The sequence below is a fragment of the Cnephaeus nilssonii genome, assembly GCF_951640355.1.
Source record: "Cnephaeus nilssonii genome assembly, chromosome: 5".
In the NCBI taxonomy this organism is placed as follows: Eukaryota; Metazoa; Chordata; class Mammalia; order Chiroptera; family Vespertilionidae; genus Cnephaeus; species Cnephaeus nilssonii.
The window spans coordinates 75,617,047-75,687,808 of NC_137076.1; the positions used below are offsets into that span (position 1 = coordinate 75,617,047).

Consider the following 70,762-nt stretch of genomic DNA (forward strand, 5'->3'; position numbering starts at 1 on the left):
CCCTCGCAAATGTGACGTATGAGCCCCACATGTAACAGGCACTCAATAAATGTGTGAAGGGTACAGGCTTGTGTTCGCGCGGTGAGGGGACGACCTCATTGGCTTAGGTTTGGGAAATGGGCTTTGAGGAGGCCAATTCCTGCCGGTGCGGGGTTGGAGCACAGCCTCCGAGCAGCCCCAAGCTCTAGGAAGTGCCCAAATCCAAGCCCAGGACGCCCTAGGCTCCGGACACAGACGCAGTTCACACTTTGGCTCCTGCTTTTAAATCCCCGCCGTTTTTCAGGGTGTCCGACGCCTCGCTCGGGTTACCCCGGGAGAGCGAGCCCTTTAAGAATATACCCCTGGGCGCGTCCCGGCCTCTCCCGGGAGAGGAGGGGCGGAGCCGGGCGACTTGGCTCCACCCACCTCCCGGCCCGCCCCCGGCGCCCCGCCCCGCCCCCCGCACTCCGCCGGCGGCGCCTTTGATGTTCCGACCCGCCAGCTCCCGAAGCGGCTGAGCCGGGCGCCCGCGCCCAGTGCCCAGCGCCCAGCGCCCCCAGCCCGCCCAGGCGGAGTCCGCCCGCGCTCCTCCCGCCGCGCTCCGGGCTCGTAGGTCCGGACTTCGGGTTCGCCGCTCCCGGGCCGGCTTCGCGCCCCGCACCTCGGCGCCGCACGCCCCCGCGGGCGGAGCGCACCATGCCGCAGCTGGACTCTGGCGGGGGCGGCGCGGGCGGCGGCGACGACCTCGGCGCGCCCGACGAGCTGCTGGCCTTCCAAGACGAAGGCGAGGAGCAGGACAAGAGCCGCGACAGCGCCGCGGGCCCCGAGCGCGACCTGGCCGAGCTCAAGTCGTCGCTGGTCAATGAGTCCGAGGGCGCGGCGGGCGGCGCGGGGGTCCCGGGGGCCGGCGCCGGGGCCCGCGGCGAGGCCGAGGTCGGGCCCGAGGTGAGCGCCGGCCCCCGCCCCGCTCCTCCTCGCGCGGCCGCGGCCCGACTTCGGCTCTAGCGGACCCGCCCCTCCCTTCCGCGGCCCAGGGGGTCCCCATCCCTCAGAGCCCCTGTAGCCCCTGGCCCGGAGTCCCCAGCTTTTCCCGCGCCCCTCACGGCCCCTCTGGATTTCCCCGCAGGCTCTCGGGCGGGAACACACTTCGCAGAGACTTTTCCCCGACAAACTTCCAGAATCTCTGGAGGACGGTGAGTTTCTGCACGGCCCGGCTGCCCTCCACCCGCTAAGGCCAGGCCTCCGTGGGAGGGAGGGAGCGAACCGAGGGGGCGCCTCCCCCCCTCCCCCCCAACTGCAGCTCCCGGAGGCGGTAAAACCGAGGGGGTGGGGAGACTGGGGGGCGGGTTTCCCGGGCGCCTCCGGGCTCGAGTCACTTCCGGTGCCCTGACCTTTATATGAGTAAACAGACCCCCTTCATCTCCGCCTCCCCTGCTGCCCAGGTGACTGCCTAATCCCCTGTCTTGAGGAGAAAGCGTTGGCCAAGGTTCCTTGGCCGGCTGGGAGGGTGGGGGTCAAGTGGGGGCCGCCTAGGGAAGGCCTGGACCTCGGGATCTTCGTCAAAACTTGGCACTGGGCACCTCCATCCCGTTTCTTCTCACGAACTTGAAAGGGACCCCTTGGCAATTCTTATTTTTCTCTCGAGAGCAGACAGCCTTCAGCCCTAGCTGCCCGGGCTGGCGTGTCTGACCCAGCTGTGGTTTTTCCAGGCCTGAAGGCCCCGGAGTGCGCCAGCAGCATGTACAAAGACACCGTCTACTCCGCCTTCAATCTGCTCATGCACTACCCGCCCCCCTCGGGAGCAGGGCAGCACCCCCAGCCGCAGCCCCCACTGGTAAGTGGCCCTAGCCCAGCCGGGTGCCTGCGACCTCCTTGACCAGGTATGTGAGGCACGGGCAAGAAGTGACTTTCACTTACAACAAAATAGGTACAGGAGAATTCTGCTCTGGTCTCTCTTCCCATTCGTGCCCAGTAGGATGTGAACCAGAGGAGAACTTTGCTGAAGGAGGGAGGGATGGCCCTGGGGACGCCACTTCCCGCTGGCTGTTGACTTTTGTCTTTCCAGCTTGCTCACAAGCAGGTGTAGGCCTTATCCTGGTGCTTGGTGATGCTGGGGTGTAATCTTCTCATAGTAAATTTGAGCCGAGACCCATCCCCCTGACTCCTGAGGGTGGTGTGCATAGTGTGGTCTGAGCTGTGAGCTTTGTAGTTAGTCTCCCCCCTAAAGCCCGAAGCCCCAAGCCTTGGTGCTGGGAGGAACCGGCAGACAAGCTGGTGGGCTTCCGATTTCCTGGTTGTGGATCGAGACTTGCTCTGTCCTTATTGGCATGAGTGCACCATGCAACAGAACGAGCCTAAACACCATGTGTGGAAAGTGAAGCTGGCTTGGTCTCAAATGCACCACGAAAGGTTTGTTGAGGTGTTTCAAATCAGTAATGTTGGTAAAGGGTCTGTTTGATGAATTTGTAAATTAAGTATGTTTACATACCCAGTGGTTTGAAAAGATTTCATGATCATTACAAACCATGCTTTTCTGACCATTGGAGCAGATGATCTCAAGTGTGAAGGGCCTGTTCGGAGTGCTTTGGAGCAGTTAAGCTGCACTTAGAAAAAAAAATCAGATTAGTGTTTCAGATTGTCCTCAGGTAGCCCAATTTGAGGTGAGGTTAGAGCTCCTAGAGTACATGAAAGGTTTGGGGGACTCTCTTTGGCGGATGTTGGGTGCAAATGCGGGCACAGTGTAGGTGGGTCCCGCAGGTGCAGGCCCTATCCCGGCTCACATGGCTCATGGTGGGGGTCACCCAGAGGGAGGAGGGTGACAGCCTGGCTTGCTGACCCGGAGATGAGGGTTTCATGCTGAAGGCAGTGGGAGGTGAGATGACAGATTGAGGCTTCCCTCCAGAAACCCAGGATGGAAAACCTTGTAGACAGCTGACTCAGGAAGTGAGCTCCTTGCACTTTGAACCCCTATTTTCTCATCTATGGAAGGAACATATTGGATGAGTGTTCTCTTTCTGCTCGGGGGTGGCTCTATCTAGATGTTTGCTTCCTTTCAAGTCTAGCGGGGAGGGGACTGACCACTGGCCTTGCCACCTAATGCAGCAGCTCTCCTGAGAGACCTCTACCCCACAGGAGCAGATGCTTAACAAAGATGCTTTTGGGGTCCCTTAGAAGGAGCAGCCCTTCGATTTGGGGCCAAGTTGACATAACCCACCGCTGCCAAACCCCTGGCAGGTGAGTTGCTTGCTTGTATGGTCAGGGGGCTGGAGTCACTGTGATAACCATGACTAGACAAAAAGCCTAGGCCTGAGAACAAGCCTAGCAGGGCAGGCTCCCCTCCTGCTTCTTGTGATTCCACAGTGGTGCAAGGAAAAGCAGGGTTTCTGAGTTCCTTTCATGGCATGGGCAAGTGGCGGGAGGGTGCCCAGAGAGGGAGGGCCTCGTTCTCTGTAGGGGTGTGATGTTGAGACCATTTGGTGTCCTTTAGTTCACATTGGTCAAAGAGTAGGTGGACCCACAACCAACTCCAGCCTAAGGATGGGGGCGGGGTATACCACCACTCTCCTGGTCTGGATTTTTTTTTAAACTCAGGATCCTTCTCAAGATACAGCAGATGTATTTGTATGTGTCATACCCTCTCCTATAAGGGCAGACCCCCTGGTTCTCCTCCCCACTCAGCTGCTGCCTCCCCGCTGCCTAGTTTCTGGGAACACAGGAGGAGGACAGGCTCTGGCACTGACTCTCAGTTCCCTGGTGCCAGCTGCTTCAGGGGGTGTGGGCAAGGACAGAGGCAAGGGCCTAAGTAGGGGTGGCACTGTGTGAGGAAGATGTATGTGAATGTAGTGGAACCTCTTTTAAGAAAACTTGATAGCCCTAGTCGGTTTGGCCCAGAGGATAGAGTGTCAGCCCACAGACTGAAGGGTCCTGGGTTCGATTCCAGTCAAGAGCACGGACCTCCCTTGAAGGGCACATGCGGGAGGCAACCGATCGTTGTGTCTTTCTCACATCGATGTTTCTGTCTCTCTCACTCCCTTCCACTCTCTGAAAAACTTGATAGTTACAAGCAAATAGCAAATAAGAGTAGTTGTTTGCATTGCTCGGAAGAGTTGTACGGACATTTAAAATATGGTTTATTTTAAAAAGCAAAATTAATTGACCCTGTTTTGCGAGCATATTTATCATGTGACTCAAGGTTCATGTCTAGAATCAGAAAATATTCTCTTAAAGTGGGTCAGGAGCCCCTTGCAGGGGCCCTGAGGAAAAACTACCTTTGGAGGTTTTCTTCAAAGCGGTGCTTTCCTGAGCCCATCTTCATGGCGCAAATGACAGGCTGCCCAGCCCCTGCCCTTCAAGGGCTTTAGAACTAGGCTCCCCGGCCCTTTGCCCAGCCCTCTCTGAGAGAATGCAAGTGGTCAGCCGTTGTGCTGAGGAGCTCAAGACCAATCCCTTGACTTCCTAGACAGTGGGGAAAACCCATGCCAGGGACCTTCTCTGCCCATGTGTAGATGGAATGTCCATGTGGCTACCACATTGGGTACCTCAAAACAGGCAGACCTGAGCCTAGCCTGGAGTAATGGGCCAAGTAACCACCTCAAGCTCAATTGCCACAGGGCAGAGGGAGATTTTTCCCCCCCAAAAAGTTACTTTCTCTTGGGTACGTGGTGTCTTGTAGACTCTGTTTGGGTAAGGGGAATTAGGTCAGAGTTTATTTCAGGGCTGATGTTTGTCAGGCATCTAATGCGGGTTTGCACAGTTACTGGCCTAGAGCAGTCGCCACTCCTTATTTTGGTTTTATTTCCTCTGCTCTGAGACCTGGGGATGGGGGTGGAGGGCAGGGAGTGGGCCCTGGGCCAGAGTTTGAGGGGCTTCTGGGATGAGTAAGGCATCATTCCTTAGGGAAACGCAGGCTTTTGAATGTGCAGGAGTGATGGTCTGATAGAAATCCTCATCTCAAAAGGAATACGAGGCCACATTGCTCTTGTGACCCCTTCCATGGGCTCCACTGAGAACCTGTGGCCTGGAAGGCTGATGAGCCTTTTGCTATTTAGATGAAGTGTCCAGAATGGGCAAATCCATAGGGACAGACAGTATATTAGTAGTTGTCAGGGCCTTGGGAGAAGAGGGTTGAGGATGGACTCTAATGGGGTTTCTTTTTGGGGTGATGAATATGTTCTGGAATTAGATAGTGGACACGGTTGTACTACCATATGAATATACTAAAAGCCACTGAATTGTATACTTTTTAATGGTGAATGTTATGGTATATGAATTACATCTCAGTACAGGGGAAAAAAACACACATCTGAGGCTCTTGGCTCTTATAGGGACTCGGGACTATTTCCCTCTGTCTGAGCACTATAGCCTTCCTGGTACCTGGGTGTGCCTCAAGCCAGGGAGTCAGGCATCAGCTCCTGGGTGGAGGAGCCCAGCTAGGCAGTGGACTCATGCTGGGGCTCCTGGCCATTTGGCTCACATTCCCTGACTCCAAGGTCTGAGGTCCAGGTAAGGGCTGTGCAGACAAGTCCCCGGGGAGCAGGAGGTGAGGGTGTGAGCAAGATGAGCGTAGGAAGGAAGTGCTGCTGACACATGGCCAGCCTATCCAGGGGAGCTCTGCAGAGATGCACTCACTCAGACCTCCACACCCCGCAGAGAGAGCAGCAGGGCCTTGTTAGGGAGGGTTACTGATGGTCGATCACCAGCTCTGGTTGGAGTGAAGCCTGTTGGAAGGGAGGCTGGCACTAGGCGGGGCACCTAGATGGACCAGAACCAGCCTTCGCCTCTGGGAGTGCCTGGCCGAGTGGAGAAGACTCCCTCCTGGCTGGACAGTGCTGTCACAAAAGACCCAGCTGGGAGTATCCTGGGCAGAGCTGGCGCAGGAGGAGGGTCTGCTAAGCAAATTCCTAAGGCATAGTTGTCTGACAGGTGAAGACAGAGGGACTGGCAGGCACCTGGGCTCCCCTCCAGATATCCCTGATTTCTCACTTTTCCACTTCAGTCACCACCCCCCAAGCCCAAGCATCTCCATCCCTCACCCAGATGGCAGTAGCAGCCCCCTCCAGGGTCCCTCTGCACCTGCCCCCACCCTAACCCCTACCCTAACCGCCACTCCAGGCTCCACATAGCAGCCGAAGGAGTCCTTTAAAAACATAAATCAGCCCTAGCCGGTTTGGCTCAGTGGATAGAGTGTCTTCGGCCTGCGGATCAAAGGGTCTGGGTTCGATCCAGTCAAGGGCACATGCCCGGGTTGCAGGCTTGATGCAGGAGGCAGCCAATTAATGATTCTCATCATTGATGTTTCTCTCTCTCTCTCCCTCTCTGAAATCAATAAAAATCTATTTTAAAACCAACAACATAAATCAGATCCCATCTCCCACCTGATTAAACCCTGCAGTGGCTTCCCATTGCTCATGGAATAAAGTCCAAACCACTCACCACAGCCTGAGTGCCTGGGTGGCCAGCACCTGACCACCCCCCTCATCAGCACCATACTCTTCTCTCCCTAAATAGCAGCCACTTCATTGTCATGATAAGTTTTACAACCAATGAGAATCTTTTCTACCTCAGGACCTTTGCACTTGTCCCCTCAGCTTGGAATTCTTTTGCAGCTCTTAACATAGCTACAACCTTTTCATCCCTCATTCATGGCTTAATTCAAAGGTCACCTCCTCAGAGAGACCTCCTTTGGTACCCTCTGTCATGGCTGCCTACCCTCACAGCCTCTCTGGCCAAAGTTGGCCCTGCTTTATGATGTACTTGCCATGCTCAGACCAAAGATAGCTCATCCATCAAAAGTATCTCAGCCTGCTCTGGCCAGGTGGCTAAGTTGGTTGGAGCATCATCCCATACACCAAAAGGCTGGGTGTTCTATTCCCAATTAGGGCACATACCTGGGTTGCAGGTTCGATCCCCTGTTGGAGCGCATATAATCGATGTTTCAATCTTTTTCTCTCACATTCATGTTTCTACACCCCACCCCCCCTTCTCTCTCTCTCTCTCTCTCTCTCTCTCTCTCTCTCTCTCTCTCTCTCAAATCAATAAACATGTCCTCAGGTGAGGATAAAAGGGCAGGAAAAGTATCTCAGCCTTAGTGTCCTCATTTGCACAATGGGAGTGGTAAGCCCTCCTCCCAACATTGGAGTGAGGTCAGGAGGCAGAAGTGCCAGGGAGGTGCCCAGGAAAGTGCTGGTGTGGCCTGGGCTTGCGACGGTGGGGGCTGGGCCATGAATGATGCTTTCTCCCTTGTTGTCCTGGCTCCTCTGGGGCTGTTGTGGCTCAGTGGTAGCCCCACGTGCACTACCATATAGAGGGCTGTATCTCCACTTTGGGCCACAGAGGCCTGGGGATCTGAACTCTGGGGCCAGTCCTAGGGTGGGGACTCGGGTGCACAGGACCCTCTACCTCACCCAGGGGTTCTTGGAAGGGGAAGTGCTATTCCTGGGCCAGAACAGGAGCTATGGCCACTCAGCTTATCCTGAGAATCCTCTCCCACCACCCCAAATATGTCCCCTTTCCTCAACCATATAGAACCCCTTTACACAGTATGATAGGGGCTTAAGCTATTTTGTAAGAAAAAAAGGGAAGAGACCCACGTGGTCATTAGCTTCTGAACCATCCTGAGACCTTTTCTCACAGTCACCCCTGCATGCAGCCCTTGTGTCTTGCCACGATGCTTCCCTTGGTGTGGGGGTGCATATGTGCAGGCCCCCTGACAGTGCCATGTACAGCATCTTCACTTGTTTATCTCGCATTTTGACTGTCTCCCTCATGTGGCCTCCAGTTTGCTCACAGGTTGGGAAATGTTGCTTTGTAGAAATCACTCCTTAGTGGCTATTTTGTTTATTTTCCTGGAGCACAGTATCCAAGGAGAATTATGGGACCAAGAGGGAGGAAGAATCTGGCATTTGCTTCCCTGTAGCCCCAGTTCACTTTGGGGTCCTTGCAGGGCCTGAGTGTACATGGCTAACGTGGACTTTTCTCTTTCATCGTTCATTTAATAGATGTGTCGTGTGCATTGGGACTTAGAAGTTATTTTGACTTGCATTCTTTCCTGACTTGGAAGGCCATGTGGTGTTGGCTGTGGTATTTGGGAAATCTGCAGCACCCCCTCAGCTGCTCCCAAAATCGGACTTTGCTTTCAAGCGTTCTCCCTTGATGCCTTTCAGGACCAGGAAGGTCCATCCTGCAGACCCCTGCCCCACCCTGTTCCCAGGGACAGCAGTTTTAGGGCTGCCCTCTAGCTCAGTGAGGTGGAAAGGCTAACAGAGCCCTGGGTTGGTTGCCAGGACCCAGGTATTCTTCCTGCATCCTTACCACAGTTTCACCAAGTCAATTTCCACAGCCAGCAAATAGGGACATTCATACCAGCTCTGTCCACCTCCCCAGGTGCCCAGAGGCTCAGGTGTGAGGGGGTTTGAAGGGAGGTCTTGGTGATCCCCTCCCAGAGGCTGCCAGCAGAACATGCCTCCTGGACCTCCTGAGACTCCCATGCTCTGTCCCTGCGGGAAAGGAGGTTTAGTTGAGCTATAAGAATGGGCTCCAGGGGCAGTGGCTTCAAGTCATTTAACTGCTGACGTCTGGCTGGATCAGGATGGACATAGAGCCACATGGTGAGGATAGGGGGCCCTTCTTAGGCAGCTGCGGTCCTGAAGACTTACAGTCACACTCCCTCATACCTTGTGACTGGCTGCTTCCTGCCACTGTGTACAAACAAGACTCTGTTGGAGGAAACAGGTGTTTTATCAGGTCACAGGGCCTCCCTCCCCCAACGGTAAAGTGCCCAGATCCTTGGGTAACAACCCTTCTTCTGCAGGTGGGAACAGTAAGACTAGGTCAGGGAAGGGACTTGTCCAAGGCCCCTTAGGAGAGTGGAAGGGGAAGGCATTGAGTCTGGAAGACCCACCCTCAAATATATCTGCCACTTCTTGGCTGAGTGGCCTTGGGTAAGTTACTTAACCCCCCTCTGGATCTTAGGTTCCTCATCTAAAATTGAGGATAATGTGAGTTCCTACCTCCATGGGTTTCTGTGGAATGGACTGCGATAGTGTATGTTAGATCCCTAGCACGTAGTAGATGCTTCATGAGTGGAAGCCACTGTGGGAGGGATTGTTAACACTGTGATAATGACCCTTGTGAAGGACGCTGAGCACTCCTGAAGCTGAGACTGGGCTGGAGCCGTGATGCTCTCCCTCAGCTCAGCAGCCAGCTCGCCTGGGGCAGTGCAAAGAGGACAGCTGTTCTGGCCCTCGGGCCCTCAGCTGGATCTAGAATCCTGGGCCGAGACCCCTACTGGCAGTTACTGAGTCACCTGCTCCTACCCCACCCCCACCCCTGCTTGTATACTTGGCCTTGTCTCAGCACTGAGAGGACAGCTGCCTCTGCCCTCCCAGAGCTCAGTCCTGGCAAGGCCAAGAGACTCTCCTGTGGGCTCACAGTCAGCTTTGAGGTTCTGCCTGAGTTGGTAAAGGGCACCGAGGAGGGAGAGAGGCCAGTGGGGGCAGCTTGGGAGGGTTCCAGCTGGCCAGGAACCTGCACAGTTGAGAGTGAGAACACTCAAGGTGTGGGGACACAGCTTGTGCATAGGGTGTGACACAGAAATTTGTATTTTCTTGACCATTGGGAGGGTGGACCAAAGCCCAGGTCTGTGGGGGCCATGAGATGAGGCTAGAGAAACAGGGCTGATACTGATGGCCCAGCATGTGACCTTGATGCCCAGGCAATGCTGGTTCCAGAGCCTGGGAGTGCCTGGTGGGCATATGTGGTGTGTTGGCAGCACGAAGGTCAGGGTAGTCCCCACCAGGGCGAGGCAGGCAGAGCCTGCAGCTGGCACAGGATGGATGTTGGTAGGTGCAGGGTAATTGAGGTGCGAGCAGGGCCTGGGGAGGGGTGGGCTTTGGGGAGGCCCAAGAGTGCTGGCACGTGCAAGGCAAGAGTACCTCAGAAGTGGAAGTTTCCACTTTAGTGTTATTGTATTTGACTCTCAGTCTCTCCAGGGTCATGAGTTGAGGGTTTTGGCCCCCTGTTTACTAAGGGGAACTGAACCTCAGAGGTCAGGTCCCACCCATCAGTGATTCAGCCAGGGTGTGGAGAGCACCTCTCTCATCAGCATTGTCTCTAGCAGGACTCTGATGTTCCAGGAGTCTGAGAAGGGGATTCTCTGAGAACCAGGACATTGTTAGCTTCTTCTTTCAGGCAGTTTGCAGGCTCAGCTCATAGACCTATGATGCTTGGGGTTTGGACATGGGTGCCACCTCCCTCCCTAAAAGGTGTAGTCCATATCATCCTTCGCATGCATGAAGTCTCTGAGCTGCAGCGGGGTGGGTTTGTCCTGGTCAGAGGATTTGGCCCCTTCTTGGCTTAGTCCCCTGATGGGTGAAGAGACTGTCCCTTACTGGGTAGGGACCCTGGCCTGGGGTGGAGCTGAGATGCACGTGAGTCTGGTCCTCTGGGGAGGCTGCCTGTGTAGCCTGTCCCACCCATTGAGACTGCCTGCCTGGGCTGTGTCAATAGACAAGGCCTTAATGCCCAGAGGGAGACTGGTGATACAGAGCCTTCACACTGTGGCGGACTTCTACAGCCATAGCTCCCCAGAGGTCAGAGGAAGTGGATGTTCTGCCAAATAAGTTTCCCCCTGTCCCCTTACCCCTCCCATTAAAACAACCAACTCTTTCTCCCTCCAAGGACAGGAGAGCTGTCTGGGCCCCACTATCTGCTTCCAAATGATGCGTATATAGCTGTGGCTGTAGGCATGGGTGGGCAGGCTGTGGCCCCAGGGAACAGTGGGCTGGCTCCCTCCTAGAAAGCCCCATTTACCCATGAGGCCAGGGGGCTGTGATGAGTAAGGAAGCCAAGGGACCAGGGCATCTCCTCTCATGGCTATATGAGCTCAGGCAAATCTGTTAACCTCTCTAGGACTCAGTTTCTTCCTCTAAAATGGGGGCAGGGGATCCCTGGCCCTGGCTGATTTCTGAGCTTCAGATAAGTATTGGCTGGAGAGGCCTGCTATATGAGTGGGCTATTATAAGGATTGATCCAGGGCCAGCCTCCCCATCAGGCAAGAAGGGATTGTGGGGAGGGAGGTACAGGTGACGAGTCCAGGCTTAGGGTATTCTGACTAACTCTGACCTGGCTCTGGTGGCAGCAGGCCCAGCCTCCCAGTCTGCTGGGCCGCCATCTGAAACGCATTACCGATGCTTTGTAAACTCTACATCATTCGGCCACATGAAAGCCTGGAATCTAAAAATAGGCACTCCCAGAAGACGCCCCGCATTGGTGAGGCTCAGCTGACCTCTGCACGAACACCCACCACTAGGCCACCTCCCTTGCCAGGGAGCCCCAACTGACAGGACCACACCCACCCATCCTCCCAGCGTGGGCAGCCACTGCCTGGGGCCACTTTATCTGGGCGCAGATCTCATCCAGCTGGTCAAAGCTTCAAGCCCCAAGGCCTCACCCAGGGCAGAATGTCTGAAAGAGCCAGGAGGAAGCAGTTGAGTGTGTTGGTGGCCCTAAGACCCCTTCCTCAGTGCCGTACATGCCTGGAATGTCCATGGGAAAGTTAATGGTGAAGCCATTGGAACCATCTTACAGATGAGGACACAGGGTCCTGTGGAGGGAGACACAGAAAGGGGGCCTTGGCCACTGTCAGATCGGTGGACAGGAGGGCCACTGGCTGATGTGCTGGTGTGAGAAGGGCAGGAGCCTGCCCCGGATTCTGTGGTGGCGGTGGAGAGCCTGCTGCAGCAGGAACGGAGAGCGGCTGTGGTTCTCCAGGCTGCTAGGCTTGACTCTTTGCCCTGCTTTCTGTGGGTTCCCTTTCCCTATAGTCTCCATGACCAACTGCAAACCACTCTTTTCCCTAAAAATAAACATGCTTATGGGATTGGGGGAAGCTTTGTAACTATCAAAGGAAATAATAGGGTGTTTAAGAAAATTACATTGCGTTTTAAATAACCAGCATGAAAGTCATTAAGTTTGAAGTTTCATTCAAATCATATGGCTCTGTGGCTGGCCCGGTGGCCAGGCAGGCAGAGGGTGGGTAGGCAGGCAGAGGGTGGGTGAGGCAGGCAGAGGGTGGGTGGGCCCGGGCCCTCCGAGATGCTGAGAGGCAGCCTGTGGAGAGTTTTGCAGCAGCAGCAGCAGTGAGGTCTCCGGTGGGATAAGCTAGCCGAGGGTCCAGGCGGCGTGGCCACTGCTTGTGTGCCAGGCTGTGGCCACCACCCTAGAGCTTGCTGGCTGGCTTTGAATCAGGATGCAGCCCGGGAGCCACCCAGCTGTGGTGGGCAACCCCATGGGTGGGGCTGGGGGGTGACCGCAGTCCACAGGGTGTGGGAACAGATGAAGCTGGGATTGCTTAGGCTACAGGGATTGATGGCCATGACGAGTTGGGGGTTTCAGGGAAGATGGTTTGAATTAGCCTTTGAAAAAGGCTAGAGGAGATCTACAGGGCCTGGGCCACATCTGTCCTCTTCACTGATGGAATTTCAGTGCCTTGCATAGTAGGTGTTTAGCAAACAGTTGTTGAAAGAATAATAATAACAATAATGCCAGGTCTGTACCAGGGGTTTTAATCCCAATATCAAGATCCTTGCAAGAAGCCAAGAAAGTAGATACGATTATTGCTCTCATTTTGCAGATGGGGAAACTGAGCTCAGAGTGGTTAAGATCGTGCTAGTACCTGGCAGATCAGGACTTGGACTCAGGTCTGTTTTATCTCAAAGCCCATGCTCCTCGCTGTCCTTTCCCTTTGCTGTTGAATGTGTGGAGATGGGGGCATTGCAGGTCAAGAAGCTGAATGTATTCCCTACTCTTTTGGGTTCATGTGTTGGATCCAGCTAGATTCCTCTGGCTCCAAGGAAAGATTTGGTCTTCATTGCCCCGCTGCATGTGACCTCACAGCTCTGGGCTTGGGTCAGGGCTGGACCCTTTCCTCCTTGGATGCCTGGCAAGGTCAGGGCTCCCAGGGCCAAAGAGGTTGTATTTCTTGGTTAGAGGCAGGAGCACCGGGCTTCCAAAATAAATGCTACCTGGAAAAGTGTTTATAAATGACATTTAAAATTGAATCAGGTTTGGTGCATGACATAGGACAGGTCCTGGTCCTAGCTTAGCTCGGAGCTCATGGTTGGGCTTCTCTGGGCCCAGGCGCCCTCCTCTGTGTGGTCTGGAGTTAGGCTGGAGGGTTTCCTAGACCCTGAGTCACTGAGAATGGCTGGACTAAGGAAGTTGAGGGCATCCTTGAATGTGCCCCTCACCGTCAGTGGGAAAGCTTTTGTGAACCAGAGCCAACTGCCAGCCCTGCAGAGGCATTTTGAGAGCAGTTTTTTCTATTGCTACCATCCTCTGCTTCCCGCCCCCGACTTTAGTCACTGAAAGCCAGTCAGGAGCTGCGCAGTCTGAGCCGATAGCAATCAGGCAATAGTCCAAAGGAAATAGAGGGACAGCAGCCACAGCCTGGCACAAAGGCTGGCTTTCCTGAAAAGCCTTGGTCCAGGGACGCGCTTGAGTTTGTCATTATTAACTCCCTTAATCCTGACATCAATCCAGTGAGGTATAGCGATGGTACAGTTGGGGAACCTGAGGCATGGAGAGACTTGCACCTTGTAAATGCTGGAAGAGGGATTTAAACCCAGGCATCTACTTGTTTTTACTGCCCTTAACTGCCATGCTTCCTTGCCTCTTAAGACAATTTATCTCTCCACTCAGTTTTTTAAAAATGAGTTTATAGTTACAGCTGGGTCTCCTTGGCACCCCTGTTCCATCCCTCCCCACACCTCACCCCCAGCAATTTGGCATTTCACCCTCTCCCCTGTATTTTTATACTGTTACACTCAGGTGTGTATCTGTAAGAGCTGCTTGGTGTGGTTTGGGAACCCCTAACTCAACCTCATTAGGGAGCTCCACCACAGAGGGGCCCTGTGGCAGTTGGCAGCCCTGCCCTCCTCCCCCACTCACACTGGGCAGGAGGGGCGTGGGTGGAAGCACTGGGGCCTGAAACCTCCAGCAGCTCCTTTCCCTTCCTTGCTTGCATTCCCTTCCTGAGTCCAGGCAGAGCCCCAAGGTCCTTAACTGGCAATAGTTAGACTTGAGTGAGTTTCCTGCCTGTGGCCCAAGGCAGAACTGTCCTGGGACTAGTACAGGCCAGGCAACTCAGACACCCTTGATCCTCAGAAGCTGGCTGGAATGAATCTGGCTAGGGATACAGTGCCAAGGCTGGAGATGAGATCTCCAAGTCTGTCCCTTCCACTCTCGAGCCATTGCTGACCATCAGCCTCCGAGTTTCTGGGCCTGGCCAAGGCTCTCCTGGCTCTCACTCCTAGGCAGCACACTTACCCTTCTAGATAAGCCCTATGGAGAGACACCCCAGTGGCTATCCAACCCCTCCTGGCATGTGGAGGGGGAGAGCACAGCCAGACCCTGAGGGAGGATAACCTCTCGTTTTTCCTTTAGTCCTTTATGTTAGAACCAAAATCATTCAAGGACAGGGTCATGGCACCCTTCACATAAGGCTAAGTGGAGGTCAGAGCCAAGCTGCCAGTTAGTTTGTTCCAAGAAAGGTTCTTGGCAAGGAGTTGCTGGCAGAATTGGTGGTCCCGGTTCCCCAGTGGGCTAGAGACCCAGTGTGGGGGAGAGAGGAATTTGGGAACCACTGGCTCCTTGGTCTCCATGCTGGCACACTACCAGCTAATCTGTGAGGTCTTTTGCCGGGTGGTAAAGATCTTTGGCCAGGAACCGCAAAGGGCTGGATTCAAATCCAGATCTGTCACTACTTGCTGAGAGAGCTCGGCAAGTCGTCGAACCTCTCTGGGTTTCCCTTTCCCCACCTGCAAAATCTGCACAGTCACAGAGTGGCTGGGAAGACTGGTGGGACTCTGGTGGGGCTGGTGGGGAACAGAACTCTGCAAGGTGCTAGGCACACAGTCAGCTTTTAGTAGTGGGGGCTGCCGTCTCTAAACCTGTACCTCTGCTGGTTTCTTCCTGCCTTTGCTACAAAGTCTTATGGTTTTGCTCCCAGGGGACCAAAATCTCTGAGCTCCTCAAATGCCTCCTTCCCCAGAGCCTTGATGTCCCTACTGCCAAAGACAGGCTGAGCTCTTAGGTTGTGTCCTAGCCTGCCTCAGCACACAGTGGGCTCTTGGATGACTGGGCAACTACCCAGTGAGCGACTACCTGGGGGTGGGAGGTGCCCAGCCTCGGGGCTGCTGCAGAGTCCCCAGACAGTATGTCGGTAGCATCAGCTAGCAGCTCGGCTGCAGCAGCTCCCGGAAGCTTGTATTTTCCTCTAAAAACATCCTGTCCTGAGGGGCGTTCACCTCAACGAGGAGGAAGGAAAACACAAACGAATGCATAGAAACCGCTGGAGGCTGTGGGCCAGGCCACTCAGCTCACGAGGCTCAGCTAGCTCTGAGGGTGCCTCGGCTGGGCTGGGTCTAGAGCAGGCCTGTGGTTTGCCAAAGCTGCATGCAGGGACCCAGTCCTCACCTCTGCTGTGGCAGGGCCCCGTTATCTGATGTCGAGGCCAGGCAGCTGGTGGACTGGTCACACGCACCTGGCAGGGCTCTGTGCAACCATGGCAACAGTCCTGTGCTGGCAGGCAGGACCAAAGCCTCCTGGTCCACGAGGGTGTGGCCCAGCCAACCTCCAGCCCTGTAGCTCCACAGACGATTCGGCCACGGCTCCATGGTCTGGGGTGGGCGTCTGGCACAAGACATCCAGTATGCTGTGGGTGGGGAGCTTTCGGGCTGTCCTCTGGAGAGCACCATGTCCTGGGCAGCAGGGCTCAGAGCGGGGGCTGAGGATAAAAGGGCATGAGCCCAGCTGGGGGTATATCTGCAGAGGTGGGGTCTGGAGGAGTCCACAAATTGAGGCCCACTTGATATGCAGGGGAGTCCCCTTTGGAAGATTTTGGGGTACCTGCCTCCCTCTGGAAAGTTCATTCTCTTGGTCCCAGGACTTGGGGGAGCTTCCCACTCAGCAACCGGCCAAAATCCTTAGCACTTAATTTAGGCACCAGTGGCACTGGACAGTGGACCCCAGCTCCAGACACAAAGTCTGAGGTAGCTGTGGGGCTGCCTGGAGCTGAGAGAGGAGTCCAGAAGAACTGATCGAGGCCTGAGTAAATAGATGCTCACGGCCAGGCTATGGATGGAGCCTGGCTCAGAGCTGACAAGCCTGGCTCCTGGCAATGTGGGGAAGAGAAGTGAACTGGAGGGGGCCTTTTGAGTAGGGCTACTATGATAGAACCAAAATCATTAGGGAGCTGGGCCAAGGAATTGAAACCCAGGCTGCAGTATGCTCCCCCAAATCATGTGTCCTGTCATGGGCCTGGGTGTCTCAGAGGAAGGGATACTTTTTCTAATTAGCACAAAGGTACCATTTGAACTAGTGGTGGCCCTGGCTCTGGTCATTCTGACTCCCAGAGGTATTGCAGGCAGGCAGAAGTCAGGGTAGGAGGAGGTTTAGGGTCTCAGGTGCCAGGCAGGATGTCCCTGACTCTAAGCACTGGCCTCAGCTACTCCCATCTTCCTGTGAGCTACTGACCCTGTGCCCAGCTCCAGCCAAGGTGCTCTGTCCAGTGCTGGCACATCTCCCTAAACACTGGCTCACACTGGGTGGGGCACCCATCACAGTGCTAGAGACACAACTTTGAGGGCCTAGCTTTAATTTACATAGTAGAAATAGAGCAGGGTACGATCTCAGACCTCAGGGAGGGCATGAAGACAGGTGAACAGACACTTACAGCAAAGTCGAGTCAGTGCTATAGTCAGTGGGCCTTAGCAGGGGACTCCTGCTCAAATGGGGAGGGTAGGAGAGGTTTCCATAAAGAAGTCTCATTTATGATGAGTCCTGAAAGATGGATGGGAATTGGATAAGCCCAGAGGGGGAGAGTTCTCCAGGCAGAGGAAACAGCATGGCCCTCAGTGGCTGGAGCAGTGAAAGGAGGGGAGAGATGAGAGTGGCTGTCTGGCATCACATGTGACATTTATACTACTAGAGGCCTGATGCACGAAATTCATGCAAGGGGCTCGGCCCCCACCACCGCAGCGGCTGCCTCTGCCTTGGCCCCCGCTGCCGCAGCTTCATCCATGGCTTCATCCGGAAGGCCGTCCAGTCTAATTTAGCATATTATGCTTTTATTATTATAGATTTCTTTTCTGTGCCGTGGTGGAGAGAATAGTAACTATCAATAGCCCACCTTTCTGTCTGGTCAGGCCCTGCCATAGAAGGAACAGAGGCTCAAGGTGTGGATCTGACACTCCTTCTCAGGGCTTGTCCCCAAGGACCTCTCCCTAGCTCCACAGCAGGCATTGGGAACCCCGAGGAGCCAGGAGTTGGGAGAATGAAGTCAGCTCCTGGCAGATGAGTAAGTGAGGCATGCAAAGATTCTCAGGGGCACTGGGGATTCTAGAGGCCTTCATTCAACAAGTCTTAGTGACTATGCTCAGAACCTGGACAGGAAGAGATGATTTACAAGCCAATTCTGCCTTCCAGGCTCTCCAGGCTGATCTCTGACCAAATGGGCATCTCTGCATGCTGGGCTTTTGGAACCCCACCCAAGTCACGGTCCTTTCCAAGGAAGTGACCCTTAGCCTGAGGTCAGTATGAGGAGCCAGCCTGGCAAAGAGCAGAAGGAAGTACAGGAAGTTGTGAGAGGAGGGAGGAAGGAATAGGTAAAGATGCTAAGAGGAAGAGCTGGGCACCTGCTAGGAGAAGAGTAGGCCTGAGCAGCGGGGCATGGCTGGGATGTGGCTGTGCCATAGTGATGTGGGCTAGGGCTCTAGGGGTCATGTCCATTGATCACCTGCAAGCAGGCCGGGGGTGTGGCCAGAACCCCAATAATAGGAACCTGCTGGAACATTTTTAGGATCAGGGAATCACTGGCTCTGGTAACTCGGACCAACCAGGCTGGAGAAAGGGGACAGTGGCTTTAGGACTGGAACTCCCTCCCTTGTTCCCCCTTGTTCTGTCCGTAATAGCCATAGAACCTTTGCAGTACAATGGGTAGAATCCAAGCTCTGCCACTTACTAGCTGTGTGACCTTGAGCAAGCTATATAACCTCTCTGTGCCCAACTTTCCTCATCCATCAAATGGGAATAATTGTACCGATATCATAGGTTTGTTTTAGGAGTATGAGTTGAACTCTGTAAGGTGCTCAGAGCTATGCCTAGCACATGGTAAACACTCACCTGTCATTAACATATGCTTGTTCTCTCAGCCTGGAACATTCTTTTGCATGGCACACAGTAGGAGCTTAGTAAATATATCTTTTTATTATTATTATTGATTTTTTACAGAGAGGAAGAGAGAGGGATAGAGAGCTAGAAACATCGATGAGAGAGAAACATCAATCAGCTGCCTCCTGCACATCCCCTGCTGGGGATGTGCCCGCAACCAAGGTACATGCCCTTGACCGGAATCGAACCTGGGACCCTTGAGTCCGCAGGCCGACGCTCTACCCACTGAGCCAAACCGGTTTCGGCAGTAAATATATCTTGATTGAATGTGTCTGCCAATAGCAACCAACTAAGAATTCTGGTGTGTGTGTGTGTGTGTGTGTGTGTGTGTGTGTGTGTGTGTGTGTGTGTGTGTGTGTGGCGGGGGTGGTAGGGGGTGGGTGTTTTTCCTGACACAGCCTCTGCCACAGGGAGGCCTTCTTGGGAGGACCTGGTCAGCCCCACATTCTCCTCAACCTCTGTCTTGAGGGTAGAGGAAGCAGCAACTTTCTTCACTGGGAAAGTGTTGTGGGGCTCAAGCGTTTGGGGGTTTTCAGAGTCAACCGTCAGAGGCGAGGGAGTTTCTCTGCTGGCGGTGGCAAGGGCTCTCAGGGTGCGCACAGCCTGTGAGCAGACCGCTGCGGTCTGCAGGGAAAATGCCGACTGTGTTTATTTTTCACCTGAGCCTGCAGGAAGTTAAGGGGGGGTTAGGAAGGGAGGGGGGAGCCAGCCAACCAGGCCCAAGCTCAACTTCAGAGCAGAGGAGATCTACCTCAGGAGTCCCTCATTTCCACCTGTGCCTGCCCAGCCCTGCCCTGCCCTTGGGCCCCTTCCTGCCTCCATCCTGCTCAAGAAGAGGAGGGCATGCTGGGGCACCACAGTAAGGAATTTCCAGTCATGGGCTAATGAAAATACCCCAGAAGGATGAGGACCACCTCTGGGACAAGATTTTGAGTTCGGCATGGCAAGAGCAGTAAGAGCAATGCAGCAGTAGGAAGGACCACCTCCGCTGAGACTGTAGCAGACATGGCTTCCCAGCCCCAGGGTTGAGTGCTGGAACCATCTGGGAGGATGGGAGAGGGGTTCTGGGAGAAGGGCGGACTACAGGCAAAGGCAAAGAACAAGAACAGGGGTCCTAGAGTGTCCTGATCAAGGACTATGGACTGCTATTGAGTCTCTTATTCATTTATACAGTCTAGCCAACTGTGAGCACTTAATGAGTGTCCCGCTCTGTGCTCAACACACTGCCCTCAGAGGTAAGAAAGATGAGGTTATACCATCACAATGCTCAGGGTCTGGTGGGGACAACTGACCCAGGCCTCCTTCCCTTGGAGGCTGGGCACAGTCAACAGCAGGTAGGTAAAGGAGAGGAGGAAAGCTCCCGTCACTGGGCTTCCATACACAACCCAAGCCTTAGGCAACCCCACCCTGTTGTCTGGGCAGCCTGGCCGTGGGACAACCTTGTGCTGAGGCCGTGGAGCGGGACGTTCCACTGGCTGAGAGGGGTATGAGACACTGGGCCCTGTGCCAGACAGTTCCCCCTGGCTACCACCAGTAGGCATAGAGGGGGTTGGAGAGTGAAGCTGAAGGGCAGCCTGCATGAACGTGGGAAGGACTGTCCAGGCCCTCAATGCCCTACCCTGGAGCCCTGGCCATCTCAGTGCCTCCAGCTGCTGGCAGGCTCTGCCCTACCCCTGCCCACCTGGCAATTCTCCTGTGCTTTGGCTGCAGGCTCCTGTTTAATGAGGCTTTTCCCTAGTTCCCAGGGAAGGCTGGTAGACAGGATGAACCCTTTGTCCACCAGACAACGCCCCACGCCCCACCCCACTGCTCCTGTCACACATAGTAGGCCAGAGGCTGTAGGCTGAGCTGAATTCTGTGGTTTCCTAGGCCTAGCCTGAGCTGTGCTGCAGCCTAGGGCTTAACCAGCCTGGCCAAGGAGGGTCAGCTCTAGCCCTCCTCAGGGAGGGTGGTTTGCCCAGAAACTTGGTGTGGCGCCAACACCTCTCCCCCAACCTTGCTCCAGGTAGAGTGGACTGTCTTCCTAGAGCTGGCACCTTGGAAGTCTTAGGCTCTGCTCCTAAGACTTCCCAGGGTCAGAGCTGCCCACCCAGAAGCCAGGCTTGCAGCCCTGAGCGCCGAAGAGCCAGAGCCAGGGCTGGATGTCAGGGTCTTCTCGGAAGCAAGATCTTAGACTCAGAAGTCCCCTGTGGTGTGGAGGGTGTTCATTCCACCTTTTGGGCCAGGGTGCCAGGCATTTGTGCCCTCAGGCAGTGAATGGTGGAATGACTGCCACCAGGGTCCCAAGTTCTTGAGGGAGTGGACCCTGAGGCTCAGTCTCCTGACTTCCATGAAGCCTAGTCAGGGCTGATGCTGTCTGGCTACCACTATCCTAGGAACCTATCAGGATCAAAAGGCCCCAGAGGTTTCCAGGAAGCTTCATACCTTCATAGGCCCTTGGCTCCAGCTCCTAAAAATTTTAGGATAAAGCAGGGTTTTTGCATCTATGACCAGTGAGGTAGGCAGGGCTGATATTCTCATCCTCCTTTTACAAGGGGCAAACTGGCCCAGGATCCCATAGTGAAAAGATCAGTAAAAGGTCAGTGAGCCTTGAGATGAGCTTCCCAACTCACTCACTTCACCTCATGGTACACTTAAAAATTATCACTGGAGTAATTAGAGAAGGAGGTTGGAGGCCAAAGTACCTATGGGAAGTCCTTGGCATAGAGTGTGAGGAAGAGAGGGCAAGGTAATAGGGTTAGAGAGGGAGAGGGGCCTAATCATGTAGAGCTTTGTAGGCCCAGGTAAGGCCATTAGAGGCTTGAGGCAGAGGAGGATGTGATCTGATTTATGTGGCTGCCAGATGGAGGCCTGGCTGAGGGGGCAGGAGGCTGCTGCAGTCATCCAGGTGAGAAGTGGCTGTAGCATGGACTTGGTAGGGGATCAGGAGGAGGGAGGATGTGGTTGGATTCTAGGTATATTTTGAAAGTAGAGCCATTAGGATTTGCTGACAAACTGGATATGGGTGTGAGAGAAAAAGAAGAGTCACGGATGACTCCAAGGTATTTGGTCTGATCATCTGGAAGAATGGAGTTGCCATTAATTGAGGAAGATGGAAAGGAGCATTTGGGGCAGAAAGTCAAAGGTTTCCTTTGGACATATTGAGTCTGGGTAGCATTTTAGACCTCTGAGTAGAGTTTATGAGTAAGCATTTGGAGAGGGGAGTTCCTAGGAGAAGTTAGGGCTGGAGATATAAATGTGGAGTCATCAGATGAAGATGCTAAAGCCATGGATGAGAGCACCCTGGGAGTGAGCTGAAGACCAATTTCGGGTCAGGTCAAGAAGAGGATGAGGAGATGGAACCAAAGCAGAGGAGTAGCCTGTGAAGTTAGAGAAAAATCAGGTTAAGTGTGGAATTCCATTGTGGAAGACTAATGAAGAAACTGTTTCGAGGAGGAGGGAGAAATCAGTGTGTCCAGTGCCGCTGAGATGACATGAAGGTAACATGAAGACTGAGAAGTGACCACTAAGATCAGCAACATGGAAGTCATGGAGACCTTGGCAAGAGTCATCTGGTGAAGTGATAGGGCAAGAGACTAGCTAGATTGAAGAGAGGACGAGAGCTGAGAACTGGAGAATTGAATGCGGACAGATCTGTTGAGGTTTTCAATAAAAAGGGGAATGAAACATGAGGCAGTAGCTGGGGGAGGATTTACAGATGTGAGAAATGAGAGCCAGTAGATACCCTGATAGGAATGAGACTGGGCTTGTTTGGCACAGTGCCTGGCCTGTGACTGGTACTAAGTATATGAAGGATTTCACATGCATCCACATACCCCACAGCTGTCCCAGCCCACTCCTCTTTCCAGCCTCCTGCAGGCCTGATGATCCTACATCCCACCTTCCATTCCCACACATACTCCCAAACTGTTACAGTTGTGTCCGAGTTCAGTGCTGGAAATAAAAGAAAGCCTGAGATTGGCACGAGACTCCCCCAGGAAACCTGGCCTCAGAACAGCAACAGGAATGTCACAGCACCCAAGGCCTGGGGACTGCATGGTGCTATCATTACCCTCCCCAGGTGATGCTGCCAGTGGGCTGCCAGGCATGCCTGCCATCTCTAGGCAACACTCCCCTTCCCTCAACCCCCCAATCCCACTTGGCATAATCAGGTCTAAGTGTCTGGCCTGTGTGGGGACCAGCACCAGAGTGCTAGGGAAACATTATGAGTAGCATTTCCTCTGCACCTGTGAAGGCTCTGTAGGATGAAAAAGAGGCTTCCTACATGTCCCTTCCTCATTGCCTGACACCTAAGTAATTGAACTCTTGGGTATTGTCTGGTTTTTATCCTCACAACAACCTTCTGATCATCTCCATTTTACAAGGAAATGTATGCTCAGATATTGTAATAAGTTCTTGAAGGCCACACATGTTAGAAATAGGATCTGAACATGGTTGGCCCACTCTTCCTCAAGTTCACAGCAGAGAGCCCTCCCTGGGAGTGACAGAGGGAGGCTCACCTGCCCTGCCCAAGGAGGCCTGGAGGGCTCCAGTCAGAGGTAAGGCATCGAGCTCAGGAAGGTGCTATGGTGCCATACATACGCCAGTTGCAAAGGAGGAGCCACTGCTATTGGGACATCTACCCCTGTCTGCATGAGGACAAAAGGCAGGCTAATTAGCTCTGGGATGTAAGGTTGCTCCTGGTGGGCAGATGAGCAGGAGACTGATAGGTGGCCGGTGTCAGTACCTTCCCCAAGCCCTGAGGGGAAGGATGCAATTTATAGCTCAGCCTCAAGCTTCCATGGAGGCAGGAATGTAGGAATGATGGAGGCCAGGACTGTTGCTGGGAGGTATGGGAGCCTGTGCCCACCTGGTAACCTCACACTTTGACTCTATGCAGTTCATACCCCCATCTTCCCTGTAGCCTCACCCTGGACCCCAACAGCCAGTGCCAAGAGACCTGTGCCAAGATGTTAAGGAGTCGGGCTAAATTCCACTAGTAGGAGATTTCACCCACAGGGCCACAACCTCTCATAGTCTTGCCCCAGAGATATCCTATTCCTTCTGTGCCATGGATCAGAAGTCACTCATCAGTGCTCCCAGCATCCCCACAGACGGACTTTTCTGAGTGGAAGTTGGGCCTCAGTTGTAGATGATGTCTCCAGGGCCTTGGCCCATACAGATGTGTGCTGAGGATGTTTAGAGCTGGGCCTTGGCCCTGAGCAACAACTCCCAATGCCTGGGTCGCATGGGGAGCCCCCATCTCGGCCTGAGTCATCTCATGACAGATCCATGTGACTAGTATGAAAAGTAAGAGTCCTGTGGTGTGAGCAAACAGGAAGTGTGGGGTTGGGTGGGTTGGCCCTGGGGGAAGCCTGGCCCCACTTGGGCCCTCCCCTGAATTAGAGGGCTGAGTGGGGGCTCTTGCCTGTGTCAACAAATCCTATTAAGCCTGAGGTGGCACAGAAGATCAGAGTCAGGACCCCTAGTCTGGGGGCTGGAGGAGGAAAGAAAGCTCCTCAGACCATATCCTGATGTATCGGCCTAGAGGCTGTGAGCAAGTCATAGGGCCTCAAAGAAACTGGAGTATCTCTGAAACTGGGAGGCAGCAAGAATTTCGTGGACAGGGGAGATGTGCCTCTTGGAATTGAGTGCACACTCCCTACGAGGTGGGATAGCTTGAGCAAGTTCTGGAGAGGGGGAGGTGGGCAGGAGGGCTGGATCACTGGACGCAGCCTGGTTTGGGTGGTACCCCCTCCTATGAGGACTGTGGTTTTGACCACTCCCATTTTCCTTTGACAATTGGGCTGCCCCCACACACAGCTATAGCCCCAAGCCCTGTGCCTTCCTGCCTCAGGTCTCCCCATAATCATCCATCCTCATTTTTTCAGCACAACAAGGCCAGTCAGCCTGCCCATGGCGTCACCCAACTCTCTCCTCTCTATGAACATTTCAGCAGCCCACACCCCACACCTGCACCGGCCGACATCAACCAGAAGCAAGGTACAGATCTGGGATGGGGAGGGGCCCAATGAGACAGGTGGTTGGGCCCTTTTTACAACTAGAGAACCTAGTGCTGTGCAAAATCGGGGCCCTCCTAGATGCCAGAAAAGTGGATCAGGGGACCTTGGAGGTACCAGAGGGCTGGGGGAGATGGTGCCAGGTCAGAATTTGAAGGCTTCAAGTTGAGGTAGAAACCTAAATCCTGAGTGACCTTCCAATGCCAGTATGAGATCAGGCATCTGTGTAAAGCTGATTAACTATAAAACTTGTAGCTGTTCCCTCCCCCAGTGAGAAAATGGAAAGTGGTGGTTGTGATGGCTGATTCACCTCAGCCTCAGGCAAAGTCATTCTGAAATCAGCCACTGTCGACTGTGGGAAACCTGCTGACTCAAAGGGGGTGCTTGAAACCCTGGCTCCACAGGCCAGGTTCCCCCAGACTCGGGGCGGCGGGGGGAGGGGGGGAATGCAGTAGAGGCCCCAACTATCAGTGGCAAGGCCTGGCCTCCCATTCCTGAATGACTCCAACTCTGCCACTGACCAGCCAGTGTCCTTAGGCAAGTCACCCGTCACCCAGCCCTTCTGCCTTTGGTTCCCTAGCCTGTAAACGCAGCACTGTTATCACACTGGGGTAGTCCTGAACAAAGCCATATGTCTGGTACCCTAACATGGAGGGTGGGATCTTAGGAGGCCCCCACAGGAAGCTCTAGAATGCAGTAAGTAGCTAAAGTGGCCTCCGAGTCAGGCTAGCTCACTTGGCCCTCTTCACTGCAGTTCACAGGCCTCTGCAGACCTCTGACATCTCTGGCTTCTACTCTCTGACCTCAGGCAGCATGGGACAGCTCCCCCACACTGTGAGCTGGTGAGTGTGGGCCCAATGGGAAAGGGGCACCTTCTTATTTAGATTCTTACCTGTCCTTTTTTCCATCCTGTGCTGAACACACTGCTGCCAATTCTATATACATACCAGAGCTGGCCAGCAGCTCTATCATTCCTCAGGTAGCCTGACATATTCCCTTTGGCAAGACTGGAGACTAGGCTACAGTCCCAGCTCTGCCACCCTTGAACTCTGCTTCACTGTCTGAGACTTGAATGAGAGAACCTTGGACTGTTCAGGGCCATCCATGTGAGGAAGAAAAGGTAGGCCTGAGCAGGGAGATAACAGCATGAATGGCCATAAGAGAGGTTGTTGCTTCTCAGCTACCTGGTGGGCAGAAGGATACTTCCCACTCACCTCAATGCCTACTGCTGGCTGGACCCTTCCTTGGCTGAGTTGCTTGAGGGGCAGGGTCCCTCCTTGCCTCAATTGTGCCTGCTTGAGCCTAAGCCCTGGGCCAGTCTGCTTGGAGAGCCTATTAAGGCTGGGCCAGGAAAAGCCAGCCTGGACCCCAAGTCAGTAGGCCTAACTGTGGGCCAAAAGGCCTGTCTTCGGCTTGAGTTGGGTCTGGCAGGCTAATTGGTCCTTTGCTCAGCAACCGAAGTGTGATTTGGGCAGGTCTTTAGCCTCTCTGGCCTGGGACAATCACTTAACATCAGGAAAGCTTGGCTTCCCAGGAAGGCAGGGTAGGTCAAAGGCCCAATCTAGAGGCCCACCTGTCCCTTTCTACTTGCCCTTCATCCAAGTTAAGCTGATTCCTCTATTTCTAGATTCTCCTTGGACAAAGTTCCACTCTGAATACAAACCATGAGTACCCCCAGGTTTGAACTTGCCAGGCAAGGATCTGGGCACCACCAGAAAAGCACTGCTGAAGCAGCTGCTGATCCCCAGAGAGAACCGCTAGCAGGGTCGCAACCCACAGGTTGAGAATCGCTAGCAGGGTCGCCTAAGACCATCAGAAAACACAGTTATTTACATTACGATTCATAACAGTAGCAAAATTACAGTTATGAAGTAGCAACGAAAATAATTTTATGGTTGGGGGTCACCACAACATGAGGAACTGTATGAAAGGGTCGTGGCATTAGAAAGGTTGAGAACCACTGCGTAGAGGGAAGTAGGTGCAGCACAGGTTGCCCTCTGGTGGCAGATGCTTAAAGCACACATTGGAGTGGTCCTAGCAGAAGCCAATTTGTCTCTCATCTATGGGTCAGGCCTGAGCATGGAGGGAAATCCTTCCCCACATAGACCTAGTAGCCAGACTGCTAACAGCTGTCTCTCCCAACCACAGGCCCAGCCCTCCTCTCTATCCCCTGTCCCCTTCCTGCGGATATAGACAGCACTTCCCTGCCCCCACTGCAGCCCCTGGCGCCCCCTATCCCAGGTGAGTCCCCTACCCTGCAGCCAGGCTCCTGCTTTCTGTTGCCCAGGCTTCAATGCCCACACAAGGCCATGTCCAGGCCACTGCTTGCCCTGTGCTAGTCGTCTGTCCATCCGTCTGTCTGTTATTCTGCAGCACCTTGCTGCCTTGTGTCTGAGAATGAAGTCAAAGGGACTGCAAGAGTTCTAAACCCAGGCCAAACTGTGCAGCAGAGCACCACAAAGCAGCCAGAGACAGTACATGCACACGTGTGCTTGTGCTCCTGCCTCTGTGCATGTGCAAGTCAGTCCGTGTGCAGGTCTGTATGCATTCACCTCTGTTCTGAATCCCTGCTGAGGGAAGGGCTAGTCAGAATTCTCCTGGGCATTCCCTGAGCTCCGCCCAAGCTGAGCAGCATTTTTTACTTGTGTCTCCAACCTCTGGCCTGCTCAGAGACCCTTATACCAGTTAAGCAGCAGGAGGCAGGGTGGTAGCCATACAACAGCAAGAAAGTAAAGTGGGAGGCGTGTGTATATATATATATATATATAAGCCCCTTTATTTAGCTCACTCTCTTAGTGACAGATGTATGCAAAGTATGGAACAAGGAATTCAGATATTTTCAGCCCTATGGAGTTCACCGCCTAGGGTAGGAGGTATAGACACCACACCAGCATTTGAATTGGGCTATGCCCTGTGGGTGATGGGGAAGCCCCAAGGAGACCTCAGCCAGATTTGATGGGAAACAGAGAGCTTCATGAAAAGGGTTAACGGTCTCCTGAGTAGCAGGGGATGGCTGGAGGTGGGAAGTGATGGGAAATGGGGGAAAAGATGGGGCTAGATATGTCAGCAGGGCTCTAGGCAAAGGGAGAATTTCAGCAAGCGTAGTCAGGAGCACTCAGGTGTTTTTAAAAGGTCACACTGGCTGTTGGTAGAGAGAGTCCTAGAAGAGTCAGGAGAATGAGGAAGCACACAGGGTAGTCACAGGCTCATGAGGCTGAGGCTGAGCTGGTGAGGGCAGGTGACGACAAGGGGAGACTCAAAAGCTATGTAGGGCTTAATTTAGTAACCACCTAAAAGATGAATATATAGATTTTTGCAATGGTGTCTTTGTGATGTGTTGGGAGCAGGTATTTGTATGTATCAGTGTACTTGTATGCAAGCCAATGAGGGTGGGGTATCTGTTCACCTGTCGTTTAATGTGCAGGGCCTCGGTGTGTGCCAGGGTCTGTCCTGCACACACCTGACTCAGTGTTAACTCTCCTCCTGCCTCTAGGTTCACCCACCCGTCCCTGATGCTAGGTTCCAGCGTACCTGGTCACCCAGCAGCCATTCCCCACCCGGCCATTGTGCCCCCCTCAGGGAAGCAGGAACTACAGCCTTATGATCGAAGCCTGTGAGTGAAAAGGCACAGAGTGAGGAGGGGCGGGGGAAGCAGAGGAGCAGACTTCAGGCTCCCATCTATTTGTCAGCCAGGATACACATTTCTTCCACCAAGCCCAAGTCCTGCCAGAGGAAGCCTTTGGTCAAACTGTTTTGTAGCTACTGCCATGGACTACTGTTTTTGGAGGCTCAGAAGCAGGAGGGATTGGGTGGCGTGAGAAACAAGGCTTTAGTCTGAGCCAAGAATGGAGGGGCTGAGAAGTCCTTACACATACTTTCCTTACTTAGCTGCAATATTCCTATAAGGAACAAATACTTAACTCTGCTCACTCATTTTGGAGCAGCTAAAAAAACACACACAAAAATACAAAATTTCATTAAAAAAACACACCCTAGTATCCATGCACTTACACATGCACTGGACGCACTACAGGGTGGTAGCATTAGGTGGGCATTGTGGGGACTCCCAAGTGATCTGGACATGTGTTCCTCAGGAAGACGCAGGCAGAATCCAAGGCAGAGAAGGAGGCCAAGAAACCAACCATCAAGAAGCCACTCAATGCCTTCATGCTGTACATGAAGGAGATGAGAGCCAAGGTTATTGCAGAATGCACACTCAAGGAGAGTGCTGCCATCAACCAGATCCTGGGCCGCAGGGTGAGGCCACAGGCAGGTGGGCTGGCAGGGGTGATACAGCCTGCTGATTCCCTGACACATCCCATCTGCCCCTCCTTCCCCTTTGCAGTGGCACGCACTGTCACGGGAAGAACAGGCCAAGTATTACGAGCTGGCCCGCAAGGAGAGGCAGCTGCACATGCAGCTATACCCAGGCTGGTCAGCGCGGGACAATTACGTGAGTGGCCAACAACACACAGTAGGGATGGGTAGGGGAACCTTCAAGATTCCATGCCCCGGGCCACAGTCTCAGCAAGCAAGGACTATTTGAAGGCACAGATGAGGGGAGGTGGTGAACTGGTGGAGGGTACATGGCCTCCTGTGGCTAGCTCAGGAGAGGATCAAGCAAGGGGAGTCGCCCCTGAAGGCAGACACGTGTCCTGTTTTCTACTCAGGCTCTATTCCCATTTAGGGCTGTTTCCCAGTATTTGATTGGGGCGAATGAGCAGAAGGGAAAGAAAGGGCCTGGAAATTACTCTTCCATTCAAAATAGAGACAAGTGTGAGAAAGGGAGGGGGAACCCCTAATTGCCTCATATTACCTAGAAAGAACTGCAATCAAGAAACTGTGCCTGGAATCCTAGCGTCAGCCAGGCTAGGTAGCAGGCTGCAGGTATCCCAGCCATTTGCTCACTGGGATTAGTGTCCACCTCCCACATCTGAGGATCCCTCCCTTTATTCCCTGCAGGGGAAGAAGAAGAGGCGGTCCAGAGAAAAGCACCAAGAATCCAACACAGGTGAGGCCTTCCCTCAGCAGTAGTGGAGGCTCCTCTCCAGGTCCCTATGTGACACATCACTGCTCTAGCCCAGAGGGAGGGGCAGAGTAGTTGCCCTTGAACCTTCAATGCCTGGGCCCTGGGCTCTGGATACAAGGCCTGGCATCTCACAAGTCAAATCCCTACTTTAGGAACAGCTATAGTAAGTCCTAGGGGTGACCAGCAGAAGCCAATTTATGTAGCAACAGTGTGGGCCCAACATCCCCCCCACCACTCCCTTGGCTAACCCTACCCTGCTCACAGCTTGCCTGTCAGGGAAAGTTAGTGAGGAACTGACGGTCTCATCCATGTTAAAGCATCCTGGTTAGTTCTGAGGTGGACAGCAGATTGTCTGGAGACTGAGCCAGGCCCCATGCCTAGGCCCAGTAATCACCCAGCCTGCTGGCTGGTGCCCAGCAATTTGTCTGTCACACTGTACCCAACTCCCAAACCCTGTTTTTCATTGCAGGTTCTAAGTGCTCTATATAGAGGACCCAGGGAGCCCACGCTCTTTTGCAAGTCTCCTTCCTGTAGATAGATTCCTGCCCCAACTCTGATCCACATTTATGAATGACTTTCTCAACAGTGCTGTCCCCACATGCTACAACCAGGGCAGGGTAGGCCTCAGCCATTTTTCTGAAGTTGCAGAATGGGCTTTAATTTTCATATAGAAAGGTGTGTGGAATATGTTTAAGTTACAGCACGAGGAGATATGCGTCAGGCAGATAGAGCATTTGCAAAAATGAAAAATAAAATGGGAGTTTTGGGGTGGAGGCAGCCCTAAGGAAGAAGAGGTTGGATCTGGATCTCCATGGGCATCCCTGGCTTCTTCTGCCACAACTCCCATACTGCAAGTGGCCCCTCAAGCCACAGAAAGGAGCTAGCCTGATATGGTCCCTTCTCTTCCCCACCATTCTTCCCACTGCCTCTTCTGCCCAATTGGGTGCCGTGCCCGCCTTTCCAAACATCTTGACTCTGGGCCCTAGGGCTCCCACTGGGGCTGGCTGTGCCATGGAGAGGCCCTCTGCCTGTGGGGGCTGTGGGGTATCTGTGACTAGCTAACACTGATGTTACCTCTTCTTTCTGGGCCCTGCTCTGCCCTGCTGCCTGCCTGCTCGCCCTCTGCCCTGCTCTGCCCCTCTGGCATGGCTGTGAGCAGACCCTGGCTCGCCTAAGAAATGCCGTGCTCGCTTTGGCCTCAACCAGCAGACGGATTGGTGTGGTCCGTGCAGGTGGGTTTGTCCCCACCACCATCTTCCCTTTGCTTCAAGCTGCTTCCTTGATTCTGCACATGTTCTGCTGGGCTTATATAAGCCTTCCTGTGCCCCCCCCCTCCCCCAGCCCCATAGGATACTTGCAGATTGTAGAGCCTTTGCCTCCTAAGAATGGGAATGAATACTGACACATCTTGTAGGGAAGATCTCTTGGATCTAAGTGGAAGGAGGGGGAGAGACAGAATGTTCTAGAAGGGAAGGAAAGGCAGACTCAAGAAGGTAGTTCTGGTGCCTAGGATCCTCTGGTAATGATGGTTTGGTGCTAACCAGGCCCAGTTGGTCCTCAGTAGCCAAACCTCACACCATTCAGGTGGCCTCTGCCCCTGCTCTCAGGCCTGAAAGTCATAATGGCCAACCAGCTCCATCACTTCAAGTTGAGATCCCTGTCTGAGCCATAAATCTAAGAAAAATAAGGTAACTATAATAGAGAATATCATTAGTAACCTGGATGCCAAGTGATTCACCATTTTGAACGTACTGAGATCAGAGGGCTGGAGAGAAAGGGAGAGGAGGGCTATCCTAACCAAAGGACCATACAAAGGTTTCACCTCATAACAGAAAATATCCCTGTGTATATGAAAAGAAGGTATGCCTATCAAGTGGCTAAAAGTTGCCTAGTTTAGGTTCATGCCAGGCCTGATAGGGCCAAGGCTGAGGGTAGTGTAGGCAGTTAGTTCATTGACTAAGGAATATTTGTGCAGCCCCTCAGAGTGCCCTCATGCTCCTTTATCAAAGGGTAAAGAGAAATCTTGGGTAATATGTGTGTGCGTGTGTATGTAAACATGATGGGAGGCAACCCTGTCCTCAGGGAAGGTCCTACTTTTACCCATTCCACAATTAGAGACAAATTGTGGCCCAGAGAACTCAATAAGAATGAATGAGAAGACTCAAAGAATCACTGTTCATTTCTATTTCCCCTTCTCTACTCCTAACCTGGCTTTGAGCCCTGAGATTGCTCAGCCCAAGAAGCCACAAGCATTGGAGCCCCTTGCCTTAATGCTGATCTGAGCCCCACAAACATACATGATGCAGAGGCTCAAAGGCTCTCCTGGAAAACAAACCAGCCCACAGGTCCAACTACAAAAGGTCCCTGTGCCACCATGTGGTTGTGCTGGCAACTGCACCTATCCCAGGTCTGGGCCAGGCCCAGGCCCAGCAGAGTTGCAGTGCTGATTCAGGTCTGCAGGATAAGCACATCCAAGTACTGTGGGGAGAGGGGAGGTCAGCTAGGCCTATGCAAGGACAGCATTTTTTGGTTGTGGTGTGTGACTATGAATTCACCCTCTGTTTACAGATAACTCTCTTCACTATTCCTAGGAGGAAAAAGAAATGCATTCGGTACTTACCCGGAGAAGGCCGCTGCCCCAGCCCCTTTCCTTCCGATGACAGTACTCTAGGCTGCTCCGGGTCCCCAGTCCCCCAGGACTCACCCTCATACCTCCTGCTGCCTCACTTCCCTACTGCACTACTTGCTAGCCCTGCGGAACCGGCGCCTACATCACCAGGTCTCTCTGCAGCACTCAGCCTCCCAGCCCCCTGGGCCCCCACGGGCCCCCAGCAGTGCCCTGCAGAGTACACAGGTACAGCAACAGGAATTTCGGAGGCAGGCAGCCTAGCATGCACAGGACACCTGGCCTCCTCCAGGGACCCACTCTTTGAGAAGCAGCAACAGAGCCCCAAAGCACATGGAAATCGATCAGGGGCCCTATTAACTCCTTCTTAGGGTCCAGGTGCTTGAGATTTCAGAGGCTGCACAACTTCTGCCTGAATCTGGGGTCATCAATTCAAACTGCTCCAAGTGGTGCATCAGATCTGTTGTCATTTGATTAAGGGCATCTCCTGTGCCTGTGGCAGCCTGCATCTTTTTACCATCTGTCTTACTAGCCAGATGCCCCTGCCTCCCTTCCTTTCCTGCTATAGATCATAGATGGACTACACTGAGTTCAGCTGCCTTCTCTACCCTGTCTCCTCACCGTCCCCTCCACTGCCACACCCTCCCCATACCAGACACTTCATGGACCAAGAATGAGTTCATTTATCAAACATGTAAGCCTGGTCACAACCACAAAGCTCAAGATGACAGTGCTTTTCTCTTGAGGGCCTGGAAAAGCCATGTTTTACAGAAAACTAGCTACCATTTTTGAGCTGGACCAGAGGAATCCTGCCGAATTCTCAGGAGCTTATAAATGGAAGCAATGAACAGGTTAGTTTACATCTATCACCCTAGGCAACAGAAAAACCTGACACTACCTTAATCTGGCTCTCTACTTCAAATTACTTGGAAATGATTCCTGAGAAACTCAATCGCCTAAGAAGCCCCAATACCAAAGCCCCAAGGCCTGTTACTGGTGGCTGTAGTCAATAGTTCAAAGAAGTTATGGCCCCAAATTCAGTGTGCATCCCTCCCCATTCTGAGGGCCTTTGTCATGGATCCATTTCCAGCTTATCCACCACTTGGGCAGTGGTGAGGGCAAACCCAACCTTTTGTGACAGCCTGTGTCTTCCAGCATGAAACCAGGCCAGCTTCAGGTTTCCTATGGTTCTGTGGGAGTGAGGACTATTACCACCAGAACAATAAGCCCAGAAAACCTTTAGGGGTAGACACTGAGTTTTCACCACAGCCTAATTTAACCCATTTATGAGCCAAGCTTCAACCCTGAGCCTTTAAAAAAATCTTTTTAACCTTTTTTGCCTCCTCACCGTACATAGCCTGAATCCAAAGAAAAAGGGCTGTCCCTGTACCCACATACACCCTTCAACAAATGCCTTTAGTTCCTACTTTAGCCACTGGCTTCTCAGATTCCAAAGATCATGTATTCTAGTGTAGTGTTGCAGAAAGTTTTGAGAAAAAAAGGACCATTGTAGTATTCAAAATATTTTTGTATTGTTAATGCATCATCATAGAAAAACTTTAAACATGAGAATAAAGATGCTTTTCCCTGTGTTTTTTTTCCTCCCCAAAGCTTGACCCTGAGAAATAAGCTGTTTTCAGAAATAGCCTAATTTTCTTGACAGCCATGAAACTTGGGGTTTTCTCTCTACTATGGTACACATGTTAAAGACTCAACCTACAGAAGCCGGGGATTACTCTCATCTCCTAAGGGGCTTGGGCCTACCTAGCTCGTGCTGCGTATAAGCTCCCATTCCAAGCCTTGCTCTGAACCCACCAACCTTCTGACCTAAAAATTGATGCAGGCACAGGCCAGCCTGCTTCCCACCCCCATAAGACTGTTGGAAACTGCTATCCACAGACCCTAAGACAATCCAACTAGAAATAGGTGTACATGACCACGAGGCTCCATTTTCTCTGAGAGTTGAGATTAAACTAACCATAAGTATATATCCTATTACAAGGAAAATAAGTCTTTTTTATGTACTGGTATAAACTCCAAAAAAATATTTAATAGAACCCTTTCCTCCCAAAGACTATTAAGGTGCTAGAGGTATCCCTATATTTTTATATAAAACCTTTGATAATTCTGCAACCTACTTTTTACACAGCAGCTTCCATTAAAGTATGATGTTAACTTTAAGACCCTTCATGAATGTAAAAGGTGTCATAAAGCCATCTCAATAGGTCAGTCAACCATTAGGAATACACAGAACTATACAACAAGCAGCCCCTGGGCCACCATCATGCATTGTAATTTTCACTGAGTTATATTTTTTGGACTTTGTGTTTTAAATATTTATAAAGTCAGAGTAGTGTCTATTTAAAGTAGGCCACTGAACATTGTAATCCCTGAGTTGCTTTTTTCTGGAAGGGTGCTAGAGGAGACCAGCCATTGACTTGACATCTGTCCCATTTAAAGAATTCCGCTCTGGCTACTGGCCTAGATGTTTCAAAAAACTACATTCTAACCAAGGCTTATGCAAGACTGGGTTGCTGCATCTGATTAGATGTCTTATTTAGAGTTCACTGGGTACATGAACAATGCACTCTTTGTGTATGTGAGGGTAGAGAGGAGGGCTTTGGCAACATTGTTAAAATCAAGCCAGCCTTTTTAAAAAACTGACATCAAAGAGGAAATTCAAACCCTCCTGGATCACACATTCCTATGAGGTCTCAGGGTGACTTGAGAGTGCAGCCTTCAATTCAACTTCAAACACCATACCAGTTCCACCTTACTGCCAGCCAAGAACCAGCCTCGTTTTCTGAGACCTGAGACAAAATAACCTAACACCACCTCTACATGTTCCCACACAACTGGCATAATTTGCTTGAAATACAGATCTGAAGCCCTCTCCTGTTGCAGCTGCTCCCACTGTGCTCAGGATATTGTGATGGCTTAGCATGGCAAAAATAGCAGGGATTTCCCAATTTAAAGATGTTTCTCCCTTTTATAGGAAGCCCCAGGGCTAGGCTCTTCTGAGCTGTTAACTATCTTGAATGGCCCAGAAGCATAGCTATTCATTGTACAATAATCCTGGACAGGAAGGCCACACCTGGAGGGAAAAGAAATAGTTCTTTACATTGTTCCAAAAAGGAATTGATTGCTGTGTGCATTACTAGAAAAACAGTACAGAAGAAATTTGCCATGCATTATATCAAAGTAGAAGATTTGAGACCAAAAAGTAATTCATAATATAAAAACACTGAATTGGCTTTTGAGGTTGGAAAGGCTGTTTTAGCATGAGTTTTTCTCAGGTCTTTTCAGAACTTTAATAGTTCATGATGGGTCCTTGAGACCAAACTGGCTATGCAAGCAGATCCTTGTTCTTAGGTTGAGTCAACTCTCCCGATCCCAACTATTCCAACCACTTTCTTTCTGAGATCTCAAATCACCACAGGACTCTTAACTCAGGTTTCTGGGCTCTCCGATGTCTGGAGCAGCTAATAGACTTTTAACTGGTCTTCTATTTAAAGTAGGCCACTGGAAATTGTAATCCCAGACTTGCCCACAATGGGCATGGTTGTCTGAGAGGAACCCTAATTTCATGTATTCAAACAGATAGTTTTTAAAAAGAACAGATGGGGATATTCCCATAGTTCTGTAGAATAAAAGCCTAGCTCAGGTTAGGACAAATTTTGAAGTAAAGATAGTATGGGATTGGGCATAGAGTTAACTGGAAAGGGCAAATTCTATCCTAGGGTTAGGAATTATCCTATCCCTGGCTATACTTATGAGTTAGATCACTAGCAATTAAAGTAAGGGATATTTCAGTAGCCATGAATTATATGAGAGATAGTTAATTAGAAATTCAGGTTGATACTTATTTCAAGTTCACAAAAGGCTCTGGACCATCAACCAGGGTTTACTTTTTCATTGAAGTGTTCTCTCATTCCTTAATCAGAAGTCTTCAGACATGTTGTACAGTCAATGTCAAGGGTGGGGGAAAGAAATAGGGAGGAGGAGGAGTTACGTTCCACTCACCACCACCCCGTGCCACTCTGGAAACCCCTTGAATATAAATTTCTGAGAATGTAGCACTCTGTATTCCTACCCCTCCTGTAAACCTGCCGAGACAGAAATACCTACAAACCATTTGAAGCAAAAAAAAAAAAAAAAGGTTGAGGTTGTGAAATGGCATGGTCAGCACAGAAAGGGCATATGAATTTGCACCATACAGGTGGGAAGTATTGAAAGTGAGAAAACTTTTATGAAAAAGGCTGATCCTCAGAGTGAAAGAAGAGGCTGGTATATAGCAGGTTAGGTGCTCATTAAATAGTTCCTGAAAATATCAAGTTCAGTGGTATCAGAAGGTCATGAGTACAAGAGAAGTGGAAGCAGATATTGTGAGCAACTATATCATCCACAAAATGCCTCTCAAGTACTAGCACACAGAACAGCTTTATCCAAAAGTGCAAAGTTCTGCAAGCTAGCAGTTAGCCATGAATTAAACCATCACTCACACGAAGTCCCACGTTGGAAATCTGTCAAAGAACACTTTTATACCACCAACAATGCTCATGACTACTGACAACTCAACAGGAACAACCAGGTGTCCAAATCCTGCTTAGGTATCCAAGTGACTCAATCTTGGACCAAGGATGTTCTAAACTACTTCTTACATCATTCTTTGTCTTGATATATACACTGAGTTCTTACTCATTCTTCCTTCTTTTTAAAGATATAGTGATTTTTTTAATATTTTTTTACTGATTTCAGAGAGGAAGGGAGACGAGAGACAGAAACATCAATGATGAGAGAGAATCACTGATCGGCTGCCTCCTGCCCGCCTTACACTGGGGATCGAGCCCACAACCCAGGCATGTGCCCTACCGGGAATCAAAAATGTGACCTCCTGGTTCATAAGTCGATGCTCAACCACCGAACCACGCTGGCTGGGCTAAAATATAGTGATTTTTAAAAACAGTAAAATAAGGAGTCTAGTTGTAAAAACCCAATATTCAGAATACTTTAGTCCTGCAATTAAAAAGGAAGTTTTAGTTCTAACACTCAAAAATAGCAATATCTAACATGAGTCTGCTAAACACTCACCTTAGTGTCACAAAAATCCTGCCACCAATCTGCCCTTAATGTTTCTTTCCAGCCAATAATCGCCAGCAGACTTATTAACACCCTACCTCTGCTGCCAGTTCCAGACTGAGCACTGCTTTCCCTCCCTCACCTTGGCATCCCCCACCCCACACCCAAATCCAGCTTCACTTTTGAAACCTCTCCTCGACCCTTCCAGTCCTCTAGCCCCCACTTTACTAATTAATCTTGTTCTGTCCAGGAACGTTGTTATTAAAGTCACCCATTCTCTCCCAGCAGTATTTATGCTTTACCACCTTAACTATATTCCAAAAGCTCCCAAGCAGGCAACCATGTCTTACCCTTCCTACAAAGGATAAGCCAGGAGCTACACTTTAAGTATTCAACCATTTCATATGCTTTGCTTTTACTTGCATTATTCTCCCTTATTCTCTTCCTTCCTAGCTGGAAATCAGTTTTCACACAAATCTAGATAATCAAAGATTATCAACTTTTTAAAGTTCAAGCAACTTAGTAGGGAAACATTTGAGTCCTCCCCACTTGAATGTATACTGAGCTTCAGAAAAATAAAAAGAAAGACCTTCAAATGGAAGTGGTGGCAAACAAGTTAAGCTTTGAAAGATGAGTGAGATTCTGATGTCTATGGATACGGTAAAGGGTGCTCAGAGCACGAAGTGTGCTGTTCTCTCAGTTCTCTTTCCTGGTGAAAGCCCCTTCCTATCCTTGTTCAAACTGTCCTATTAAGAGCCTAGACAACTTACCTATAATTTTTTAATTTACCCTTGGATCAGAAAACAAATTACAGGATTGGCCAATTTTTAAGTAAATTAAGAGATCGTGAGGTTTGGAATATCTGCCCACCCTAAGTCACATGCCTATAGTGATTCACTGTTACCTTCTCCAGCTAGATCCAAGCTAAGCTCAGCACAGTCCTAGAAGTCCACCAAATTGTAATATAGGTCTTGCTTAGTACCAGCAGCTGGTGTGTTCAAACAGTTGTAGAATAAACAAATCACAACTATAATGTCACTCAAGCATCTGTAACTGAAAGGGATGTCTTTGTGAGTCTTTGGAAAAATATAAAAATTGTAAAGCAATACCTACCTTGTGTGTTGCTAAAGGTAAATTTATGAAGGCAAGCTAATAAACTATGGACATAATTCGGGATATTACAGGTTCAGTATCAGAGCACCACAATAAGTGAGTATTGCAATAAAGCAAACCGTAATCCTTTTGTTAGTAGAGTCTCTTGTCTTCAATTTGTAAAACACCTGTTAAGTGCCATGAAGTGAAATGCAAGAAAACAAGATCTGCCTGTATAACCACTTCAAAAGAAGTAACTTGCTTTTACAATTTAAAATTAGAATCTATTTGAGGAGCTACATCCTCAGTCCATGACAATGTTAGGGAGAAATAATAAAGGCTTTGGTTTAATTTTCTATCACAAGTGACATAGTCAATAAAAAACTGAAAAAGCCAAATGACTCTCACAGAGGTCTTAATCACCAATAGCACCACAATGCAGGTTAACTACTGTTTCCAACTTATCCAGGCCATGCAGGCACTAAAAAGGACTCCAGCCTTACAGTATGACTTCATGCCACAGTATTAGTTTAGAAAAGTTGGGAAGTGAGAGGACAGGCAGGAGTGGGTATATCTTTGAAGATAGGTTTGGCTACTATGGGAAAGGGCCACTCGCTGCATGAGATGAGAGTGTGGAAAACTCTTGGTAGACATAGTAAAAAATAGCAGATAGCAAGAAAGAGGGAAAAGGGTAGGAAAAGAGTGCTGATGCTAGATTGAAGAGCCTCTTAATACCAAGCCTATGATTCATTTGGGTACACAATATCTATAAATGGACTACTCTTGGATGAGCTGTCAGATCTATATTAAACACTAGAGGCCCAGTGCACGGATTTGTGCACAGGTGGGGTCCCTCGGCCTGGCCAGCGATTGGGGCCAGCCGGGCCGGCTGGCCAAGGACAGCGGGAGGTTGGCCGGCTGGCCCTCGCATCGGGGCTGATCGGGGCCGGCCAGCCGGGGGGAGGGACCATGGGAGGTTGGCTGTGCGCATCACAGCGACCAGTCATTCAGTCGCTTAAGCTTTTATATATAGAGATGAATTTAAGATTATCGGGACCTTTTTGTTTGTTTAAAGACTAGAGCCATGGTCTACAGAAAGGGAACAAAAATTTTAACTACTCTATTGTCTGTCCACTCATCTTAGCTATTCAGAAAGGTCCCAGTATACTTTATATACAGGTAGTAAAGTTATTTAGTCTTGTAATCCTAACAATTTGGGGGAATTATACAGATCAAGAGCTAATAGTAATAAGCTTTTGTTTCTTAGAAGCTAATACTTCGTTTCTCAATTAAACACAGCATATGCTAATAATCTTTGGCTTTCAGTGAAGATTTGTGTTTGTCATAATATTGCTAGGGATATACTTGGGGTGGTTAAGGTTTTAGCAGATGAGATACTCCAGCCAGGATGGAACTCTGCCATCTTACCCACTAAAACCAAGGTAAATGGAAAATAAGCTTACTTTCTGAGAGTAAAGGGAATCAGGGATCCAGAGGTAGTCACAGGGATTGACAAAGTAAACATTTTAGGCTTTTGGTCAAGTACAGTCTGTGTGTGTGTGTTTTAAATTTTAAATTGACCGGGGATCGAACCCGGCACCTTTTGGTGTACAGGACGACACTCCAACCGAACCACACTGGCCAGGACTCTCTGTGTGTATATTTAACAATCCTTTAAAAAATGTAAAACTCAGCATTGGCTAGGTGGTTCTGTTGGAGCATCATCCTGGACACCAAAAGGTTGCAGGTTCGATTCCTGGTCATGACACATACCTAGGTTGCAGGCTTAGTTCCTGGTCAAGGTGCACACAGGAGGCAACCGATCCATGTTTCTCTCTGACATCAATGTCTCTGTTTCGCCTCTACCTTCCTCTTTCTCTCTAACATCAATGAAAAAAACATATCCTTGGGTGAGAATTTAAAAAAAAATTTTTTTTAAATAACAAAAGTAAAAATCATTTTTAACTCACAGACTGCAAAAATGCTGGTGAGCTGGATTTCACCCACACACAGGCTGTGGTATGCTATCTCCAGTACAGTCAACAAATGGGGATTCATGTGATACAGCATATGGGACTTTATGTAATAAGGCAGATTTGGAGCAAATAAGAGGTGAAGTAGAGTTAAGCTGCTGTCAATAATCTGGCCACAACAGCTCATGAAGAGAATACAATAAGGCTACATGTGAATACAGATGATGCTAAATGGGAAAGGAAGAAAAAAGGAAACAAATTTGTGAGCCATCTCATGCCACCAAAAAAACTTCATTCTACTGTAGGGGAGAGGCTGGAAACGATAGTGCCTGAGTACACCACTTAAGAATTAAAACACTGGCCCAGCCAGTGTGGCTCAGTGGTTGAACGTCCACCTATGAACCAGGAAGTCAAAGTTCAATTCTTGGTCAGAAACATGCCCAGATTGCAGACTCGATCCCCAGGGGGGGCGGGGGGGGGGGCCATGCAGGAGGCAGCCGATCAATGATTCTCTATCATCATTGGTGTTTCTCTCTTTCCCTCTCCCTCTCTGAAATCAGTATATGTATGTATGTATGTATGTGTGTGTGTGTGTATGTGTGTGTGTGTGTGTGTGTGTGTATATATATATATATATATTTTTTTTTTTTTTTAAAGAACTAAAATACTGGCTCCAGCCAACCTTTCAATGACATTAGAGACAAAAGTCTATCAGAAACCTATTGTTATGTCAGCAGATTCAGCAACCTAGTACTGCCTCCAAGTCTTTTTCAGCTAAACAACCGTACATAAATTTAACTCATTTAATACTAAGTGAAGAGACACATTTAAGTACACAAAAGCAAACCGTTTACTACCTACTATGTAACTTACTTTTTATTGAAAGTATCTTGCATTCATGCTGGATGCTTTCTGGGTTTTGCCACACATTTTAATGTTAAAGTTTAAATTTTGTTTTTTTTTTACATGCAAGGAGTGTAAATAGTTTTGCCCATATGGGATCACTGATTATAAAAAGATGACATACCACAAGGGTTGTCTTTTTTAATTGAAAAGCTAACAACTGCATAGTTATATTTCCCCCAAAACCACAAACTGAGTAGTAACTGAGTCTCTAACCAACATAGGATTAAAAATGCAAAAACAAGTCCTCAGATTCAATTAAGAAAGCCCTGCTACATATGGGCTAATCAATACCAGTGGTATTCCTTGACTCCGGGAAGCTGGAAGAAATCCTAATAATCCCACTCAGACCATTTACCTCAAGTAGCCTTTTCCAGCTCCCAACTCATGAATAAAGATAATACATTGTTAATTCTATTTCAGAAAACTTTTGCAAGTTTTTTTATTTACAATGCCAACTTTTAAAAAGTCACTAAACTAAAGTTAACTAGACAATTAACCAGGCAGAAATCGCTTTGCAAAAAGAGGGAAAGCCCAAAATGCCACTTTCTATAGAGAACCCACAATTCAGTTTTATTCAGAGCAAAGAAAAAAGATACTTTTGATCATACTGGAATAAACTCAGCCATAGGTTTGGAATCTGTACCCAAACTACACATGCAATGAAGACAATATTCTGCTAATACAATTGATTTGCTGCTGCATTTGTCTACTGTTTGCCTAATATTAACAATTATAAACAGAGCAGTGCAACTAGTATTTGGAACAATCCTTACAGTGTTACAGTGTCAGGCACAACTTTTCACTTCTCTTCACACCACTGGTTCTCTTTGCGTACCTAGAAAAAGAGATGGATATAAGAAAGTACCTTAAGAAGTAGTCTTTCCTAAGACTAATACCTAATAATTCATTAATAATCTCTGAGGTTGATCATAAAGAAACAGATGGAAAACTGGAAAAACACCAGGTTAATAGTAAACTTCCTAGTCACCCTTCTTTTCCCCCCCACTAGGTTATTTTGCCCTGCTGAAATTATCAAAAAATCAAAGGCATGCCCAGCCAGTGTGGTTCAACAGTTAAGCATTGACCCAGGAACCAAAAGTTCACTGGTTCAATTCCCTGTCAGGACACATGCCCAGGTTGCAGGCTCCATCCTCAGTAGCGGTAGCCAATCAATGACTTTCTCTCATCATTGATGTTTTTATCTCTTGCTCTCTCCCTTCCCCTTGCTAAAAATCAATAAAAACACATTAAAAATCCCTAACCTATTTTGCTCAGTGGATAGAGCATCAGCCTGTGGACTAAAGGGTCCAGGGTTCGATTCCAGCTGGGGGTGCATGCCAGGGTTGCAGGCTCAATCCCCAGTAGGGGGCGTGCAGAAGGCAGCCAATCAATGATTCTCTCTCAACATTGATGTTTCTATTTCTCCCTCTCCCTCTGAAATCAATAACATACATATATATATGGCCCTAACCGGTTTGGCTCAGTGGATAGAGCTTAGAGCATCAGCCTGCGGACTGAAGGGTCCCAGGTTTGATTCTGGTCAAGGGCATGTACCTTGGTTGCGGGCACATCCCCAGTAGGAGGTGTGCAGGAGGCAGCTGATCAATGTTTCTCTCTCATCGATGTTTCTAACTCTCTATCCCTCTCCCTTCCTCTCTGTAAAATAATCAATAAAATATATATATAAACATATTTTTTTAAAAAGCAAAGGCAGAGGGCAATTATAGCTTCAGTCACCAGAGCTAACAGAGCAAATTCAAATAGTTCATTCACATTATTTCAGTTTGTAGCTGTGTCAACAAAATCATTCTGATCTAGTCACTCATTTCTTCCCTGTTCACTAAGTTGCTCTAGAGCAGGCGTCCTCAAACTACGGCCCGCGGGCCACATGCGGGTGTTTTTGCCGTTTTGTTTTTTTACTTCAAAATAAGATATGTGCAGTGTGCATAGGAATTTGTTCATAGTTTTTTTTAAACTATAGTCCGGCCCTCCAACGATCTGAGGGACAGTGAACTGGCCCCCTGTTTAAAAAGTTTGAGGACCCCTGCTCTAGAGTATCCTAGCATCCAACCATCCCTGCTTCTCTGAAGTCACTTATGGCTTATATGTAAGGTCCCAGATGCCAAAACGAATAACTGCTAAGGAATAAGTATCAAAGAGCACCTTTGGCTGAAAAGTATATTGTTCTTATGTTTATAAAAAAGCAGTATCCTAGCTGATTTGGCTCAGTGGACAGAGCGTCAGCCTGTGGACTGAATGGTCCCAGGTTCGATTCCAGCCAAGGGCACATGCCTGGGGTTGCCAGCTTGATCCCCAGCAGGGGGCGTGCAGAAGGCAGCCAATCAATGATTCTCTCTCATCATTGATGTTTCTATCTCTCTCTCCCTCTCCCTTCCTCTCTGAAATCAATAAAAAAATATTGCCCTGACCGGTTTGGCTCAGTGGATAGAGCGTCGGCCTGTGGACTCAAGGGTCCCAGGTTCGATTCTGGTCAAGGGCATGTACCTTGGTTGCAGGCACATACCCAGTGGGGAGTGTGCAGGAGGCAGCTGATTGATGTTTCTCTCTCATCGATGTTTCTAACTATCCCTCTCCCTTCCTCTCTGTAAAAAATCAATAAAATATATATATTTTTTTAAAAAAGCAGTATCGCCTAACTGGTTTGGCTCAGTGGATAGAGCGTCAGCCTGTGGACTGAAAGGTCCCAGGTTCGATTCCGGTCAAGGGCATGTACCTTGGTTGTGGGCACATCCCCAGTAGGAGGTGTGCAGGAGGCAGCTGGATCGATGTTTCTCTCTTATCGATGTTTCTCTCTCATCGATGTTTCTAACTCTCTCATCGATGTTTCTAACTCTCTCTCCCTCTCCCTTCCTCTCTGTAAAAAAATCAATAAAATATATATATATATTTTTAAAAAGGCAATATCATTCAAGTGTTTAGACTCATTTTAGGACACAGAAGGTACCTGTAATGTTTTAGGACATAGAAAGTACCTATCTCATATACCTCAAATAAAGTCAACATTCTTTGACACAGGCACTTCTTTTCCTGGCATGTTAGGATTTTAATCTCTTTTAAAAAGCATGTGATCAAGAACAAACTATGGACTACATACCTGGGCTTCCTCTTCTTCAGTAAAGTCATTTTTTATATTGAAGGTCTTGCGAATCTCTTCAGGGGTTTTCCCCTTGATCATATTGGCAACAGTCTTGCATGTAACATCAAGCAAACCTTTGATGTCTAAATAGTTTGCAGCCTGTGAAATGATTGTTGTTTTCATTAAAGTATATTTGACGGTTTAAACTAAATACAAAGTTAGCGGTTGATAATTCCAATCTAATTAATCTTAAAATGCTAGTTAATTTTAAGAAGTTAAATGGAGAAGAGTAAATCAGACAAGTTTTGTGAAAGATATTTGTTTATACCCTTCCTTGTATACCTCTACAATCATGAGTCCTCCTGCTGCCTAAAGTAAACTATATACGCTACACCTCAAACATTAAAGAATGGCCACAACTGGTAGGTAGGTGGGTGCTCGCGCGCACGAGTGTGCAGAAGCACCACAGGTCAAATCTTGACAAGACATTTAAAGAATTCAAACATAAGCAGCTACAGCATTACATTTTATTGATCTTCTGAAATAGCTTTTGGTTTCTTTGATTTTCTCTAGTTTTCCCATTTTCTATTGATTTCTGCTCTTTAACATTCTCTTTTTCTTTGGGTTAATTTCATCTTTCACTAGTTTCTTTTGGTAAAAGCTTAGATCACTAATTTGAGACTTTTCTTGTTTTCCAGTATCAGTGTTTAGTGCTATCAATTCCCCTCTCATGACCCTCAGGAGAGGAGGGTCATCCTTGTGGTGGGGGCTCCACTGAATGACCTACCACAAAAATAAAAGTTCATTCCTCTGTGACATCTCACAGATTTTCATGTATTCTGCTTTATTTCCATTCAGTTCAAAATACTTTATAATTTTTCTTTGATTTCTTCTTTGACTCATGGAGAATTTGTTTTTTAGTTTTCAAATATCTGCAGATTTTCCAGATAGCTGTTACTGATTTCTAATTTGATTCCACTGTGTTCAGAAAATACATTGAATTCTTTCAAACTTGAGACTTATTTTATGTCCCAGAACATTCGAACCTTGATAGTATTTATTCGAATATACAAAGAATATGTATTCTGCTGTCATTATATGTAATGTTCTGTAAATGCCAATTAGGACAAGTTGATCAACAGTGTTACATAAGTCTTCTATATCCTTACTGATTTCTCTGCTTGTTTTATCAATTATTTATAGAGGCCTGGAAATTTCTAACTATGACTGTAGATTTGTTTGTCTATTATCCTTTGAGTTCTATTAGTTTTTGTTTAACTTTTTGGAAGTTTTGCATTTAGGCAGATAAATGTTTATAACTGCTATGCCCTCTTAATAATGAACTGATTCACTGTTATCATTATGTAATAACCCTTTTTAATCATGGTAATATTCTTCGCCCTGAATTCTACTTAATATAGTCACTCCAATTTTCTTTTGATTAATGTTAGTATAATATATAACCCCCCACCCTTAAATCTACTGTCTCTTCATATTTAAAGGGAGTTTTCTGTAGGCAGCATAGCTGAGTCTTGCTTCTTTTTAATCCAATGTGATAATCTCTACCCTTTAATTGTGGTGTTTAGACTATTTACATTTAATGTGATTATTGATATGTGGATTTGAGTTCAGAGTGTTAAAATTCAGTATCAATTAATTTAACTAACCAATTAAACTCTATTAAGAAGTCTAAATGCTCTGAACTAGAGTATCTTACAGTGTTCATTAAAAATATACCAGAATAGCCCTAACCGGTTTGGCTCAGTGGATAAACATCGGCCTGTGGACTGAAGGGTCCCGGGTTTGGTTCCGGTCAAGGGCATGTGCCTTGGTTGTGGTCACATCCCCAGTAGGGGGTGTGCAGGAGGCAGCTGATCGATGTTTCTCTCTCATGGATGTTTCTGACTCTCTATCCCTCTCCCTCTCCCTTCCTCTCTGTAAAAAAATCAGTAAAATATATATATTTAAAAAATACACACACACACACACCAGAATAGCAGCTCTCTATGGAGCACACCACACCTTCATCCATCCCCTTCTTTCTCTAGTGCACGCTCTTTTTCCAGTGCACCCCTCTGCGTCTCCTCCCTCTTTCATCTCTCAAGGCACATGCCTCTCTCCCTCTTTCTCCTAAGCTCCAAGGGTCATTCCATTGCCTCTGTAACTTTCTAAATAAACCTTCCCTTATTAAAAAACAAACTGCCGAAACCGGTTTGGCTCAGTGGATAGAGCGTCGGCCTGCGGACTCAAGGGTCCCAGGTTCGATTCCGGTCAAGGGCATGTACCTTGGTTGCGGGCACATCTCCAGTAGGGGGTGTGCAAGAGGCAGCTGATTGATGTTTCTCTCTCATGGATGTTTCTAACTCTCTATCCCTCTCTCTTCCTCTCTGTAAAAAAATCAATAAAATATTTAAAAAACAAACAAACAAACAAACAAACAAACTTACCAGAATTAGTTCAAATAGTGTTCCTTGGTCAACTTTGAGAAATTCTTGGTCCCAAACAGGAATATCATCTGTTCGCTTTTCTTTGTTCTCATCATCCTCAGGAGGAGGTGGGTCATCCTTGTGGTGGGTGCACCACTGAATGACCTACAACAAAAACAATAGTTCATTCCTCTGTGGCATTTTATCACAAAGTATTCATTCTACTGCTGGGGCAAGTTTATTCCTATAATGAGCTAAGAACTAGCTAGAAGTTGACTTGCATAATAAAATTAGTAGCCATGCTCGAAGAGCAAAAATGAAGCTTGAGAAATCTTCACAATATCAACTAAACCTGCAAACAGATTACTATACTTCACCACATTAAAAAGCTCTTGTGCAAAAAGATACATAAAGTCACACAGAAAAAGGACTGGAAAATACATCCAACTAGCAATGGATTACCCTATAGAATATAAAATCTTAAAAATCACTACAAAGAAATAAGCTAAAAACAAACAGGCAATTCACAAATCTGATTAGTAAAACAGGAGGAAATGCTAAGCCTCACTAGATGCAAAATTAACACTTTGGTCAGATGCAACTAGTTTAGATAAAAATCAATAAAATATATTAAAAAAAAAAAAAAAAAGAGGAGCACTTAGGCCCAGCTCGTTTGGCTCAGTGGATAGAGCATCAACCTGCGGACTGACAGGGTCTCAGGTTCAATTCCTGGTCAGGGCACATGCCTGGGTTGTGGGCTCGATCCCCAGTGTGGGGTGTGCAGGTGGCAGCCGATCAGTTATTCTCTCTCATCATTAATGTTTCTCTCTCTCTTTCCCTCTCCCTTCCTCCCTGAAATTAATAAAAATATTTTTTTTAAAAAAGGAGCAATCAGTATTTGCTTATATAGGCATTAAAAAAACTCTGGAAAGGGTATAAAAGAAATTAATGTTTATTATTATTTATGGAGGTTTCTGGTTAGATGAGAGACAAGAGATTTTTATCATATTTTTAGGGTTTGGATCATGTGATTATCCAGTATACTTAAGGTTTAAATTACCTTTTTTTGTAAAATATATTTTTCTCTAGCCATTTTCCTCTAAGTCTAGCCAGTTTTTCCCCCAATGTGGAAACTGGTTGCTGTTTTTTCAGATAAGAATTCAATTTAAATAGCTGGTTCTGTTAAGGAGCCATGTGACCCGAAACACTAAAACTCTATTCAATGTGGAGAGCCGTTTATGCTTAGACACAAGGTAAGGTGATCAACTAAGATAACAAAAGTACATCTCTTGTTCTCAAGTTCCCTTTGAGGTACCCATTCAGTGGACAAACAACACAAGAATTTTCCTTTTTGCTAATCACATATAGTTACATTTAAGTAATTTAAATGTGTTAATGAAAAGACTAGACAAGGGCCAGGTTAAATAAACTACAACAAATACTTAGTCAATCATACTACTAAGAGTTCTAGATTTTTTTAAAAGGAAGCGATCTCTTTATCAATATAGAAAGATCACTAGGATACTGTTAAGAAAGAAAAATCACATACAAGTATATAGTTTGCTAATTTACCTTTTTTAATATTGCTGCATTAACATTTGGTAGAGGAACTGGGTCATCATCGCCTTCATCATCCATTCCCAAATCTAACAAAACCAGAAGAGATTTGCCATTATTTCCTAACTTCATTATAACATTTATACAAAACTAGGCTATTTCTCAAACAAGTGAGTAACATGACATGTCTGAAAGAGTATAAAAAGTACTTTATTAAGAATAGTTCTTTTGCCAAAACCGGTTTGGCTCAGTGGATAGAGCGTCGGTCTGCGGACTGAAAGGTCCCAGGTTCGATTCCGGTCAAGAGCATGTACATTGGTTGTGGGCACATCCCCGGTAGGGGGTGTGCAAGAGGCAGCTGGTCGATGTTTCTCTCTCATCGATGTTTCTAGCTCTCTGTCCCTCTCCTTTCCTCTCTGTAAAAAGTCAATAAAATATATTAAAAAAAAAAAAAAGAATAGTTCTTTTAACAGCATTTAAAACTGGTGGTTCCTAATAAAAAGTCCATGAACAAAAAAAACAAAACAAAACAGTCCATGAACCACCCAAAATTATATAAAGTTGTGAGTGGACAAATATAGTAAAATTGTATCAAAAGAGTTCTTAAATAGGAAGAAAATTATTTAATAAGTGTGACTGAGATGGCTGAGCAACCATTTAGAAAAAAACACAAACTAAACTCTTATCCTCATTCTTTATACTAAACTCTCTAGATCAGTGGTTCTCAACCTTTTTAATGCCGCGACAATTTAATACAGTTCCTCATGTTTAGGTGACCCCCAGTCATAAAATTATTTTCGTTGCTACTTCATAACTGTAATTTTGCTACTGTTATGAATCGTAATGTAAATAACTGTGTTTTCCGATGGGAAGTAGAATGTGAAAGAAGTCAGAGAAGACTTCGGGTTTAAGACATGATCAACTAGATGGAGTTGCCATTAATTCATATGGGGAAGGCTGTTAGAGAACTATGATTCTGGAGGGCAGAAAATCAAGAACTCTACTTTCATAAGTATGAGATATAAATTAGATATAAGAGATTAAAATTAGATACATAAGGGTAGACAAAGTGGTTAAATATGCAAGTCCAAAAATCAAAAGAGATCAGAACTGTAGGTAAGTTTGGGAATTGGTGTATAGATGGTTTATAACACTATGAGACTAGATGAGATGACCAAGGGAATAAATCAGTATAAATATAGTGAAGCGGCCCAATGATTAAGTACACCTTGGGGAACTTCAGGCTTTAAAGACAAGGAGACAGAAGGCTGTGACAAAGGTACAGTACTAGTAAGTAAAGTATCCAGAAAACCAAATGTAGAAGAGAATGACCAACTGTCAGATGCTGTCAATAGGTCTAGATGAGAAATGAAACAAGATGATGCACTTGACAACGCGTAGTTTCAAAAAGTACCTTATTCTCCTGTGTGTGGTAGGGTTACTCATTTCCCCTCTCCTCCTTCCCACCAATGTCTTTTCCTGATCCCATCTCTGCTCAGAGTAAAACTAAAATATGATACTATCCTCTCCTAGCCTGTATGGCTCAGTTGGTTTAGCACTGTCCCATACATCAAGAGGTTGCTGGTTGACTGGGCCAGAGCATATGCCCAGGTGTGGGCTGATCCTCAGTAGGAGACATGCAGAAGGCAGCCAATCCACGTTTCTCTCTCATTGGTATTTCTCTCTCTCCGTTCCTCTCTAAAATCAATAAAAACATATTTTTAAATAAAAATAATATCCCAATTCGGATCAAGCCACTTACCCCTTTCCTGAACTAGTATAAAATATTTTTAATCGGAAGAGAAAAAAGTTTTATTATGTGAAATACTTGTGTTTGAGGAATTAAGATTTAGAGAAAACATAATACAAAAGACCATCTTTTAGATCCAAATGTTATTTGGAAGAAGGCTTAAGTCACATTAAAAATAAGGGCCTTAGCCCTGGCTGGTTTGGCTCAGTGGCTAGAGTGTCAGCTTGCTGACTGTGCTGACTGAATGGTCCCAGGTTCGATTCCAGTCGAGGGCATATGCCCGGGTTGCAGGCTCAATCCCCAATAGGGGGTGTGCAGGAGGCAGCCAATCAATGATTCTCTCTCATTATTCATATTTCTCCCTCTCTGAAATCAATAAAAATATACTAAAAAATAAAAATAAAAAATAAGGGCCTTAGCCTTGGCTGGTGTGGCTCAGTTGGTTGGAGTGTTGTCCCGAGCACCAAAGGGTCATGGGTTCAATTCTCGAACAGGGCATATACACAGGTTTCAGGTTCAATCCCAGGTCAGGTAGCATAGGGGAGGAAAACAAATGATGTTTCTCTTACAAATTGATGTCTCTCTCTCTCTCTCTCTCTCTCTCTCTCAAATCAATAAAAATCTATCCTCTGTTAAATACTCAATAAAAATGGTTGCAAAGGATTACTTCTCTAACATTTAAACCAGTGGTTCTCAACCTTTCTAATGCCTCGACCCTTTAATACAGTTCCTCATGTTGTGGTGACCCCCAACCATAAAATTATTTTCGTTGCTACTTCATAACTGTAATTTTGCTACTGTTAATGAATCATAATGTAAATATCTGTGTTTTCCGATGGTCTTAGGCTCTACAGCAGCGGCTCTCAACCTGTGGGTCATGATCCACAGGTTGAGAACCACTAGCAGGGTCGCCTGCTACATGATTGGTATCAATGACCAAAAAGAATTATATGTTCAGCTTTTATCAGCCAACAGAAGTCACACACTGAGAAAACAGAAGACACACCCTCTGCAATTCAGCTTCCGCCTCTACCACACCTATTATCTGCTGTTAGAAGTCCTCTAACTTATTAATTGTAAAATCCTAAGTGATCAGTCAACAGTATATGAATCCAACAATCACTCTGTTCACCTCAAAATGCCTCCCTCTTACCCTGGCTTCCACAAATACTACTTCACTGATTCTCCACTCCTGACTTCTACATTCCTGCCCCAATTTCATTTACTGCCATAGATACTTCCATTCCTCTCAAGCCCATTCTTCAGCTCTACCAACTACAGTATCACAATCTCATCCCACTCCAAAAAAAAAAACAACTAAAAAACCTTGATTTTACTTTTCTCTAACACATCCTCTCTACTACAGAATAATCTTCCAAAACATTCTAATTCTACTAGATTTGAAATGTCACCTAAGACTACACACTGCAGTCTGTCCACAAGCCTGAAGAATAGCATCAGCCAAGACGTTCCCACAGCACCATTTGGCACACAATTTTATTAATGCACTAATTATATACACCATGTGGCAGTTTGACTTCTTCGGTGTCTGTCTCCCTTCCTGGTTTAAAAATCCTTCAAGAGCAAAAACTATTTCTCACCTACCTTCTTTTCACCAGAATATAGCTAGTGCTTGGCACATAACTCACTTAAGTATTGGTAAGCTACAGATCTGCCCTATATAAAAGCATTTGATATTTGAAAAATTAAAAAATAGTCTACTTTCTGAAGAACACTTATTACTCATAAATTTCCCCCTCCCCACAATTCTAGACTGATTTGTATGTCTTCTTTTTATATTAATGTCCACCAGCCCACTAGTAACACTAAGAAGAGATCCACCTTAACTAGTAAAAAATTTCAAAAATGTTTCAGAACTGGTTTTTCTGTCTTACTTCTTTGTTGTGCTGCCCTTATACTTTGCAGTAGATAAGTCACTTAAGCATTTGTTAGCTACAGATCTTCCCTATATAAAAGCATCTAACATTTGAAAAATTAAGAAATGGTCTAATTTCTGAAGAACACTCTTATTACTAGTAAATCTCCCCCCCCCCCTCCACCACCAATTCTAGAGACTGATTTATATGTCTCCATTTTATATTCATGTCCACCAGCCCACTGGTAATACTATGAAGAGTATCCACATTAACTAGTAAAAAATTTCAAAAATGTTTCAGAACCGGTTTTTCTGTCTTACTTCTTTGTTGTGCTGCACATATACTATGCAGTAGTTTCAGAGGAATAACAAACTAGACAAAAGGGAAAACTTGGTTAAAAAAACAAACACATCTACTCGGTTTACAATCTACTCAGTTTACTCCTTCTGTTGAAACCAGGTGCTCTATTTAGCAACCTTATAGAAAGGATCTTTTTTCCAAAGGCTTTAATTTTTGTCATTAGAAATTGTGAATCTAAATTTACTCAAAACAGAAAATTGGTCTTATCTATTTAATAGGGGAGAAAAAAAATCTCATTAATTCAGACAATGCAGAAGGGATGACCTGTATAAAAAAATGCAGTTAATACTTTAAATTTAAAAAAGGTAAACTTTTCCCCTTCATATTCTTGAGAACTTTGACAGATTACTTGTATAAATTCGATGTTCACAGGTTATCTCAAACTACTTATCTCCTTCCCCCACTCCCCCCCACCCCCGCAGGCTTTTAAAATAACTTACCTTCTAACATGGTCTTGATAGTCACAGATTGTTTGGCAATTTCAACATCAACTTCAAATATCTCTCCATCAGAGCTCTGCAATTTAATTGAAGGCATCTAAAAAAAAAAGCATTATACTGAATTTGAAATTTAAGAGATATTATTTCCATAAACTACCGATTTTTAAAAAGTAAAACCAAGGTTTTTCATTGTTTTTTTTTTTCGGGTGGGATGAGATGTGCCTGTTAGAAGCCCTCCATAACTATAAAATCCTAAAAACCTGTAGTATATAGCCCTGTAAAACACTGTGAGTGATTATTCACGGGCTAACATACAAGTGTTTGTATAAAATTCTTTCAAAGTATAATTCCTAGAAACAGAAGCTCTTAAAGCCTTCCCTACTGAACTCATTGCTGGTTTAAATTTAGAGTTACATGCCATACTTTTGAGGCAAAATATTTCTAAAATGGAACTTACTTTTTTTGTCTGCCTTTCTGCTTTTACTCAATACTGACTATTGCATTTGAAGTTAACTGTCACAATTAACTCCTGCAAACCTGAGGGAGGGCAGTACAAAATAAACAAAGCTACCAAATAAGATAGTAATTTTCCTCTAGTGAAACTTATCAGTGAAAAATAAGTTCAAATCCAAAGTTGATCATGACATACTTAGTATTTATGTTTGGATCAATGCAAGATCATATAACAGAATAAAGAGCTAAGGATAAACAGATGCCAATCTAATTCCCCATGCCAAATAACAAATTGCACAGCGTCCTTTTTATCTTTCATTACTGACTGGTCCAGGTGTCCAAGTTTGAGATCTTCTGCCAAAATCCTCATAGTAATAACCTACTACTCGTTTCAAAAATGTATTTATTAACTAAGATTGAGTCATTAGGAAAAAGACACCTCTTACATAAAAGTTAATTAAGCAATTAACTTCAAAGGACTTGAATTCTGGCCAAAAAAAATAGTTTAAAATAAAAAATTCTAAGCCAACAGTTTTTTACCATCTTCACATTCTTAGGGAGAAGAGAATGGGGGGAGAAAGCATAGCAATACCTGCCGATAAAGATTAATTCAAGACCTCTTCAAATTTCAAGTATAGATTTTATGATCCATTTTGTTTGTTTTGCTTTTTTATTTTGTTAATCCTCACCAGAGGATATTTTTCCATTGATTTTTAGAAAGAATGGAGGGGGAGAGACCAAGAGAGGAAAACACTGATGTGAGACACACATCCATTGGCAGCCTCCCACACCGGGATGAGCCTGCAACCAGAATCGCACTCGGGACCCTGTAAGTTCATGGGCCGCCATTCTATCCACTGAGCCAAACTGGCTGGGGCTCAAGTATAAGTTTTAAAGGCTTCTGAGAGTCTTAATCCTGTGTTGTCACTATTAACGTGAACGTGGATAATTTGGCATTTAAAACATTCATTCATTTTAGGTTTAAAGACTTCTTAAGTCCCATTAAATCAGTTAAAATGTTGATCAGCTTTTCCCAGACAATTATCTCCATCCCCCAGACAAGCTATTAGGGAAAGGAAGCAAAAAGGTAAAGGTATGTTTTAAAACCAGGCACTGAGCCGAGACCGGTTTGGCTCAGTGGATAGAGCGTCGGCCTGCGGACTGGGGGGTCCCGGGGTTCATTTCTGGTCAGGGGCATGTACCTTGGTTGCGGGCACATCCCCAGTGGGGGGGGGGGGGGGGGGGGGTGCAGTAGGCAGCTGATCGATGTTTCTCTCTCATCGATGTTTCTCTCTCATCGATGTTTCTGGCTCTCTCTCCCTCTCCCTTCCTCTCTGTGAAGAATCAATAAAATATATTTTAAAAAAATAAATAAATAAAAATAAAATAAAATAAAATAAAACCAGGCACTGAAATATCCTCTCACTGATCCATGCTTGTAAAGAATTGAATTTCACTTTTCAGTTTACAAATAGGTCTGCTTCTCCATGTTGCCTAGTGCCTGCCATAATGCAGAGGGCCCAGGGCAGAGGACGTGCCCTGTGACAAGGCAAAAAAAAAAAAAAAAAGAAGAAGAAGAAGATATCTCCAAAAGAAATATTTTAACGTAGCCCAATTTTTAATTAGAAAATATTCTGTTCTTTTTATGTTCTATAGTACTGGAATAAACATTACAGAATCACAAGTCTGGCAATGCAGTTGATAAAATTATTTTTAAGCAAGAGTATCATACCACTTTTTTTTCAAATAACTCTCAAATAAATAACAAGATCTGCTTAGTCATAGTCAAATTCATATATTAGGTTACTCTTAAGGGAGTTGAGATCTTATTAAATAGCAGGGAGTCAATCAGCTAATCTGTAATCCGATGCACACTGTAATCCTAAACTTAATATTTAGAGAGAACTTTTTTTAGTGTTATACAACTGGAATTTGGTGCAAAAATTTTAAATAATGGATGAAATTTTGATTTGACATGCTTTCAAGACCATTCCTTCATTTATTTAGGCTCCTGTAGCTGGAAATTAAATCACTCTCCATGGCTAGCAAGATGTGAATTCTATCAACATCATAAAGAGAAAAAAAACTGCTTTAAGTGACACCTCTTTTCAGAGGGCAGAGTGGAGGTCTGCATTGCTCCACGACACAGATACATTCTATTGTGACGTTCTGACAAAAAAAAAAAAAAAAATTCATGACCCAAAAACCCAAACCCGAGGTCTCCATTAAAAAATGATCCAAAGCAAAAACAAAACCAACAAAAATCCAAAGCAAAAACAAAACAAACAAAAAAAGTGAACCCAATCAGGTTCATTTTTTAAAAGCCAGACACCTTCGGTGTTAAGAGTTCCTAAAAGTCACGCCCTGTTAACTATGGTACCTCCTATTACAACCGTTGTTTCACCAACTCTAGGCTGTGGCAAATTAATAGGAATATTCAAGAGGAGCAGGCAGCTATCTGCAAAGACTCGGCCCCACCTCAGCTGGCGGAGAACCGGTTACTAGCGACGCCAGAGACGGGAGAGAAAGGATGAGAGCCAGAACCCAGCGCTCTCGGAGCACCGGCACGCTCCCTCTCACACCAAAACAACACGGACACACGCCCACGCTCCCGACAGCGCAGGACCTCCAGGAAGACCCCGCGGCCATCCCCGCCCTGGGTCCCCGGGGCCCGCAGACTCAATACCAAGGGAGGCGCCGGCCGCAGCCTGGGCCTTGTAGCCGAGCTCTGCGCCGGCCAACGCTTGCCCCGAGCAGAAAAGGCCCAATTCCGGGCTCGGCTCGCACCTTCTCCCGCCCGCCCGGGCGCCCAAGGGGCGTCGTGACGACGCACGACCAAACGAGGCCTCGCCGAGTGGAGGGGCAGAGCCGGAGAACGGAGGCCGCCGGCGCCTCCCGGAGAACAGGGTCTGAGACGGGTTGCACCGGGCCTGAGGGCAGACCAGGCCCCGGTGCCTCCCGCCTCTGGCAAGCCGAAGCCGAAGCGGTGCGGCCACCAGCTCGCAATCCGCGGCGCCACCGCCCCTTCCCGCTCCGTCGGCGGCTACTCACGGTGCTCGGTCTCAAGGAGAGAGCGGGCCGGAGGCTGACGAGAGCCGGGCAGCGTCAGCAGGACCAAACGAAAAAGGTGGAGAACAAGGCCACTTACAGCAACAGCGCCGCTCGGCGTCGGTCTTTATATGAGCGGCAGTCGAGGACCCCAGGGCCCGTGGCGTCACAGAGCGGCGGGGCTGGCCACCGAGATCGCCTGACGGCAGGTGGAAAACGGCAGGGTGGCCCCAGGACGCCGGAGGGGCGGGGCCGGGCGTAAAGACGGAGGGAGCGACGGGGCGGACCTTGATTCTTATTCCCACCCTCGGAAGCGGGATTCGTTATTCTCCGAGGCAACGGGGAACCGGCCGGTGTACTCTGCGACCTGCAAGGGTCTTTCAGGCAGGGGCTGCCCCAAGTCGAACTGATGACCCCAGTCCTGAAAAGCCTAGAAACTACTGGTGTCCGGGAGGGGCTGCGGCTCCCGTTTCGAGACGGGAAAGCTGGGGCTCCGAGAAAGAAGGCAGATGGGGCTTTGCAGTCACCGCTGAGCTTCTGCCCAGGGCCTCAGTGCCCTCCACTGAACCTAACATGAGTTAGCTCACCTGCCGTAATAACTCTTGAGGTGAAATATCATTACCCATTTTCTCCTTTAAATGGGAGGGAACAGGTTCTGAACAGTTCAGTGGCAAAGCTAGTCTGTGATCCTTACTCCCCAGTTTGGTGCTCCTTAACCTTTTACTTCCATCCACTTCTGAAGAGACTTCTGGGCCCAAGATAACCACTGTGTTAAGGAAACCCCCGGTCTAGAGAAGAGGCCTCCCTCTGGCAATGGATATCCATCCATTCATTCAGTAAAGAGTGTTGAGCTCCTGTGTATGCCCCCGGGCACAGGGCTGGGGATTCGCCGTGAACCAGCTGGGCCAGCCAGCCAGGGTCCAGCCTGGACGGAACACTTAATGGGGTGCTCCCTGAAGTCTGTGATAGAGTCCATAGGATGAAGCCAACCCTAAGGAGAAAGGATTGGTCTGAAAATCCCCTCCTCTACCCATCCAGTCAGGGACTTTACCTGGCTCTACCCTGCTCAGCTTCGGGAACATTGCCACCCTTCCTAGGAGACGACGGCGCCAGGCTCACCTAACCAGCAGGCACATGATGTGTTCCTGACGCCAGGGAGACAAAAGACTCTTCCACACAGGGCCCTCTAAAGAAATCAGAGGCCTACAGTTCTGGTGGGATGGGTTGGGGCAGGGAGGCCAAGCAGCTTCTTGAGTTACCGGGTCTTTGTCTACAAGCAGTGGTATCCAGTATCTGCCAGGTGCCACAGCTGATGAAGGAAGATGAAAGGACCTACAGCTCTTACTTTTTTCCATAACACAGCCCTGCGTTCAACAACTGAGCTTCAGGTCTCCGAGGCAAGGCCCACTGGAGCCCCTTTGCCCCGTTTGCCCCTGGCATACAAAGTGGCACCTTGTAAACTCAGTGGAGTATCCTAAGCAGCACTGGGCAGTGCCATGTCACACATCTAGCCCAAGTACCCAGCACAAGGCCTGGCTTAAAGTAAGTGTATGGTTTTCTTTGTTTTGTTTTGTTTTTTAAATATATTTTTATTGATTTCAGAGAGGAAGGGAGAGGGAAAGATAGAAACATCAGTGATGAGAGAGAATCATCCATCGGCTGCCTCCTGCACACCCCCCTTCTGCACCCAACCCAGGCATGTGCCCTTGACCAGAATCAAACCTGGGACCCTTTAGTCCACAGGCCGACGCTCTAGCCACTGGACCAAACTGGCTAGAGCAGAAGGTGTATGTTTTTCCAAATTTGTCTGAGGACTCCCAGTATTAGAATCACCGAGAGATGCTTGTTTTTAGGTCCTTAAAAAAATATTTATTTTTATTTTGCCTTAATGTAGTGTTATAAATACTGAGAACACTGAATTGCAGCAATTACCATTTAATAGTGTTTTCTTTCTCACAGAAGTGTGTAAATTAACTTAAAAAGTAATTCCACAAATTCCACTGAAATAAGTAAAATAACAATGTATAGTGATATATAAATATAAAGCAAATATAAAGTGTCCCCCCAAAATATATACACATTTGAACAGCTGATAACTCACTTAATTTTCACTCCTTTTCAGGCTTAACTGATTTGAAATAATGGGTGAAGCTAGACTAAGCTTTGAACAAAGAAAATTTATCCTAAAGTGCCTCTAGACTTTTTAATGGGGATACATAAAAGATAAAGTTTCTGGTACAAAACCAAGCAACAGTCAATGAATTGAGGACACACAAATACCAAACAAAATAATTCTTGATGTTTGTGATTCCTTTGCTTCGAGTTATTAGCAGTGCCTGGACCAGAATGGTCATCAGTTTGAAAACAGACATTGACAAAAACAATTATTCATTTCTGTAGATTCTTTTAAATTTTGAAAATGAACTGTATGTTAATAAACACTGACTTTATAATCATTCAAAGTGTATATACATTTTTTTGGGACATCCTGTGTGTATTTTGCATGCTACTAACTGCTTTATTTTTTATGAATAAAGGAACTTTTTCAAAGCAATATATATATATACTTGCTTTTAACATTCAGATCTCATTTACTCATACATACTATTATATGCATAGATTATTTCAGGAAAAATACACAAGAAATTGTTTGCCTCGGGGGAGGGGAACTAGGTGACTAGGGGGCAGGAGTTGGGGTGATTTTTCACTTTATACCCTTTTCTACCTTTTGAATTTAAATCCATATGAATGTATTACATATGTCAAAAATTCTTTTCTTCAAAAAATAAATTGACTTCAGGTCAAGAAAAAATGCAAATTCCTGGGTCAACTCTTGATCTAATGAATTAATTCCCCAGGGGGCAGATTTTTCCTGCCTTTTAAACAAGTCTCCAAGTGACTGTTAAGCCCAGGACAAGTTGGGAAACCTCTGCAGTAGGACTCAGCAATGAAGCACTGCTAAGAAGGGACCAGGATGTCTGTCAAAGGTGACTGGTTTAGCTCCACACTTTTTGAATCAACCCTACCCTCTTTCAAACCCTCCACTCAGGAGGGACAAGGCAATTGATGGACTGTGGGGTACAAGCTAGGGATCACTCATCTCCATTAACTACAATCACCAGCCTAAGTCTGAAAGGACTGGCCTCCAACAGTCCCCACGGTGTGTGTGGATGGAGGGGTTCAGCCCTGAGAAGGCTGAGGTGTCATTCTTACTTCAATCACTCCACACACTACACAATGAAAACCCCTTGTTCTACAGAGGAAGGAAATAAAACCAAAGAAAAGGACTTTTCCTGTGTCACACCACCACTGCAGAGCAGGGCTGAGGCGCAGGCCCAGCTATGCTTCTGCCACCACAGCCCATATATTGAATTTTAGCCCCATCCCTCAAATGCCAGAAATGTTTTCTGGTTTACAACTATTCCCTGCATACTACCTCGAGGGAAGGTAAAGGCCTTGGATTCAGGTAGTCCTGGTTTTTATGATGAAATTTCCAGAGATGGTCTCCCTTTGTAAATAGTTTCATTCCTTCAAGGACAAGCCCTCTCTGTAATACTAAAATGGCTTAGTGGTGAGCTTCCAAATGGGACAAAATTCAGTTCACATTCCCTTCATCTGGCACCTACCACCCATGGGACAGACTGGATTCTAGACTCTGCATGTGTGTTCCAGCCCATAGGATGGCATGTAAACTAAGAAGGAATACAATTCTCATGGTCAGAGATCTCCTGGCTGCACTCTGCTACTGTGTCAACTTCCCTAGTCTTGCTCTCCTGATAGAATGGTAAGCACAGCAACTCTGTTAGGTGATCTTGGACAAGTTATTTCTCCCCTCTGAGCCTCACCTTCCCCTGCTGAGCCTCTCCTTCCTCCTTTTTGCCAAACTCTAAGCCTTCCAGCTAGGTAGGTGGACCTGAGAGCATCTCAGGCTCATGCCTAATGTATCAGGATCCCAAGGAGCATTAAAATATGTCCTGAGGCCCTAAAACAGCATGAAAGTTGCTTAAAGAGGGGGTAGGTGACCAGGAAGGAGCTTCTGGGGATGTAATAAAGGGAGCACAAAAGCAGATGAACTCCAAGCCAGAGACTCCAAGCCTTCTGATCAAGGTACATGCCCTTGACCGGAATCGAACCTGGGACCTTTCAGTCCGCAGGCCGACGCTCTATCCACTGAGCCAAACCGGTTTCGGCTATTTTTTAAATTCTTTATCGTTGAAAGTATTACATATGTCCCTCTTCTCCCCCCTCCCATTGTGTTTATTTATTTTAGAGAGAGGAAGGGAGAGAGAGAAATATTGATTTGTTGTTCCACTTATGCATTCATTGGTTGATTCTTGTATTGATGGGGAATATAAGACATTTGGGGGGGGGGGGGGGGGCTAGCAATCTGAATCTGTGCCAGTAACCTAATGTACATTCTTTGTAAAATATATATATATTTTTTATTTATTTTTTACAGAGAGGAAGGGAGAGGAATAGAGAGTTAGAAACATTGATGAGAGAGAAACATTGATCAGCCGGCTCCTGCACACCCCCTACTGGGGATGTATCCGAAACCAAGGTACATACCCTTGATCAGAATGGAACCTGGAACACTTTAATCAGCAGGCCGATGCTCTATCCACTGAGCCAAACCGGTTAAGGCCTAAAGTACATTCTTGATAGCCTATAATTAAGTCACTGCCCCTTTCTTAACAATCCGGTCTAGCAAGACCTTTTTTCCTTTTTTTTTTTTTTAGAGCTAGAAACATCGATGAGAGAGATACATCGACCAGCTGCCTCCTGCACACCCCCCACCGGGGATGTGCCCGCAACCAAGGTACATGCCCTTGACCGGAATCGAACCTGGGACCTTTCAGTCCGCAGACGGACGCTCTATCCACTGAGCCAAACCGGTTTCGGCAAGACCTGTTTTCCTAATTACTCCCAATTTACAAAGGAGCCATAAAGAAAGAATATAACAGTTTTGCTACAGGGGAGGTTACTAGCACCACCCAGCCAGGCATTTAGATACAACCTAGCTTCCCCTTCTAACTGACTCAGGCGGGGCTGTGGAAGCCCACCTCAAAAGCCTGGTAGTTAGGACACAGACAGAAAACAAAAAACCCAAAGGTTATAAAGGGAAAAGCTTCCTCCATATTCACTCACTCAGGGACTTGGAGAACTGACCCCATGAGTCACTGTACTGGTACATCTGGAAATAAATGGGTTTATCCTGGATCTCGGAGTGCTCCCTGTGTATATTTCGGTCACCTGGTAAATTCTGTAACAGTATGTGCCCTGGTGCCCTGACCAGTGATCAAACCCTCAATCTTGGCATATTGGGACAATGCTCTAACCAACTGAGCTACCCAACCAGAGCCACATTTGAGTTTTCTGACTTTAAAATTCCATACAGCTATAGGTGGACAAGAATCATGCAGACCTGCTGCTGCCTATTTGCTGCTCACATCTTATATGATCTAGGTGGCATCTGTGACTTTCCCTCCCTAGCCTCAGTCTCTTTGTCTGTAGAATGGGGCATATAGCAGTACCAACCCACAGTATTTTTGTGAAAATTAGTATTTTAGTCATTAGAATGGCTAAATTTAAGACAGTGACAATACCATGTGTTGACAAGGATGTGGAGCCACTAGAGCTCTCACATTGCTGGTGGAGTACAAATTGATACACTTCAAAAAATGGACAGTATCTACCGTACTTAAATACTATATGCATATCCTCAATGGCTCAGTAATTTTAATTCTGGACAAATACCCAACAGAAATAAGTCCTTTGTCTACCAAAATACATGTTTAAGAATGTTCATAAGAGAAAAAAAACTAGAAATAACAGATCCATCAACTGTAAGATGAAAAATAAACTTCAGTATATTAATACAATGGAATACCAAACAGCAATGAAAGAAACTACTGAAATAAACACCATCATGGATTCATTTCACAGAAATAATATTGAGCAAAAGAAGCTAGACACAAGATAACTGATTGTATGAGTCCACTGAAATGAAGACCAAAACCAGGCCCAAACTAATCTAGGTTAGAGATGATGAAATAATAGTTACCTTTGGCAGAGAGGCAGGTATTGATGAGGGCAGCTTCTGGGATGCTATAAACTCTCTATCTTGATCCAGGTGGTAGTTTCATGAGCCTATGTATATATAAAAATTCACCGAGCTATAATCACACTGTGCACTGCATGTAAATCATAACTCAGATTTCAAAGGGAGGATGTGAAAAGTGTGATAGTGTATGTTACGTGCTTAGCATGACGTCGGTGTCAGTTCCTGAAGGAACTTTGAGGCCCTGTAGCCTCTCCTTCACATGGCTGCCCAACAGTTCACAGCCAAGGCTCATGGGAGATGTTGGGAGGGAAAGTGGGGGTTGTTGCACAGGCCCAGAGGAGACTTATCTGCCCATTGCCCAGTTCAACTGAGGCCTTGAACAAAGCTGCAGAAAGAACACTCATCAGCTTCTTTGCTTCTATCTCAGTCAGCCAGGGCAGTGCCTCCCCTGGTGGGCTATGGGCCCATCCTTGTGAAGCTGCTATGGAAGGAACCTCTAGGCAGAAGTGATATCCACACCTGCTAGTAAATGGTAAAGGAGAAAACTTTTAAGCCCATATCTATCTGTACCCTTCACCATCAGAGGACTGTGGGCCCCAGCTGGACTGGAAGGTTGTCAGAGTGGACCTGCCCATGGGGCTGAAATGGATTAGGTAACCTGCCCCAGGCCACACAGTAGGGAATTGAACCTGGGTCTCACTCACCATAGATGAGTCAAAGCTTCCCACAAGAGCATGGGCTACCCTCTGTTCCACTCCCTCCTCCAGAAGGAGTCTATGGGGATACATGGGTGCCCACTGTGGTCTGAGAGTGGTCATGCTGGCCCCAGCAAAAATAGGGTCAGGGTTGGGGTTGCCTGCAGTCCGGTCTTGACCAGTCCCCGAGAAGTACTAGTGCTGATTGGCTCCAACCAGCAGATGGTGCTAGAGGGTCAGATGGCTATCCAAAGAGAGCATCGTCACTAAACCTACCTCCTCACTGAGATGCCTCCAGAAGCTGTCCTCTCTCCTCTCCAGGTCCCAGACTCCTGTCCAGATCCCTGGGATGGCCATCAGAGACTGGGTGCCAGGGCAGCTTGATCATACACCCACAGTGTGACCCTGGAAATAGCCTCCAACCCTATGGGCTAGTGTCCCTCTGTGAAATCAAGTTCACAGCAAATCCTAGCAGCAGGGATTGGGTAGGCTCAGTCAAGAGTGGGGTAGTGCAGTGCATCAAGGCGTCTTTTACAGATGACAAAACCATGACAGACATGACCTACCATCTCCTGCTATGGCCTCCCAGATGGGGTTTCTGCTTAACTGATTCTGATTCTATGGGGTCCCAGGGGACCCCAGCACCAATGCGGCATTTGGAACCAGCACACTGGGGCAAAGACCACCAGAGAGGACAATCTGTCTGAAAAGACTGCAGCCCAGCCTGCCAGCTGGCTACCCATGGAGCCCCAGGCCAGGCCCTGAGATGCTGAGCATTCCTGTGCCAGACGCAGGAGACATCCATGAGGCTAAGGCGAGTGTGACTTCAGCATGTCCTATAAGCCAAGTGCCAGTGTGTGGATGCTGAATGCCCAGTCAGGAAGACCTGCCTGCCAAGGGGCCACTGAGTGGCAAAGATTTCCCAAGGAGAATCTCTGAGTCCAGGCCCAGCCAATGGCCCACTAACTGGCTCAGAAAGCTACCAGTTTGGACTGTGCCAGTCAGTCAATAAATATTTACCTAGTATCCTCTCTGCTCAAGTCCTAGGCAGTGGTAAACAAAACAGAAAAAGGACTTCTGCCTTCAGGGAGTTTGTCTTCTAGTGGGGTAGATAGAATAAGCCTAAATTAAAGAATGTTAGGTAGATAAGTACTGTCAGGAGTTGATCTAGAAAGTAAAGGTGGAAGGGCGGGGACGAAGTACGGTTAAGCAGAAACTTGCAGAGGAAGGCACCAGTCATGGGAAGAGGTGGGTTAAGTATTCAAGTGGAGCACTTGCAAAGGCTTTAAGATAAGAATGAGCTTGGGCCCAGCCAATGTGACTCAGTGGTTGAGCATCGACCTATGAACCAACAGGTCACGGTTTGATTCCTGGTCAGGGCACATGCCCAGGTTTCAAACTCCATCCCCAGTGGGGGGCCGATCAATGATTCTCATCACTGATGTTTCTACTGCTCTCTCCCTCTCTGAAAACAATAAAAATATATTTTAAAAAAAGAATGAGCTTGGTATGTCCTAGAAACAGCAAGGCCAGCATCATTAGAACTGAATGAATGGGGCAGAGTGAAAAGAGATGAAGGCAGAAAAGCAGGTAAGGATCAAATCATAAAGAGCTTTATAGGGAGGACACCATAAGAAAGTTGGATTTTATTCTATTTGCATTTAGCAACCTCAGGGGATGGAGGGTTAGCAAGTGGAATGATCTAATCTACAATTTAAAGATCACTCTTGTGACTGTATGAAGAATGGGTTGTAGTTGGAGGAAGAAGGAAAGTAGTAAGATCTTTTAGGAGGCTTAAACTAGGACAGGATCTGTAAGATGAATAGAAAGACATATTTGGAGGTATAGCTAATGTATTACATGTGGATAATAACTGCATGAATGGTGGTACTATTTACTGAGGTAGGGAGCACCAGGATTTGAGTGGGAGCTCAGGAATTCAGTTTGAGATATATATTAGACACTTGAGTCACATCATGGAGGCAGCTGGGTATATGATATATGATTCTGGAGCACAGGGTTTAAGAAGTTAGTCTAAGGATATAAACTTGGGATTCTTCAGCATATAAATAGGACTAGATAAGATCACCTAGGTAGGGGGGGAGGAGAGAGAGAGAGAGAGAGAGAGAGAGAGAGAGAGAGAGAAGAGAGAGAAGTATTGGGTCACCTTAACATGCTTGATTTAGAGGACATAAAGAATTAGCAACGGCCCTAGCTGGTTTTGCCCAGTGGATAGAGCATCGGCCTGCGGACTGAAGGGTCCTGGATTCGGTTCTGGTCAAGGGCCATGCCTGGGTTGCAGGCTCAATCCCCAGTAGGGGACATGCAGGAAGCAGCCGATCAGTGATTCTCATCATTGATTCTTTCCCTCCCACTTCCTCTCTGAAATAAAAACATATTAAAAAAAAAAAAGAATTAGCAAAGGAAGTTGGGCAGCAGCAGACAAAAAGTAAAAAAAAACAAGTCTAGTGTAATGGTAGACAAATTATTTCCAGGACATCATTTTGTTTATCACTTCAAATGCTAAAACTAGAATTTAATAGTCAGAAAAATATCTACTATACTTAGCAATGGGAAAATCATCTTGATATAGCCAATTACTTTAGTGGAGTGGCCCAGTGAAATGTAATATGAGTAGACATAGAATAGATAACAATTTTAGTTTTGCTAACAAGAGGAGCATAGAAAAGGGGCAGATACTTATGAGGTATGCAATGTCAAAGAAGTTTGTTTTTAGGATTAAAGATACTGGAGCCATGTTTGTATGCTACTGGGAATAATCCAATTGAGGAGGTCCACTTTATAGGTGCAGCTGCAAAGAAGTTTGTGGAGGTGGTGGCAGGAAGAAAGAGATATTGTCTGATTGTACTCTGAAGTATTAATAGGCAAGGTCATCAGAGTTTTAGAGTTCTGGAGGGGAGGCACTGGCAATTTGAGAAGAGAACATGTGAATCAGTCCTTTTGAAGCCTGAGAAAGAATCTCAGGAAGTGGAGGGGATTGTCTGGCAATAACTATGGTTGCTTTGACATTTGTATAAATGCGTCCCTACCATTATAGTTGTGTCAATATCTCTAGCCATGCCCTACTGCTCAGTTGTAGGCATCAGTTCTGGTCAGAAAATCCCAGTCTGGACTACAACAGGTTCCCAAACAGCAACTTCCCTCCTGTTCTCCCTGACCTTCTGCTCCCCGCAGCTGAAGAACTCCCTAAAGACGTTGTCAGGTCACAGTTAGTTCTGGCTCTACAAACTAGATTTCAGTTTTTTTTTCTTTTCAAATGTCTAAATAGCCTGGCCAGTGTGGCTCAAAGGTTGAGCACCAAAGGTCACATGCCCAGGTTCTGGGCTTGATCCCCCAGTAGGGGGTGTGCGGGAGGCAGCTGATCAATGATTCTTTCTCGTCATTGACGTTTCTCTCTCTCTCTCCCTTCCTCTCTGGAATCAATAAAAATATATTTAAAAATAAAATAAAATGTCTAAATAATACGATAGTGTCTCATACAGATGGGTGAAAAAGGACAGCGCCTTTTCATCCTTTAGGTTTCAGCTCAATGTCATCTCCTCAGAAACCACCAGCCTTATTACTCACACAATCAGTGCATTGTTAAATTTAATTCAAATTTATCTAAATTAAAAATTTTAGCCCAGCTGAATGTGGCTCAGCAGTTGAGCATTGATCCAGGAACCAAGAGGTCACCAGTTCAATTCTTGGTCAGGGCACATGCCCAGGTTTCATGCTCGATCCGTGTGTGGGGGGGCGTGCAGGAGGCAGCCAATTGATGATTCTCTCTCATCACTGATGTTTCTATCACTTTCTCCCTCTCCCTTCCTCTCTGGAATCAATAAAAAAATTTTTAAAATAAATTTTAAAATTTAATTCACATAGGGAAGGGTGGGGGTAAAGGGGGAGATCAACCAAAGGACTTGTGTGCAGGCATATGAGCCTAACCGGCGGTTGGGGATAACAGGGGGGTGGGGGCATGTGTGGGGAGGGGTGTGGGATGGGAATGGAGGGACGAGGACAAATATGTGATACCTTAATCAATAAAGAAATTAAAAAAAATTTAATTCACAAACTAATTGAATTGTGCAGACCATCAGCTCTGGCTAAAAGAGTACTTCTTTTTATTCTCTTGCCTCCTACCCTGCTTTATTTCTCTTTATAGCAAATTATATTCCTTTTATATTTGTCTCTCAGAAGTGTACCAGATAAGTTCTGCGAGGGCAGACACTTGGTGTTGTATACTACTGTATTATTCCCAGTGCCTAATAGTACCTGGCATATAACAGGTACTCAGTAAATAGTTGTTGACTGTTTAAAGGCATTTCCTTGTTTTCCCTTTAAAGGTTGTTATATTTTAAAAGGCTCCTGGCTAACACAGACAAGTGGCTAATGAAACTTCAGAGCTGTGATTACTCAGGACCTGGGATTGGGGGACCTCACAACCCTTCTGTCTCCTTTGCACATACAACAGTTCTGTCTTACAAGGACAGGACACAGCTGCAATGAAGTGAAAATAGCTTCTAAGCCCACCCATGCCATCTAGTCACTTGTCTGACTCAAGGTATCTGTGATACACTCCCTGACCAGCCACTCACTCTACCAAACCACTCAGCTCAGCTGGTGCCTGGCAGTGGCTTACTTACTCCCATGGACATTATTAAAACACCATGGCAACATCTCTTCTTGCTCAACTCATTTGCCACACTCCCCCAGATGACAGCAGCCCCTAACTACACTCTGGCTGAGAAAGCTAAGCCCTTTTGCCTGAATCGCATACCCACCCCCTCTAACACACAGAAACTCTGCTTTCCCCTTCTTCCTATTCAATAAGTCCTGCCAATTTATTCTTAGCTCTGATCTCCCCTTTAGACAAATATATCTGTCCTTTGCCTCAAGGCTTGGAAAGCCTTAACATTCTCTCATAAACAAGAGCATGAATATGCACAAGGCTTGGAATGTTGGGTGTCAGGGAGTCATAGGCTTTAAATTAAAGACAGGTCCCTGCTGACCCGACACCAGGCCAAGCAACAGATAGATTTAGGACTCACAACTCACATCTGTCAATTCATCTAGCTACCACTTCCCTCACTCCATCACCAGGAACCCAAATAAGAGCCAAAGCAGAGCTTGGATTCCATCAAGTTCGTGAGGGTGAGAAAGGCCTTCTGTGCCTACACAGAACCACATATTGGTAAGGGTTTTCAGTAAGGTGAGGAAATGGTCAGGTGATGAAGGGCTAGCATGATTCCATTTACTACACTTTGTTAAAGCCTAAACAGCTGACTAGTTTCTAACAGTATTATACAGAATACCAGATTACTAGAGTCTAAAAAAAACAAGGTAATTCTTTAGCTCCAAGAATACTCCAAAATCAAATTGGCTCCAGGGAGAAAGGCGAAATTATTTCACACAGATGGAGGTAGGGGGGTGGTAAATAGCACAGAGATTTTTTGAGCAGTGAAAATACTTTGTATAATGGTGGATACATGTAAATACACGTGTCCAAACCCATAGAATGTACAATCATGAATTGAATGTACAGCTTAAATCCACAGAATGTTCACCAAGAGCGAGTGAATCCTAATGTAAATTATGGATTCTGAGTGATTAATATAGGTACAATTTTAATAAATGTGCCATTCTGGTAGGGGATGTTAATAGGTGGGGAGGTTACATGTGGGGCCAGCGGGCATATGGACAATCTCTGTACCTTCTTCTCAATTTTGCTGTGAACAGAACACTTCTCTTAAATTTTGGAATGGGGTGTCCCATTCCATATATACCTCCTTAAAAGAAACCCCTTTCGTTTCTAATCTATCTGTTGATCTAAGTCCACTGTGAAAGTTCCTTTATCCTCAGGAACAATGGTTAGGCTGTTGTGGCTGGTGCTGAATTGAAAATCATTTTCTTGATCAGATTTAGCTTTTTTAAATCTGGCTCATATAAATGTCCTTGAGACACACAGTCAAGTCATTCCATGAGCTCTGGGAATGCAGTGACCAGATTATACTTGACTTGGTCCAAACTCAAGAGGGCCAGTGTACAAACAAACCTCCCTCACTATAATTCCCAAAGGGCTTGCCGCACATTTGACTTCCTGAACAGGGGTCAGGCACACACACCTCACTTTCTCTAGACCCAAAATCTGTAAGGAAACTCAGTGGTTTAATTTGGTTTAGTATTTTATAGTAGGCTCTTGCCCACCCTTCAAAGGCCACTAAATATATATTTCAGCAAACTAAAAAGAACTCTAATGCTTTCTGAGTCAGTTTTCAAACTGTTAAAACAGCTTAATAAAATAATTCATGTAAAATGCTTGGCACATGGGAAATGCTGACTGTTAGACATTATTCACTTAGCTATTTCTGCCATTTCAAGGAATACTGCTATCCTGGGCACTCTAAATTCAACGCAACCCTTTACAGTAATGGTCATTTCAGCACTCTACTCTCATTCACATGCTGAGTGCACCAGAACCCTAACCCAACTCAGAATGTCAACTATATCTTTTAGGATTGCAATATCAAAATTATGTATTTTAGAAGCCACGTACTCTTCTAAGATACCTAATGATGTAGGTCCATCTGCCACCCAGGTTGATAGCAGAAATGTCCAAATGCTTCCAAGAGGTGGCTTAAACAAATTCTACGAAGATCCAAGTCATCTATCCATTCCCAACCCTATTTTAAAAATCTTGGCTTCTGTCTGGCCTGTATTGCTTGGTAGTTAAGAGTGTTGGCCTGCTCACTGAAGGGTCACAGGTTTGATTCCCATTCAAGGGGTCATATGGGGCACGAGGGAGACAACCAACTGATGTGTCTCTCTCACATCACTATTCCTCTCTCTCCCTCCCTTCCACTCTTTAAAAACACACACACACACACACACACACACACACACACACACACACAACCTTGGCTTCTGATTGTCTAGAGCAGTGATGGGCAACCTTTTGAGCTTGGTGTGTCAAACTTTGCCAAAACACTGAGCATAACTCGGGTAGTGTGTCACTTTGAGGAAAAAACATTATTTTGCAAATGTTTCATCCTCAGGAGCAGCAAATGTTTCATCCTCGGCATGCAGCCAGCGGCCGTGTGTCATCAGAAATGGCTACGCGTGTCAGTGCTGACACGCGTGTCATAGGTTCACCATCACTGGTCTAGAGTAAGGTTTTTTTTCCTAGGATCTGAGGTGAAGTTGGAAAAACCCAAAGGCCTACACACAATCATTAAGGTTTTGTTTTAAAAAAGTTCAGTGCCAAAGACAAAATATGATGCCGTGGCGTGGCACCAGGCAGAGAGGTCATAACCAGATCTCTCATCACTATGACCTTTTCAGAGGTTATGAGCTATTGCAGCGACCTTCAACCTTTTTCATCTCATGGCACACATAAACTACTACAATTCTGTGGCACACCAAAAGTATGTATATTTTTTCCCCATCTGACAAAACAAATAGGTGTAACTTTGATTCATTCACACTGGATGGTATTGTTGTGTTAGCTATTGTCCTTTTCTTATTTGACAATCAACAGGAAAAGAGATCATGCTCAACTAAATTGTTATTGCATATCTTAAGAATACTTGCCGCACACCAGTTGAAAATCCCTGAGCTACTGCACTGCCACCTCAAAGATCTTGATGAACTTATTTAAATGTCTATCTCTCTAGCCCTTTACAACCAGCTCCAGTGTGGCTATGGGGAAGGAATAGTGAGCTGGGGCTTAGGTTTGTCTTTGTGGTGTACTTTCAGTCAGATCATTGAGAGGATTAAAATTAAAATGGAAGTTTTATTTTAACCAGGGTAAAGTTTAATCACACTTCTTTCGCATGTGGTTCTGGGAAATAAAGAATGCCCAAGACCACATACATCCATTATATAGCTTCCCTTCCCACTCCTGCCTGCTGCACTCAATACACACCCCAGACCCTCACTGCTGTTGGCAAGGGACTAACCTTAACCTGGCTTTTCTCCTGAGACATGTTTGGACACATCTGACCTTGCAGTCAGGTCTACCCTTGACGAGGCTTACGAAACCTAACCACTAGCCCTTACCCCTGCCCCCTAAGTACCACTGCCAT

The 70,762-nt window shown here is 47.0% G+C and overlaps 2 protein-coding genes across 7 annotated transcripts; one reads left to right on the forward strand and one right to left on the reverse strand.

Annotated features, from left to right (window-relative positions):
- Window positions 1-462: 462 nt before the first annotated feature.
- Window positions 463-33,442, forward strand: TCF7 (transcription factor 7). Of its 6 annotated transcripts, none has more exons than XM_079771871.1 (11): window positions 463-924; window positions 1,106-1,172; window positions 1,689-1,813; window positions 24,078-24,189; window positions 24,961-25,048; window positions 26,355-26,447; window positions 27,700-27,819; window positions 28,301-28,463; window positions 28,552-28,659; window positions 29,169-29,217; window positions 31,827-32,050. In XM_079771871.1, the coding sequence occupies exons 1-11, from the start codon at window positions 676-678 to the stop codon at window positions 31,904-31,906; spliced, it is 1,254 nt and encodes a 417-aa protein (XP_079627997.1). In that variant the 5' UTR covers window positions 463-675; the 3' UTR covers window positions 31,907-32,050. The 6 variants fall into 6 exon arrangements, with proteins under 6 accessions (XP_079627997.1, XP_079627998.1, XP_079627994.1 ...); XM_079771872.1 differs by having other exon boundaries at window positions 31,804-31,969; XM_079771868.1 differs by lacking the exon at window positions 26,355-26,447.
- Window positions 33,443-40,954: 7,512 nt separating this feature from the next.
- Window positions 40,955-56,062, reverse strand: SKP1 (S-phase kinase associated protein 1). Its single transcript, XM_079771873.1, has 6 exons — window positions 55,923-56,062; window positions 52,419-52,515; window positions 48,007-48,080; window positions 46,456-46,599; window positions 44,027-44,167; window positions 40,955-41,746 (listed from the first exon to the last, which is right to left on the reverse strand). Exons 2-6 carry the CDS (start codon window positions 52,513-52,515, stop codon window positions 41,711-41,713), a joined length of 492 nt encoding a protein of 163 aa, XP_079627999.1. The 5' UTR covers window positions 55,923-56,062; the 3' UTR covers window positions 40,955-41,710.
- Window positions 56,063-70,762: the final 14,700 nt, after the last annotated feature.

What these genes read in the sequence shown, in the direction of transcription:
- SKP1 (XM_079771873.1), bottom strand. Translation starts at nt 52,515, where the DNA reads ATGCCTTCAATTAAATTGCAGAGCTCTGATGGAGAGATATTTGAAGTT. An exon ending in TATCAAGACCATGTTAGAAG is followed by an intron (nt 48,081 to 52,418) that starts GTAAGTTATTTT and finishes TGGTTTTGTTAG; the next exon opens with ATTTGGGAATGGATGATGAA. An exon ending in CTGAAGAAGAGGAAGCCCAG is followed by an intron (nt 41,747 to 44,026) that starts GTATGTAGTCCA and finishes CTCTTTTTCTAG; the next exon opens with GTACGCAAAGAGAACCAGTG.
- TCF7 (XM_079771871.1), top strand. Translation starts at nt 676, where the DNA reads ATGCCGCAGCTGGACTCTGGCGGGGGCGGCGCGGGCGGCGGCGACGAC. An exon ending in CGACATCAACCAGAAGCAAG is followed by an intron (nt 24,190 to 24,960) that starts GTACAGATCTGG and finishes TCTTCACTGCAG; the next exon opens with TTCACAGGCCTCTGCAGACC. An exon ending in CAGCCTTATGATCGAAGCCT is followed by an intron (nt 27,820 to 28,300) that starts GTGAGTGAAAAG and finishes TGTGTTCCTCAG; the next exon opens with GAAGACGCAGGCAGAATCCA.